General features: G+C 43.7%; 1 protein-coding gene across 2 annotated transcripts; it reads left to right on the plus strand.

Moving 5' to 3' along the window:
- The first annotated feature begins 23491 nt into the window (after positions 1 to 23491).
- On the plus strand, positions 23492 to 37850 carry SDE2 (spliceosome associated SDE2). 2 transcript variants are annotated; one of them, XM_048843345.2, is made up of 7 exons: positions 23492 to 23682; positions 25959 to 26076; positions 28534 to 28645; positions 29254 to 29423; positions 31527 to 31638; positions 33135 to 33499; positions 36985 to 37092. In XM_048843345.2, coding segments are annotated over exons 1-7 (987 nt in total). In that variant the 5' UTR covers positions 23492 to 23574; the 3' UTR covers positions 36987 to 37092. The 2 variants fall into 2 exon arrangements, with proteins under 2 accessions (XP_048699302.2, XP_048699301.2); XM_048843344.2 differs by having other exon boundaries at positions 23493 to 23682; positions 33135 to 33483; positions 36985 to 37850.
- The last annotated feature ends 34239 nt before the right edge of the window (positions 37851 to 72089 follow it).

The following is a 72089-nucleotide window of genomic DNA, read 5'->3' on the forward strand; positions in this document are numbered from 1 at the left end:
ATTCTGTTTGACATGGGGCATACCATTTAACCTCTGACTTAGTTTACCCATCTTAATGTATGTGCGATAATACATATGTGAGAGGTATTGTGTGGCTTGATTGATATTTATAAAATGCTTTTAGGTTCTTGGATGAAAGTTGCTGTACGAATGCAAATTTGTATTCATTATAAGTGGTGGATAAAGAGAAACAGATTTGAAACTAAGCCCACCAAGCCAAGTTAATTTGTACAGATAAAGATATTTTGAGGGAGTTTAAAAGGTCTTCTGCATATAGAGCAGTGGTTCTCAAAGCAGGGCCAGCATTAGACTCACTGGGGCACAGGGCAGAAAGCCGAAGCCCTGCCGCATGGGGTTGAAGCCCGGGCCCTTCACTTAAGATTGAATTCGAAGCCTGAGTAATGTAGTTTTGCAGAGGCTCTTGTGGCATGAGGCCCCAGGCAATTGCCCTGATTGTTACCCCCTAACGCCGGCCCTGGCTTTTATATGCAGAAAACCCTTTATTGTGACACAGGTGGACCATGGAGTTTTTATAGCATGTTGGGGGGACCTCAGAAAGAAAAAGGTTGAGAACCCCTGCTATAGAGGATGGTAGCATAAACATGTGAGGAAACAGCTTCCTAAAGTTGCAGTATCAAAATAATTAACCTCATTCTAGCTGTCCAGGTCCTTCATACATGACCAAGTTATAACTTTTTTGGTCTTTTTTTAACCATCATGCTTTCCTGTGCAAGAAACTGATTATCCCATGAGCCTCATTCCAATGGAGGCTACTGTAAAATCTTTTATTTCCTAGTACTTTATTTCTGTATTGATAGATTGAGTTTAAGCTGCTGAGGAGAAACAACCAGGATAAAGTCTAATTAGTTCTCAAATGAGATTCCTACAACTCCAATGATTTATTTTGATCTCCTATTTAGCAGAACCTTAGCGAGTTGGGTTGCCCCAGGACTCTGGCAAACAAGCCCCTGTAGGTTTGCATTAGAAAAAACACAGGCTTACTATTTTCCATCCATTTAGGCTCACATTGGCCTGATTTCATAGTGCCATTTTCTTTTAAAATATGCTCACTTCTGCACTGATGTGGTATCCAGCCCAGGCTGAAGTTGTCTTGAAAGGCTCTGACTTTCTCGGAGGCACCATATTTTGGAGAACTGAAAGAGATGTATTATTTAGTTCATATTTTTTCTCAGTGGAATAGACTCAGGAGATATGCATCTCAGTTTCAGGAGTGCCCGGGGGGAAGCAGTCATATAGCGGTACTCAAGCATATTGCAGTGCAAGGCAAACAACACAATGCAGGATACCCCAGCAAACAGCAGTCCTCAGTATAAGGTGTGGTCCTCAATATCATTAGTTTTTTTTTAACACTAAGGCTCTTTTGACCCAGTACTTTCAAAATATTTGTGTTCACCTCATTGTGAAAGTACAGGAGTAAGGTCCTCTTGAAACAGCATTAAAGCATCACGGGTCTAATTTTGAACATCTGCTGAGATACATTCTCAGTAATGGTATAATTATTTTGTGATCTGACCCTAATACAGTTTTGAGATACTCTGTGTGTTGCTCTGTACCTCGGGGGAACACCCAGCACCCATATGTTCATCCTTGTAAAATGATTGTGTGGTATCCAATGCAAAGTTTGTCATGTCAGGTGTCTTTGGAAGGCTCATGATGCACTGAGCATTGTTGTTATAGTGATGTTATAGTAATTGTTGTTACAGTAATGTTATAGGTTATAATTTCATGTATATAGTTATGAGGCTGAAAATGGCTTAAAATAAGCCCAGGCAAAAACTCTCCAAGAGCAGAGAGGCACTTCACACCTCATCAGGGCATGTATGGGACAAACCCAAGCCAGCCTCACAGGAACAAAGGACGCTGGCCTAGGCAGCAACAAAAGGATCTGTTGGACTCTCGAGTGAGTCACCCCCCTTCCTTTGGTCAGTTTGTGATTGAGATGCGGTAATGCTCATCTGACTCTGAAGGGGAGGGGGGGCAAAGCCAAGAGGAAAGAAATAACATAATAAAAGGGAGAGACATTTGCCATGCTCTTCCTCTCTCTTCCATCTACATCTACAGACACCACACCAAGCAACTGAAGCGCTGATCAAAGGGAAGAGCCTGGCTGAAGGGCAACCAGCCAGCCTGTGGTGAGAAGCATCTAAATTTGTAAGGGCATTGAAAGTGTTAAGCTCATCTTAGAATGTGTTTTGCTTTTATTTCATTTGACCAAATCTGACTTCTTGTGCTTTGACTTATAATCACTTAAAATTTATCTTTGTAGTTAATAAATCTGTTTGTTTATTCTACCTGAAGCAGTGTGTTTGATTTGAAGGGTGTCAGAGACTCCCCTTGGGATAACAAGCCTGGTACATATCAATTTCTTTGTTAAATTGACGAACTCATATAAGCTTGCAGCTTCCAGTGGGCATAACTGGACACTGCAAGACGGAGGTTCCTAGGGTTGTGCCTGGGACCGGAGATATTGGCTAGTGTCATTCGTTTGCACAATTCAAGAAGCAGTTTGCATGCTAGAGACTGTGCGTGAACAGCCCATGAGTGGGGGTTCTCAAAGCAGAGCAGGGTAAGGAGGGCTCCCAGAGTCAAGGAATGACCTAGCAGATCACTGGTCCAGATAACACCAGAGGGCAACGTCACACTCTGCAGCATCCCATCTTTTTTAATGAGTACTCCCAAGTCTCAAAACCCATTTCCAGGAAAACAGGACTCTTGAGGGACAACTGAAGAGGGAATGAGGAGCTGGAATGGCAGGCAGAATATTTTAAATTGACAGCAGGTAACTTTAAATTCTTCTCAGTCTTATGAGCCTAGAAGATTTTGTTTTTTAAATAAAGGAGAGCTTCCTAGCAAAGCAGGTTTTTGCAAATTCTTTGTCGATCACACAGACCACTGTGCCACAGTTCCCACCTGCCACTTGCTTAGCAGTAATTTCCCCCCTCCTCTTCACCTCATACTCATGTCTCACGAGGTATCTCAAGACAAAAGCAGCAATCACTATGAAGAATAGGTGTCTAGATTATTGTCATATAAATACCACAGATTAGATAGGTTGGCTCCCCTAAAAACTCTGCTTACACAGCGCTCACCCCTGTGTATGCATATGGACAGTGGGGCCAGAATGACACTATATCCAGTTCTCTGCTCTTCTTCTGTCTACCCATTCCAAGTCAACTGCTCTCATCACCAGAGTGATCCCCACAGCCAGCATAACTGAGATCTGGAAATTCACTACAATGACAATTTAACAATGCTTAGGATTTATGCAGTACTCTTCACTTTCAGAGAGATTTACAAAAAATAACTAACTAGCTGCCACTACACCTTGCAAGTTAAATATTAATATTATGCTTAATTTTTATGGACAAAGAAATTAAGGCAGAACTTGGGGCCAAAGTTTTCCAAAACTGGCCTTTGATTTTGTGTACCCAACTTGAGATACCTTGAATATAACTTTTAAAAGTGCGGGATACCCCAATTACAGCTGAGGACAAAGGGATCTGTAGGCACCAGACACTTCTGAAAATCAGGCCAAGATGTCCCAAGCTGGGCACATAAAAACAGAGTAACCTCAAAACTGCAGGGTATTTTTGGAAGTGTTGCCCCAAGTAACTTGCTGAAGGCCACAGGAGAAGTCAGTGTTGTAACTAGAATTAGAATTCAGGAGTGCCTGGCTCCCAGACCCGTACTTGGACCACACCTCTATTCTGAGAGGAATATGAGTTGGCAGTACTGGGTCCAAAGGATTGATATGGTAATGCATAGCTTCTCAGGAGCAAATTGGTTGTTACAAGAAGGAGGGTGAAAAATTCTTCTTGTTCACCTCGGAGGATAACACAAGAAGCAGTGGGATTAAATTGCAGCAAGGGAGGTTTAGATTGGAGGACATTTGGAAAAACATCCTGATTATGAGGGTAGTTAAGCACTGACACAAACTGCCTAGAGCAGAGGTTCTCAAACTGTGGTCTGTGGACCAAACTCCATTCAGGTGGTCCGCGGACAGTTCCCTCTAAGGTGTGTGCCTGGACGGCCGTGCACAAGAGAATGAAGAGCCACCCATCTAATTAATGGAGCTGCGCAGGCCTGGCTCCACCAATTAGGTGCCTGGACCCTGGAGAAGAAGCACATGTAAAGTGAGGTGGTGGCCTTGGGGGAATAGGGGGTAGGTGGGAGGGGGCAGTGGGGTGAGAAGAAGGGTGGAGGGAATTTGGGACACGCAGGGCTGCGGCGGCCAGAGAAAGAGGCAATTTTCCCCAGCTCCAGGGCTACAGCTGCCGGGGAGAGATCCCCTTCCTTCCCAGCCACAGATTGGGGGCTGTCGCGACAGGGGAGAGAGGGCACATCCATCACATTAGAAAGGTAAGACTACTGATATTAAAATATGAGTTGTGCGCTTTTATTTGTAGAACAAAAAAGTTTATTAAGATTTTTTTTATATAGCGCTTTTATCCAAAGAGCTTTACAATAGTTCACTAACAGTACAAACAACATTTGGAAAGACCACTAAGTGGTCTGCTGAGACCCTCAGCAATTTTCAAGTGGTCCACGAAAAAAAAGTTTAAGAACCATTGCCCTAGAGAGGTTGTGGAATCTCCATCATTGGAGGCTTTTAAGAACAGATTTAGACAAACACCTTCAGCTTGGCTTAATAGTGAAATCCTAGCGGATCTTAAACATAAAAAAGAAGCTTACAAGAAGTGTAAGGTTGGACATATGACCAGGGAAGAGTATAAAAATATTGCTCGGGCATGTAGGAATGAAATCAGGAGGGCCAAATCGCACCTGGAGCTGCAGCTAGCGAGAGATGTCAAGAGTAACAAGAAGAGTTTCTTCAGGTATGTTGGCAACAAGAAGAAAGCCAAGGAAAGTGTGGGCCCCTTACTGAATGAGGGAGGCAACCTAGTGACAGAGGATGTGGAAAAAGCTAATGTACTCAATGCTTTTTTTGCCTCTGTCTTCACTAACAAGGTCAGCTCCCAGACTGCTGCGCTGGGCATCACAAAATGGGGAAGAGATGGCCAGCCCTCTGTGGAGATAGAGGTGGTTAGGGACTATTTAGAAAAGCTGGATGTGCACAAGTCCATGGGGCCGGACGAGTTGCATCCAAGAGTGCTGAAGGAATTGGCGGCTGTGATTGCAGAGCCATTGTCCATTATCTTTGAAAACTCGTGGCGAACCGGGGAAGTCCCAGATGACTGGAAAAAGGCTAATGTAGTGCCAATCTTTAAAAAAGGGAAGAAGGAGGATCCTGGGAACTACAGGCCAGTCAGCCTCACTTCAGTCCCTGGAAAAATCATGGAGCAGGTCCTCAAAGAATCAATCCTGAAGCACTTGCATGAGAGGAAGGTGATCAGGAACAGCCAGCATGGATTCACCAAGGGAAGGTCATGCCTGACTAATCTAATCGCCTTTTATGATGAGATTACTGGTTCTGTGGATGAAGGGAAAGCAGTGGATGTATTGTTTCTTGACTTTAGCAAAGCTTTTGACACGGTCTCCCACAGTATTCTTGTCAGCAAGTTAAGGAAGTATGGGCTGGATGAATGCACTATAAGGTGGGTAGAAAGCTGGCTAGATTGTCGGGCTCAACGGGTAGTGATCAATGGCTCCATGTCTAGTTCGCAGCCGGTATCAAGTGGAGTGCCCCAAGGGTCGGTCCTGGGGCCGGTTTTGTTCAATATCTTCATAAATGATCTGGAGGATGGTGTGGATTGCACTCTCAGCAAATTTGTGGATGATACTAAACTGGGAGGAGTGGTAGATACGCTGGAGGGGAGGGATAGGATACAGAAGGACCTAGACAAATTGGAGGATTGGGCCAAAAGAAATCTGATGAGGTTCAATAAGGATAAGTGCAGGGTCCTGTACTTAGGACGGAAGAACCCAATGCACCGCTACAGACTAGGGACCGAATGGCTAGGCAGCAGTTCTGCGGAAAAGGACCTAGGGGTGACAGTGGACGAGAAGCTGGATATGAGTCAGCAGTGTGCCCTTGTTGCCAAGAAGGCCAATGGCATTTTGGGATGTATAAGTAGGGGCATAGCGAGCAGATCGAGGGACGTGATCGTTCCCCTCTATTCGACATTGGTGAGGCCTCATCTGGAGTACTGTGTCCAGTTTTGGGCCCCACACTACAAGAAGGATGTGGATAAATTGGAGAGAGTCCAGCGAAGGGCAACAAAAATGATTAGGGGTTTAGAACACATGACTTATGAGGAGAGGCTGAGGGAGCTGGGATTGTTTAGCCTGCAGAAGAGAAGAATGAGGGGGGATTTGATAGCTGCTTTCAACTACCTGAAAGGGGGTTCCAAAGAGGATGGCTCTAGACTGTTCTCAATGGTAACAGATGACAGAACGAGGAGTAATGGTCTCAAGTTGCAGTGGGGGAGGTTTAGATTGGATATTAGGAAAAACTTTTTCACTAAGAGGGTGGTGAAACACTGGAATGCGTTACCTAGGGAGGTGGTAGAATCTCCTTCCTTAGAGGTTTTTAAGGTCAGGCTTGACAAAGCCCTGGCTGGGATGATTTAACTGGGAATTGGTCCTGCTTCGAGCAGGGGGTTGGACTAGATGACCTTCAGGGGTCCCTTCCAACCCTGATATTCTATGATTCTATGATTCTCCCAGGAATGGTCTAGTTATTATTTAGTCCTGCCTTGAGTGCAGGGGACTGGACTAGATGACCTATTCAGGTCCCTTCCAGTCCTAAACTTCCATGATTCTTTGATGGGGCTTAAGGAGGAGGTGTCAAATATAGTGGGGTCCTTCCCCATTAGTGGCTTTAACATCCAAAAATGATGTCTTAAAATTAAACCACCACAATCTAGGCCACTAAGGTAGAGAACACAGGTTGAGTTTAACATGATTGTGGCTACTGAATCACGAGAGCAGGCCTCAAGCCACAAGCAGTGAGAAACCACTAATGGAAACCTTACTACCAAACTACAGTACTAGAAGTTCTTGGTAGGGCTGTCGATTAATCGCAGTTAACTCACATGCTTAAGTCAAAAAAATTAATCACGATTAATCACAGTTTTAATTGTACTGTCAAAGAATAGAATACCAATTGAAATTTATTAACTATTTTTGGATGTTTTTCTACATTTTCAAATATTTTGATTTAAATTACAACACAGCATATAAAGTGTACAGTGCTCACTTTATATTATTATTTTTATTACAAATATTTGCACTGTAAAATGATAAATAAAACAAATAGTATTTTTCAATTCACCTCATACAAGTACTGTAAAGCAATCTCTTTATTGTGAAAGTGCAACTGACAAATGTAGATTTTTGTGTTACATAACTGCACTCAGAAACAAAACAATGTAAAACTTTAGCATCTACAAGTCCACTCAGTCCTACTTCTTATTCAGACAATCGCTAAGACAAACAAGTTTGTTTACATTTATGGGAGATAATGCTGCTGGCTTCTTATTTACAATGTCACCTGAAAGTGAGAACAGGCATTCGCATGGCACTTTTGTAGCTGGCATTGCAAGGTATTTACGAGCCAGATGTGCTAAAAATTCGTATGCACCTTCATGCTTCCGCTACCATTCCACAGGACATGCTTCCATGCTTGTTAAAAAAATAATGTGTTAATTAAACTTTGACTGAACTCTTTGGGGGAGAATAGTATGTCTCCTGCTCTGTTTTACCCGCATTCTGCCATGTATTTCATATTATAACAGTCTCAGATGATGACCCAGCACATGTTGCTCATTTTAAAAACACTTTTTATGCAGATTTGACAAAACGCAAAGAAGGTACCAATGTGAGATTTCTAAAGATAGCTACAGCACTCAGCCCAATGTTTAAGAATCTGAAGTGCCTTCCAAAATCTGAAAGGGACAAGGTGTGGAGCATACTTTCAGAAGTCTTAAAAGAACAACACTCCAATGCAGAAACTACAGAACCTGAACCATCAAAAAAGAAAATCAACCTTTCTGCTGGTGGCATCTGACTCAGATGATGAAAATGAACATGCGTCAGTCCGCACTGCTTTGGATTGTTATTGAGCAGAACTCGTTATCAACATAGATGCATGTCTTCTGGAATGGTGGTTGAAGATGAAGGCACATGTGAATCTTTAGTGCATCTGGCACATAAATATCTTGCAATGCTGGCTCTAACAGTGCCATGCAAATGTCTGTTCTCACTTTCAGGTGACATTGTAAACAAGAAGCGGGCAGCATTATCTCCTGCAAATGTAAACAAACTTGCTTGTCTGAGCAATTGACTGAATAAGAAATAGGACTGAGTGGACTTGTAGGCTCTAAAGTTTTACATTGTTTTATTTTTGAATGCAGTTATTTTTTGTACAGAATTCTACATTTATAAGTTCAACTTTCATGATAAAGAGATTGCATTACAGTACTTGTATGAGGTGAATTGAAAAATACTATTTATTTTGTTTTTTACAGTGCAAATGTTTGTAATTAAAAATAAATATAAAGTGAGCACTGTACACTTCGTATGCGGTGTAATTGAAACCAATATATTTGCAAATGTAGAAAACATCCAAAAATATTTAAATAACTGGTATTCTATTATTGTTTAACAGTGCAATTAATCATGATTAATTTTTTAATCGCATGATTAATTGCGATTAATTTTTTTATCGCTTGACAGCCCTAGTTCTTGGTCATGAGGGGATGCAGTTCAGTTGTAGAATCTTCACAGATTAAATAAAGGGACTGTCTACTCAAATTATAAGTCTGATTTGTCTTGCATACCCCCAAGTTTCATCTCACTTAAAAGCTACTTGCTTACAAAATCAGACATAAAAATACAAAAGTATCAAAGCACACTATTACTGAAAAATTGCTTACTTTCTCACTTTTATCATAAAATTATAAAATAAATCAATTGGAATATAAATATTGTTCTTACAGTTCAGTGTTCATTATATAGAGCAGTATAAAGAAGTCATTGTCTGTATGAAATTTTAGTTTGTACTGATTTCACTTTTTGTGTAGCCTGTTGTAAAACTAGGCAAATATCTAGATGAGTTGATGTACCCCCTGGAAGACCTCTGCATACCCCCAGAAGTACACGTACCCCTGGTTGAGAACCACTGCTGAATAGGAGAAACACCCTTTAAACACCAAAGCAATAAACTATGGTTAATTATATAGGTGATCACAGATCCAGTATAACCAAAAAGGCAAAATGACTGAGTACAAAGCCAACAGGAGGCTATTCATGACTGTGACTAATACAGTTTCCGGCCCCCAAAAAGGCATAAAACTGGACTGGAACTTACCCATGCTGTCATTGTTATGGAGGTGTAACCGGAGGTGACCTGCAAAGGAAAAAAATTCAGTGTGGTAGATGTGAATGCACAACCACAGTTGACCAAAAAAAGCTGCTGTATAGACACAACTCAATTGTGTTGGTTGTATCCAGGTCAGGTGACTGTGTCACAAGTTAAAAACACTGTTTTACTTTTAGTGTAAAAGATCTAAGGTATAGAGATACTCCCTCCTAGTTCTCTGAACAGCCCCATATGCTCACTGTTACACTCCCCACCTTTATAGATGCTGTCCAGCAGCACTGAGTAGCTGAAGTGCAATGGTGCCCCTATGTGTTCTGGCCACACCTCTTCTGCAGCCCAAAGCATGCTCCTAACCCAGTGGCTACAATGTGGGGCCACGTAGCCATTCCACTCTCTCTGTGTTGTTCAAGGAATCTCCTGCCAGGGGATTATCTAGTAGCTGCTTCTGCTGTTTATGACGCTTGTATGGTGATGGAGCTGGTGTGAAGGGACTACACTTAACTCTGAATGAGAAGCCTTGGATCCGGGTATCATGCTGTAAACCACCCTCTGTGTAGACCTTTCTTCTGTGCTCCCTCCCTTTTATTGCTGCCCTTCCTTTCTGTGTTAGTTTCAGTCCGTGTCCCAGGTGAGCCAATACCAAGCAGATGTGGGTGGAGCACTATAATTTTGGAGTTACTCCCAGCAACTGGAAATGCAAGGAGATTCTTAGCCAGGAGTTTCCAAATCAACACTCATCTCAGTTGAAAAACAAGGACATGTCTGGTTTTTTACTTCAGCTGATCATCTTAGTATCTACATAGTTTGCTTTGGTTTGTGAGCTTCAAATTATTTCAGTGTTGTGTTCAGATGAAGAAGCCATATTACAAAGCCATGTGATGTTTGCCCTCTCCTATTTCCTAAACATTTTGACGCTCATGGGCCTGGCTGACAGATAATAGAAATGTACTGTAGATAGTAGGCATCTCATACTGTATGTTCATTCTTAGGTTTGGATTTTGGCACCGTTGCCAAACACTTACATGCCAATTAGGAAACTAGAATCCAATGCTTAGACAGAGATTAAGTAATTCAGCACTGTGTCTCTGCAAGCTATAATTAAAGGCAGAGAACTTCAATACAGGCAGAGCAAAAATAAAGAGAGGCAGAGACCTATTTTTGGAATTGTTTTTCTTCTATAAAATCCACTGTACATTGCAGTTTACCCACTCATCTCTCACCGGTCGTAGTCAGCTAAAGTCAATCAAAATAGACCAGATCTAAAAAAAAATTGTCTAGCAAACTAGAAGAGATACAGAGTGAGAGGTCAAGGCTCTAAAAAGTCTGACTGGTGGAGTATTAACTTCTTGAAAATTACTTGGCTTTTCAATAAACCCGCTCAACTTGAACTATTGTTGCCAGAGTTAAAAATATATATCCATATTACTATCTGTTGTAAATCACTGATAGGAGTTTATAACAATAATAAAACTCTTGGAGTTATTTATCACATTTACACATGATTTGTTAAGAGAATTAATCAGCCTCAGCTTCGTTTCAGACCATTAATATCAAGAAACTGACTATGAGGCATTCGGTAAATTTGACAGTAGCTATAATATTGATGCTAACGTAATATAAGATTGTATTCCCCCAGTGTAGTATAGTGCACCCAGTCCAGTATCAGGTGTCATAACACATTGCTTTTACCCATTATGCTGATGACACAGAAAGTGGAACAGATGACTATTGACATTTGGCAGGAAGCTGCACTTGCAGATATCAGCTTAGATTAATTCCACTTAATTACATTTTTGTCAAATGGCATGATGTCATAACATCTGAAATGAAAAATGTTCCCTAATGTAATACAGCATTTAAATTTATTATCCTGAGAAAACATACTAAGCTTTTCTATACATTTTCATGAAGCCTCCATACAAAAATGAAATTGCTTACAAACATTTATAGATTGAAAATAGACCACCTGCAATTTGTAGCTTAGCACATTAAAACTTAATAGAAAATGTCTCTACTTATTCAGATTAGTCAATCTCTGTGTATACTGTATTACTCAAAATACTGTTCTGCAGATTAGAAAACATTATTAAAAGATATTTCTTCATACACCTGTAATGATTACTTAAATATACTATATTTTACCTCAATACATCCTACAATGATAATATTTTAAAGGGACACTGTCCTTTTAAAAGAGAGAAGTATTTTTCATGTTTTAAAATATCATCTCTTTCTCTCCGTTGTATTTAATAATGCCCAATCCTGTTTCTTTATCAGAATGAATTTTCTCCACACCACTCACACACATGTTTTTTGCTAATATGGGGTACCTTGTGTGTTCAGGGGAATGTTTTATACTGATATTTTTAAAGTTTACTCTGTTCTCCCTGCTTGTATTTTATATCCTTTCACCCCATGTCTGTTTAGATTGCAAGCTCTTTGGGGCAGGAACTGCCTCACACTCTCTGTCTGCACAATGCCTATCATAATAGGACCATGATCTTGGTTTGGGCCTCTATGCATTGTGGGATGATGATCATGATGATGATGAAAAAATAAATAAACAGATATTTTGAATCAAATGACTGTATGTGAGGATTACACTGACTTTGTATATAGATATAATTTTTTTTTTAAATTTACACATAAATAGATTAGTAGATTCATAGATTTTAAGGCCAGAACAGACTACTATGGTCATCTATTCTAACCTCGTGCATAACACAGGCCTTACCTGACGCAATAATTTGGACATTTCATTTAGGAATTTCAAAGTGAAATAAGAGAAAGATGTGTAGTCTAGCTGTTTAAGCATAAATCAGGGCAGTAAGACATTCTAAATTCTAATCCTGGCCCTGCCACTGACTTGCCGTGTGATCTAAGGCAAGTAATGTAGCCTGCCTGCCTCAGTTTCCCACCTGAAAAGTTGAACTAATATTTTCTCATCCCAAAAGGAGGTGTGAGGATTAATAAATTAATGTCTGTAAAACATTTTCAGTGTGAAAAGTGGTAAGTATTATTTAATTATGTTTCAAAACATCACTGTGGAGTCAAGGACTATTCATTAATTATCAAGAGAATAAAACTCATGCTGCCGGAGCTCAATGTAAAGTAAATGCAAAACAGAAAATTATGGAAATACGCGCCTGCCATGATTACAGCGGGGTTTTTCAGCTCACTGATTTATAGATTTTTGGAAAGGAGGCAGAGGGGCTGTGGAATAGGTTCTGGTTATCAAGGCCAACATACACAGGAACTCCTGAGCTCTAAATTCCACCTTTGCCACTGGTGTATGCCTTTGGGCAATTCATGAGAACATGGGCTATAGAAGCAGTTGCACTGATGTACCTTATTCTGTGACCTGGTTGAGGAGGATTGCGTTTCTCTCCTCTGTGACAGGGTGCATACTGAGGGGATGACTACACTGAGTTAAAGAACCCTCAGCAGCGCTGAGTCTCAGAGCCCAGTCAGCTGACTCAGGCTTGCGAGGCTTGGGCTATGGGGCTAAACATAGCAGTGTAGATGTTTGGGCTGGGGCTGGAGCCTGGGCTCTCCCAGGCTCCAGCCCAAACCTCTACACTGCAATTTAATAGCCCACAGCCTGAGCCCCGGGAGCCCAAGTCAGTTGACCCAGGCCAGCCGCGGCTGCGTGACAGGTATTTTATCGTAGTGCAGACGAACCCTGAGATTGCTGCAGCACAGTAAAACTGCAGGCTTCACTGAAGTCAATTAAACCATTTCTGTTGGGAATACTGATACTTGGGTGGTAATTGCTGGTCTGATGAGGCAATCGGCTCAATAATAGGGAGGATATATATTTGGGAGAAACTTGAAGTAAAGGAGGAGCCCAGGAAAGGAGAGAAAGCTGCATGGAAGTCTCTTCCAGCTGTATATCTGTGCTTCCTTCTGTTATGCTCTGCAACTGAAGATTAAAAGCACATGTGGTGAAAGGAGAAACACCACCAAAATTTCAGAGCAGCTACATGCAATGGCAGGATATGTCCCAGGACTTTTGCACAGAAATTGTTGGACTGGGCCAACTGGTGGTTGAGGCCAGATAGTCAGGACTTAAAGGCCCAAATAGACCCTGTTATTTTGGACCCTGAGGCAACAAGAGCCTGGGTCTGGAGACATCAACTGGAATTGTTAGAGGTTGCTGTAAAATTAAGTGGAGTATGTGGAAGCACACTTTCCATGAAAAGAGCTCTGTTCTCCTACAGAAAGGGAAGGAGGAAGGAAGCTTGAGGAACCTCATTAATTGAAGCCTGGGAATTGGTCACAAGACATGAACAAAGGTACCCCAATCACCCGCTCAATGGTTCATTACCAGTGCAGGGGTAAAGGTCATAAGAAGGAAGACTGGACCTACATGGATTGTGGGTTTGCAGAGTTCTGTGGGTGGACAGGCATAAAAGGGGGACCTGGGATGAAGACAATTCCCATCAAAGTGTGCTGGAGAACTACAAGGGGCATTGTGGATTCAGAAGCAGCATGTTCCCTTCTACTGAGCACTTTGGTTTGTCTGTAGTGGTGACAAGAGGGAATGATAACAATTTATTGTGTACATGGGGAAAATAACACTTATCCCATGATGGTTGTTCCATTGTCAGTGGAAAGAAAGTTTAAAGTTGTTGCCTTGCTCAGCAATGCTAGGAACAGACTGGAGTCTGTTTGCCGTATGTAAATAAGGCAGATGACGGAGGGAGAGACTCCAACAAGTGGGTCCATCTAAAGAGTTCATGAGTGTAGGCCCTCCAGGTGCAGCACGTAATAACCCTAGACATACCATAATATCCCTGAAAGATCTGACATGCTAGAGGACTCGAGAAGGGGGCCATAGAGCAGGGAGTGCTAGTCCATCCTATGACATCCCCCAAACATTACAGAGATCTCTTACTGAAAGCCTGTTCACTTGAGCTTTTTGCAGGGGGGCCCCATTTAGATATACAGCATTCTCCGTTCTTTATTCTCCTGCACCCTTAGGTGTATAGAGCGTCCACCAGTTTCAGCCAATTTTTTTGGTATTGTGTTGGTCAGTTCAGGCTTCTGAGTGTCATGTTGATGGGTCTGGCTTCTTTCTCTATTGTTCTGCGTAATGTTTCTTGAAGTAGCTTTCACAGGGGGGCTGCACCTGGGCTATATGGGTCAGAGGGAGTTCACGGAGGACAGAGTCACAAGGTGATCTGCAGAGTAAAGCTGCAGAGAGAGACGGTCTCCTGAAGTGGTCCCCAGTGAAGGGAGTTGGGGCTGAGTAAGAAGACCCAGCTGAAAGTTTTGTTTTTCCTTTGTGAGAAAACAATGAAGACAAAACCAAGCCTTAGATTGGTTTGCTCTACATAGAATTTCCAATGTTGCAAGAAACTCTTTCCAATCAACTCTGGAGATCTTCCACAGGGATTTACTCTGGAATAAGTTGATCTTCTTATCAATTTCTGTGGTAGATTTTCATGACTCTGCTTCATAAAGGAGGACAGACATGATGCTGGTCTTAATAATTTGTATTTTTGTGTCTGTACCAATCATGCTACTTTTCCAAATCTTTTCAAGTTTATGAAAGTTGTTTGCTGCTTTTTATATTCATTGCTTGACATCTATCATGGTGTCACCATCGTTGCACATCTCACTCCCTAGATAGGTAAAATAATTTATTTTGTCTAGAGTTTCTTCATCCACTTTAAAGGTTACTTTTGGGACATTGATAGCCAGATATTTTGTCTTGCCTTTATTGATGAACAAACCAATTTGCTTTGCTGCATCTGGAAAAGGTGGGTTTTTTCTTCCATTAAATGATGTGTTGAACTGGACAGGACAATGTCATCAGCAAAAACAAAGTCATTCAATTGTCCTTTATCACTTGTCCATACAATTCCTTGGTTGCCTTCTGCAGTAATTTTCCTTATGACGTAGTCATGACCAGTGCAAACAATTGTGGGGACATAATATATCCTTGCCTTACTCCAGTTGTCACTACAAATCATTGGCTGATGTTACCACTATTTCTGACTGCACGTTCTGCATTATCAGAGAGATCCTTTATTATTCTAATTATTTTTGCTGGTATTCTGTAATGTGCCATAATTTTCCAAAGAACATCTTTGTGTACACTGTCAAAGGCCTCTGGAAATCTGTACATTTTCACTAAAGGTGCTTGCCACTCAACATTTTGTTGTATAATATGTCTAAGGACAACCATATGGCTTGCAAATGCGCTCAGTGATCAAAAACTTGCTTGTTCCTCTCTAAGCTGAAGGTCTATTTGTTTCTTGGTATGTTCCAGGATGATGTAACACATAGGTTCTCAAACTGGGGGTCAGGACCCCTCAGGGGTCTTAAGGTTATTACATGGGGGGTCGCGAGCTGTCAGCCTCTACCCCAAACCCCTCTTTGCCTCCAGCATTTATAATGATGTTAAATTTATTTAAAATTGTTTTTAATTCATAAGGGGGGGGTCGCACTCAGAGGCTTGCTATGTGATAGGTGTCACCAGCACAAAAGTTTGAGAACCACTGATGTAGCACATGATATTCCCAGGAACTGACAAGAGTGTGATTCCTCTCCAGTTATTGCAGTTGGTAAATCTTTGGCAATTTTATTATAAAGGTACTATAAGACCTCTCTTTGACTAGGTTGGGTTCCTTTCCTCATTCTATATTCTGTCAGAAAACACAAGGAAAGTTCATAGAGTTGTTTCATCACTTGCTTTTAGCATATCTCCAGAAATGTTATCCTCTCCAGCCGCTCCCTCATTTTTGGGGCTGATGGCTTTTCTAACTTCTTCCGTTGTAACATCTCCAAAATCAATATCAAGCTCTAGTTGTAGATCTTCATCACATATTTCTGGTAGTTTGCTTGGACTTGTCTATTTAAAACAGCCTGAAAATGTTTCTGCCCATCTTTTCCTTTATTCTTTTTCTGCACTAAGAGTCTTTCCATTGCATCTTTAGTAGGGCCTCCCCTACTGCTTAAGTTTCCTCTTTAGCTGTTTGATTGTTTTATACAAGGCTGTTTGGCTAGCATCTTCAGCCTCTTAATATTTTCTATCTATATATGCCTTTTTATCTCTTCTCGCACTCTTTTTATCTCTGTTTATCTCTATATTTTTCTTGTCACTTCCTTGCCTCTTCACATGTGAGCATTCATGAGTTTTTGCTTTCTTTTTTTTCCCACCGCTATCCAGGTAGTATCACTAATCCATTCTTTCCTTTTAGATTTCATTGTTCTTAGAACTGTCTTTGCATTTTTTTAGATACCACTCTGATGTTTTCCCACAGAGTATCAGTGTCCTGATTTTCTTCAGGTAAGTCCATTAGAACACTGAACCTGTTCTTCAGTTCAAGCTGAAAAGCACTTTTTGTGTTTGGGTTTTTTAATTGTGCGCTGTTGATGCACAGTCTTCTTTTTAACCTCCTTCATCCTCCTTAACTTCATCTTCAGATTAGCAATACAAAAAGTTATGGTCACTGCTCACATCTGCTTCCCTGTACACGTGTACATCTGCCAATGAGCTGTGAAACTTTTTTGAAATGCAAAAGTATTCTATCCGGTTCTTTGTAGTACCATCTGGGGAGTTCCATGTTACTTTATGGATTTCTTTATGAGGAAATATTGTTCTACCTATCACTAGGTAGTTCACACTGCAAATTTCTACTTATTGTTCACCATTTTGGTTTATGTTCAAACCCCTGCCAACTTTGCCCATAATTTTATCCAATTCATCATTGTTACTTTCAACCTTTGCAATAAAATCACCCGTGGTCACTTTGATATCATGTTTTGGGATCTTGGTTAACATGTCCTGTAACAAATACTAAAAAGCATGTTTTTCCTCATCTGATTTTTTTTGGGGGGGGGGAGGAGGGGAAACTGGTGCATAGCATTGTATAACTCTCTTAATTTGAAGAATCTAGTCTGAAAGCAAGCTCTAATAATTCTTTCATTGACTAATTCACACTCAGTCAGTGCCTGTTCTTGTTCATTGGACATGAGGATTACTACATGTTTCATGTTTACCACCCGTATTCCTGGAATAGATGATGGTCCCATTTATTTCTCTAAAGTGTAGTTTGTTCGAACCTGTCCATCTACACTCATTGATTCCAAGGGACATCAAAACGGTATCTGTCAATTTCTTTAATTATTTTAGCAGTTTTTTTAGCTTCATATATTGGTCTTACAATCCAAAACCTGATTTTCATTATTGATCTGGCCTTCAAGGGACTTTATGGGTTTGACCAATGCCTGTCATATTCTTCACAGGAAGCTGATCCATTGTTCAAGTATGCTGAACACTGACATAGCTACTGGTCTTCTGTAGTAAGTTTGTTTCTTTGTGGTAGGGTTAGCAGCCTTGTGCACAATCTTAGGTCCATGGCTCCTTGTTCATTATTCAGAGCTGTCCACATGTGAACAGGCCCCCATCTGCAACCCAGGACATGTGCTTGGAAGCTTTGGATGCCCCGAGATACAGCATTATACATAAGAAAATACTTGATACTAATGCACCAAAACCCCTTTCATGATTATGTATTATAGGTGTAGGGACTGACTCTCCTCTCACTTACTTAGATTTTACATTACTGTGATTTCATTGCATTCAATTCTGATTTTCACTGGTGTATGTGAGAGGATTAGGTCCATAAAGCACCAAATTTAGCAGAGGATAGTATTTGGCCCTAAAAGAGTTCTAAATGATGTTGAGGGCAGAGGGAGATGTAATTTGTTCCTACTATGGCTGGGGCAGCAACTCTATTAGCTGAGGTGTTCAGTCTCAGGGGAGATGGGGAGTTATCGCTCTAGCTGGAGCTCAGTACAAGCCCCATCAGTAGAGATTGCCTAGGAGATGTACTGAATCAATTCATCTCATGGGTTTCCTGGTTCTCCTCCTCCCTGGACAAAACCACATATTCGTAGGGCTGTTTTGGTGAACTCCAAACCCTCACTGCCAGCAGCCTGGGTTCCCATGTAGGAAGTGAATCATAGATTCAGAGAGCAATTGAAATTCCTAAGATCTAAAGCTACATGTATACCTCTTAAATATTGCAAGTTACATTTAAACAATATTCTGGTTATAATTAAAAATACTCAGAAAAAACCAGGGAATTCCGAATTAAAAGTAACATTCCAAAGGTGAGTCACATGGTTCTGAATGAAAAGGCCACTACCAGGTGAATTCAGGAGAAAATGTTAGCCTGAACTTTGGGCCTGATCAAGCACAAACAAATGACAGCTTTCCAGGTTACGAAGACCCCAGGTTTTGGATGTTAGCTCTGTAGTAAGATGGCCTACGCTTGAGATGTATCAGCTTGCTTTTGGAAGCTAAGATGCTACTGGCTTGTCTAGGCTAGGATAAAAAGTGTATGGTTTTTTTTTAATGTATTAGCTAACTTGTTTTAAACCTCTAATGTACTATAGACAGGGAAGGTTGTATTTTAATGTGTTAGCTGGTCGAGGTGAACCCTGGAAGGAACCTGATGCCTTCAGTTATCATTAATTTGTATTACATTTAGCGCCTTTAAGCACTACTGTAAGTCATTTCATTTCTCTATGCCTCTGTTTCCCCTCTCGTTCTTTGTCTATCTTGTCTATTTAGATGATAAACTCTTTGGGGCAGGGACTGTCTCTACTGTGTATTCATACAGTGCCTAGCACAATCGGGCCTTGGTTTTAGTTGGGGTCTCCAGATGCTACTGTAATACAAATACTAATAATATTTGCAAGCATTGTACATACAAAGTAAAACTAAGTCCCATTTTCAAAAGCAATTTAAGCATGTAGTAGTCTAAGTCCTACTGACTCACAATGAGACATAGGTTACTACATGCCTACAGGTATGTGTACAAAGCAAAAGTTGTGCATGGCTAGCCTGCCTGAGCTAGTGCAGGGAATGATAACAGTGAAGACAGCACAGCACAGATGGTACAAACCCAACGCAGAGCCTGGGTATATATGTGACTCGCTAGCCCACACTGAAGCTTGCACTGCCCTGTCTTCTCGGCTATTGCTACCCAGGCTAGCTGAATTCAAGCTTGCTCAGGTCGACTCGCCCATGCACAGCTTCTTCTATGTAGACAAACCCTGAGTCGCTTTTAAAAATGAGACAGACTCCTAAGTGACTTAGGTGCATCTGAAAGTTTTACCCACACCTGGTAAGAAACTGTCCGTGCCCTGAAGTGCTTATAATCTAAAATGACAAAAGGTGGAAGAGTATTAGTAGAATCCCTGATTTACAAATAGGGAAATGAGGTACAGAGAGACTAAGTGACTTGTCCAAGCTACATAGGACGTATGTGGCAGAAGTAGGAAATGAATCCAGATGTCCTGAGTCTCAGCCCAGTGTGTTAATAACAAGGTCGTTATTCCTCTCCCAGTGGGACACGCATGAATAAGGGTTTACAGGGCTGTGCCCTAGAGGCTCTCTCCTCCTGCATTCCCCAGTATTTGGGGCCATCTGTCTCACACACTCACAAGAGTTACTGGTGCTGTAGTGAAGGGTGGGTTAAGAACAAAATAAAATAATTACTAAATGAGGGCGGTGGCATCGGAACCATTTTTATAGTGGGGTGCTGAAAGACATTAAACAAAACTGTAAACCCGGTATATGATGGAAACCACTTCAAGCCAGGGGGGCTGCTGTGCCAGACCCCCAGCACCTCTTGTTCCAGCACCCCTGAATGAGGGTTTCCCCTACTCCCTGGTCACTAGAAATCTGTGATTAGGAGTCTCCCACCTCCAGTCACCAACAACTGCCTGTGCGCGGAGGAGCCTCCTTCCTCGCACTTGTCAAGGATTGTGAGACTGGGTGCCTGTGTCTGAGCTCTCTGTGACTCTCTGTCTCTTCAGGCTGCATGGACCCTTGTTGCCTCCCCTTGACTGACCTCTGGAAAGAAGCTGTCAGAGCCTGTAACCATCCCTCTGGCTGTCAATCAGCCAGGGGAAAATCTGCACCCCCTCCCTCCGTTAAAGCATAGCGAGACTCTGACGTCACTCCTGAGCCCAGTTGCCATGCCATATATGGCTATCTGGCTGGGTGGAGTCTTGTACAAATGGCTGGCTAAGCTGGTGTTTGGCAGTCGCTGCAGTACCGAGAGCTGCAACTGTAGCTGTCAGGACTGTCAGATGGGCCAACAGCCGCTCAGGAAAATTTTGCATGGATTTGATCCTTTGGGTTTCCTGGTTTATAGGTTTGTGTCACAGTTTCAACATTATCTGACTTCCTTTAAAACTGGATATCTGAAGGGACTGACACTGGGCTGGAGATATATATTTTCATTTCTACAATGGCAGTTCATTCAGATCAGTTCAAATCAGCTGTGGTGACTGCATCTGAAATCTATGCCGTAGCCTTCATAAAATGAGTTAGAGGGTTTTAGTGCCGTTCCTGGTGAATACATCACAAAAGCCACCATCTAATTTGGCACTAACTGGTCCCCTTCTTGGGCGCTGCTGCAGCAACAAAGCCAAGAATTGAATAAGTTATGGAGACTGAACTGCACTCTGCAGAATACCTTAGGTGGAAAAGAAGCCCATTGGCAGAGCAATGTGTACTGCTGTTTCCTATCCTACAGCTACTTAGACTCAGAGGCTAGTCCCCAGAAATATTAATTTGGAACCTTTTACTACCATTGAATTCACTTTACAAGTACTGTAAAAACAGCTGTTTTTACCATAATTTAGATGGGGGGGAGCTAAATGAAGATTACAAAGCAAGGCACATATCTCAGGTAAATGTTATGATCTGAATAGTGTTATTGCCATGCAGTCAGTTGAGGCCTCTTCTAATTTATACATATTTAATGTGAATATTACTTATCCAGTTGCATAAAAGAATCATTCCAGTCCACCTCAGGTAAAGACATCATTTACAATGGTTTTTAAAATGCATGTCAGTTACTGAAAAGAATAAAGTATCTCCTTGAAGCCCGCCAGCCATTAATGTGGAGTGTTGTGTCAAATTAATAAAGCAAATAAAGCTACAAATAAAGCCTGACTTCTGGCTCATTCATTAATTCCTGGAGAACCCACTGAAATTACAATCATAATGAAGTGTGAGACTGGTCCTTTAAACATCACGGTTGGGACATTCAGAGAATGCTGGAAACGTGGTTTGATACTTTGCCAAGTTATGCTTACAAGGGAACTTCAGTACTCCATTAATCTTTGACTACAGGGAGCTTCCTTGCTAAATTTCTGTTCCATATAGGTTCTTATTGCTCCCATCACCACAGTATCTGAGTGCCTTTCAGTATTGCAGTTCAAACCACTGAGCTACAGCCAGTGTAGCCCCCATCAGTAACAACAACAGTGGGACTACTAGTGTGGACTGGCCACCATTGTATCATGGACTAGCCAGTGACATTTTAACTACCTTATGATCTAGGCCTGCTTTGAGCAGGATTAGATGACAGAGATAAAAATGTCAGCAGCTGGCCTACAGTAGCTCTACTACCATTGCTACCTCCAAAGGAACTGAACTGGTGCTTAAGAAGGAAACCATGTTAAAACCATTTTTAATATTGTTTGTGCAAAAAGGTGTTAAAAGAAGGTAACACTTTCAGTAGTTTCTCTAGCCAGCATACTCCAAACCATTCTACAAATTATGCTCTGGCAGCTTGTCTGATGGGGTTAGGCTTACTACCCCAGGAAGCTACATTTTACATGTTTTCATGGCTAACATGGTTTCACAACTAGTATAAGTTCCTGGACTACACAAAGAATATTGGGATCTGCAATTCTTCATCAATCCAGGGTGTGGACATTTTTGCCACTACCCGCATGGTGGTTAAAAATGCCTTGGTTTTGTTAATTTCATGTGTTCAAAAATTGTGAGTCAAGTGCAAAAAACCCCAGGAGATTTTAAAAAGTAATGATTTGGGCAGTTCTTTTAATTTGCTTTTTGATTGTTGACCCTTTAGGGTTCATGTTTTTAACTGTCTCTTCAACCATCAGGTGTAGTAGAAACTTACTTTTTTAGTAAAAGCTGAGAATCTGACATAATCACAATTCTAGAATCTGAGGCTTCAAGTAAAATACTCAATATTGCAAGACTCATGAAAAAATGAGAGTTGGCAGCAGAGTCCTTTCTTCACTCCAGCCTCCACCGTGACTCCAACAAATGGAGTTACACTGGTGGAGAATTATGTGGCCTAATTTTTCTAATGTGGAAGCATGTGGCCTCCATGCTAGATGTTGATTTTTTGATTGTGAGCTCTTTAGGGAAGGGATTGTCTCATAAAAAGGTTTGAATAATAACTTACATATTGGCGGTTGCTTCTGCAATATACATAAATAAAAATATCTATCTCCCAAATATCAGGACCCTAATAAAACTTGCACTGACTTTCATACACATGCATACTGTATAGTCTTTTAAAATGTGAAGTTTACAGGACCACTGCCTGGAAAATGCACTGTATTCTCTGTTACCTACAGATATCTTTGTTTTTGCCTAAATACTCAGGCCAAAACCTTCAACTGTGTGTGCCCAAACTCAAGTAATTAAGGGGGACATTTTCAAAAACACCTGACTGATCTGGGAGCACAAATCCCATTGGCATTTTTTGCTCCTTAACCCCATAGGGTCTTTTGAAAGTCTTCTCCTAAATCCATATTTAGGTACCTACATCAGTCACTTGGAGTTTTAAGCATGTATTTATGTTGCAAAGTTTTGGTTTGAATGCCTGATTTTAGGATTCAAAGCCTGAAAAAGTTGGCCTAAGCACCTAGCTAGTAAGGCAAGGACACATTGGAGATTACAGATAGTGTGGGGGTTGCACTAAATTTTTGGTGGTGTACTGATCGTTTTGTAGGTACATATCCCGTGTGGCTTCAAAAATACACCAGCCGCGAGAAGAAAAAGCTCCCAGTTCACAGGATGGCCTGGGGGGGAAGATCACAGTCCGACTAAGGCGGCTGCCTTGTAGTTATTGCAAAGGCTGCAGACGGAGTAAAGCAGGGACAGCAGCTCCTGGTGCTGCGCCCTTCTCTGCTGCTCTGGCCCAGGACGAGGCGACCGGGAGGGAGGGAGACAGACTGGCAGGCAACCGACCTCTTGTGGTCACCCCGCAGCTCCGCCCCGGCGGCCCCGCCCTTCTTTATCGGTCTTCTCCAGACCTGCCCCTCCCGCTGCGACCCACGGGCGGCGCCCCTGCCAGCCACGTGACGGCTGCCCAGCTTCCGGGTTGGCTTCCTGCGTCATCAGCATGCGCCGTGCCCGCTGCCTGCCCTGCGGCGCTTCCTCTCGCGGCTAGGCCGGGGCTGCTGAGCGGGGGAAGATGGCGCTGCTGGTGCGGGACCCGGGCGCTTCTCGAGCGCAGCTCGTGCCGCTGCCCTCCGGGGGCGGCTCGGTGCGGGACTGGCTCCGCATTCGCTGCCGCGCACAGGTAGGAGCGGGAGCGCAACTGGGGGCGGCCCTGCCCGTATTGGGGGTGCCTCTGCTCTCGGGGGAGGGGAGCCCCCGAGGGAGGAAGGAAGAGGAGGAGGAAGAAGAAGGTGATGTTGATCTGGTCCCTAAGTTTCCACTGTTGCCCTCAGAACCTGGGTGCTGCCCCTGCCTGGTGTCTTGGGCCTGCTCGTGAATCATTCTCTTCGCTACAAAACCTGCCCCTGTGTGTCTGTGTGGACTAAGGTCAGGCTTGACAAAGCCCTGGCTGGGATGGTTTAGTTGGGGATTGGTCCTGCTTTGAGCAGGGGGGTTGGACTAGATGACCTCCCAAGGTCCCTTCCAACCCTGATGTTCTATGACTAGATTCTAGTGTCCCGCTACTGGAGCGTTTGCTTTTACTGGACAAATTAGAAAATCTCTTTACCAGCAAAGATGTGAGCTTGAAGACCTGTCCTTCCCCCTCTAAATCTTCAGTAGTTGAGGCGATCACTGAAATATCAACAGTGCCCATACCTGCAGCTTCTTGAGCAGTTTCAGGATGTCACTGACACTTAAACTATAATAGAGGAGACCCTGGTTTTGGGTCTTGGCAAATAAATGAGATACTGATTCCTTAAAATCTCTAGTAGGATCCTGTCGATTACTATGTTTTTCTTAATATGTATAAAACAATATCTTATTGCAGTGACATTTAGAGGCCCCAGCTGAGATTGATGCCCCTTTGTGCCAGGTATTGTACAAATGCATAATAAGAGCAATCCTCTTTCTCTTAAGAGCATGCAATCTAAATAGCAAGAGAGATGAGGGAAAGATGAGGACCTGAGACACAAGAGAGATTATGTGGTGTGCCTATTAGGGGTCTGGAACACATGACTTATGAGGAGAGGCTGAGGGAACTGGGATTGTTTAGTCTGCAGAAGAGAAGAATGAGGGGGGATTTGATAGCTGCTTTCAACTACCTGAGAGGTGGTTCCAGAGAGGATGGTTCTAGACTATTCTCAGTGGTGGAAGAGGACAGGACAAGGAGTAATGGTCTCAAGTTGCAGTGGGGGAGGTTTAGGTTGGATATTAGGAAAAACTTTTTCACTAGGAGGGTGGTGAAACACTGGAATGCGTTGCCTAGGGAGGTGGTAGAATCTCCTTCCTTAGAAGTTTTTAAGGTCAGGCTTGACAAAGCCCTGGCTGGGATGATTTAATTGGGGATTGGTCCTGCTTTTGAGCAGGGGGTTGGACTAGATGACCTCTTGAGGTCCTTCCAACCCTGATTTTCTATGATTCTAAAGTCACACAGGAAATCTGTGGCAGAGTAAGGAACTGAGCCCAGATCTCCTGAGTCCGCATCTGGTGCTGTAAATATAAGAACATTATTTTTCTCAATTACAAATGATGGTCTGCTATAGCCAAAGTCTACCTTTTAAAAAAAATCCAGTTTTGTAACCTCTTCCGCCTTCACAGCCTTAGGGAGAACAGCAAGGCTTGCACTCCCAACATCTGCAGGTGACAGCAGTGAAATATTTCACTCTTTCTGTCCGGCTGCATCAGACATGCTCTGCCCACTTGCCATGCAGGGAGCCAGGAATGTCTGATCTCATCTTCCTACAATTACTGGAGGAGTTGACAACGCACTAGACGAACTTTGATATCCTGGGGTTGTGGGTATCTTCTTTCTTTCCTCTGATTGCCCTTGAGGAGTGGAGGAAGAGGAGGTGCTTATTTTATTTTTTGACTAATACAAAGTTAAGCACCTCCAATAAGTGATATAAAGTGCATTTTAACAGTGGAATCCATTTGTAGGTGAATGTAAACTACTCTGTAAGCACCTTTAACCTTCACTAAAAACTTGAATTGGAAAATATACCTGTCATCAATAAATCATGATAATAATCTTCCCACCAGCAGAGCCCAGTAGCTTAAGAAAAAGGTAACTCCATAATGTAGCACATACCTGAGTGTACAATGTTAGACATGGGAGGAGGGGAGGAAAGATTCCTTCCTCACCCCTATTTGCAGGCTGTGTAAATCAGGAATGAGAGACTGTACTTTGATTCCAGCTCATCAAATGAGTTACCCATAACTTGATTTAAAAATGTATTTGTAATTTTTAAGATTATACATATTCAGTGAATGATTGGGGGGGTCTTAGAAAGCTTCTGCTTTGTTTTTAATTTCTTATTAAAAAGGAGGCAAAAAGCCTATTCTCCTTTTATTGTTTTAAAATGGATTACTCAGACTGATCAAAATCCGTTTTTATAGACTGAATGTTATTGTTTCTAGGGCATTCCTGAGGACAGTTTCTATGTGAAATGTAATGGGCGACTGGTTAATACTGAAGACTTGCTACAGGATGGAGTTGTTTATAGTCTGGAGCCAAGACTTTGTGGTGGAAAAGGAGGTCAGTTGCTGATGCCGCATGGGGGACTGTCAAATTTTTAATGTATTCGAATCTAGGGGTAAAATTTCAAAGGCTCCTAAGGGATTTGAGAAACTAAATTTCAATTAAAATCAACAGGAATTAGGCTCCTCAGTCACTTTGCTGTTTTTGAAAAGTTTACTCTAAACCATGACCTATGGAGGTTCTTAGCTTATTTTATTCTACAATAAACTTGTGAGTCAGAAAAGTCCTTGATAGCCAGAACCCCTTCATTCTAAGATTTTATGGCCATAAAGCTCAACACAGAATCTACCACTTGCCATGCAGTCCTGTGCCATAACTCAGGCTTTCATTTAAAAAAAAAATTCTAACCTTTATGATCATAAAAATGTGAAGTGAGTGTAACTGATGCAGTGTTGGTTTCCTGTGTCTGCAGTGCAGACAATCTGAAATTGTACCTGTGAAACCTAAACTTGGCCATTTAAATGTCAGAATAAACTGTTTCTGCTAAAGCAATTATCAGTGAAAGATTCAGCTATAATGTGTTTATCACAGAAACTCAAATTGCCTCTCAGCCGTTTAAGTTTCAAAAGACCCAGCTGCCTACTGCTCAGATGCCAGAACAACCCATTTCCTGCTCAATAACTGCATTAAATATATTCTGTATCATCAGTACAAAGATATGCACCCCTCTGAAACACTGAAATGTAGGCACATTATAAAACTGAATTTAATAACAAAGTTAAGCAGGTTACTGGACTAATTATATTTTCATATTTGGTAGATAAATGCATTCATTTTAAAATGTTCAGTAAAGTTCCCCATCATTTCCTATCTTCAGGCCACAGAAATCAAGTGGGCTTCCTTTAGAATTCCGGTCCAGCTTGCTACATCTTGTTTATAGAATTAGGCAGAATGAAAGTAAATACTGCTTCTGTGACTTTTTTTAATCCCCCTGAAGACAACTGGCTGCTGGTATCTGTTTATAACTTGCAAACACCCAGTGTCATGCCTGCCAGCTTCTACTCTACTGTGGCAATCCAGCATGCATCATTCTATGATGTCACAGTTGCCATTGGAGTCCTGCTGGACCAAGTCAACTAAATAGTATTTTTCAAAATCGTACCATTGGCCTTGTCAAGTTCTTCTGTTTGGGTTTTAAAATAAAAATGTGGGGTAAAGCAAGGCACTCTGTCACAAGCCTGAGCCTATACAGGTCTGAGCCTCTGAAGACCTGCGTAATGGTCCCTTTGGGCTTAAAATCAGACCGTCACAGAGAAACTGAAATGTTTATGATAGGACTTGGGAGCGTTGCCATTGACTTCAGTAGGAGCAGAATTGGGCCCAGGTTTAGAAAATAGCTCTCTATACTTGTTAGAATATAAAATCCAGTGAAACCTGTAATAAGCAACTTCCTCACAAGTGTCTGCTTGGAATCAGCTTTGCAAAATTTTATTCACCTATGGCAGTAGTTTGTTTTAATAAGGGAGTGACTAGGTGACTCTCTTGTTCAATGGGTGGGTGTCTGGCTTGGTAAATTTCCATGGCATTTTTTCAAGGCTGCTGTAAGGGTCTTCAAGGATTCTAGTACAGTTTTGTTCAACTTTTAGTTAAAGAATAGTGTAATAAATGGCACTTAGGTAGTACTTTAAAGCTCTGCACTGACATTAATCCTCACTGTTTCTTCACGGTAGTTAGGTAAGTATTATCCGTAACTCGTGAGGGGGTGAGATTGAGACAGAAGTTAAGTGAAGTGACAAGAACAAGTCAGTGGCAGAGGTGCAAGTAGAACACTAACATTACTGGGTCTCCACCAGACCACGTTGCCTTATGTGACTACTGCTCTCGGGCAATTAATTTTTGTTGGCACTCTGCAAAATCCAGGCTATAGCCTGCAAAAATCACTTTCCCAGCCCCTGTGCAGGTGTCCTCAATATATGGGAGTCCTGACAATGGTCCCATTGGGAGATCCTGGATAGATGGGAGGGGAGGCTCAAGTGGTCCCAATATGGAAAAGATTGAGAACCACTGTGCTAGAGGACTCCAGTAGCCTGTGGTATCAGGAATACAGATTCAAGGGATATCAGTAGCTCAGGAATTCAGCTGGCATGACTTCAAGAGAGCTAAAATTAAAAGATGGTTTAAGCTTAGTTATACCTTGAATGCCCCTCTTTGACTTGGTGTTTGAGACATTCAGCTCAATAATATAATTTATCACATTGTATCTATTAAATATTTACAGCTCATCTTTGGCCTCAGTTATTCTGAGAGAAAGCAAGTAGCTAAACTTTCAGTATCTCTTTCTTCACCAGTGGTGGGAGTAACAAGATTTTTTTTTTCTCTAGTATATTATGTCTCATTACCTTGATCTTTATTACTGGTGTGTGGGGAAGAGGGTGAATAGCTATTTTTAAAAATTGTTATGGTCCTGTAGATCTCCCTCTCGCAGCTTTGTAGCTGATTTCTGGTAACTTTCAGGTTTTGGATCTATGCTCCGAGCACTTGGCGCTCAAATTGAAAAGACAACGAATCGAGAGGCTTGCCGAGATCTTAGTGGAAGGAGACTACGAGACGTAAACCACGAAAAAGCGTGAGGCATTTACTTTATCAGAAATATCATTATAAAATACAATGACCTATCTTTCATTGTTAGAAGAGGTCAAACGAGGCTTTTATGGTCAGAATAATGAAACTTTATGGATATTAGAAGGAGCTTTTAGCTCTTTGAAACCCTTAACACAATATGGATAGAAGCTAGCAGGAGTCTACTGTCTGCTTGAAGAGTATACAAATTAGTGCAAATTAAAGGTGACCATACTGCAGCGTGTTTGTGAGATGTTTGTCTGTACCTATTGTCAGTGTTTCTCAGGGATAGAATAGTGTTCTCACACAACAGAAAAATTATAGGATCCTCAAAGCACACAACCATGTAGCTGCAGGCCAGTGATATTCACGCAACTTTGGAGCCCATCATTAATCTGTCTTGCATAAATAAACCTTCCTCCCTCCAGTAGTGAAATTTCCATGTGTTGCTGCAGGGTGCATCTTTTTTTTGTGACTAACTCACTTATTTCCTATCCTCTTCCTTTTTCTGTCCCCATCAGTGGGTGAAAGTGTTCAGTAACTGCAGAGCAATAATCATTGTTAGATTAAAATGACTGAATGGTTCCTATTTTTTGGACCCTTTTTTCTCTGCAGAATGGCTGAGTGGGTGAAGCAGCAAGCAGAGCGAGAAGCAGAAAAAGAACAAAGACGCCTAGAAAGGCTGCAGCGTAAACTTGCAGAACCAAAACACTTTTTCACTAATCCAGACTACCAGCAACAGTGTCACGAGATGGCTGAGCGGCTAGAGGATTCAGTTCTTAAAGGTACTACTGAGTACTTGGAATGACTCCTTAAAATAACTGTTATCAGTCAACATAGGACTGTTTTCAATCATATCTTATTAAAATATGGCTGTTTGAATTAACACTATTTGAGAAATTGTTACTGACCTTAAATATTTCAGGCTACATTCCACTATTTCATCTGGGTGAAATAGACCAAATTTGACTTCTAATTAGGGCTGTCAAGTGATAAAAAATATTAATCGTGCGTTTAATCGCACTGTTAAACAATAATAGAATACCATTTATTTAAATATTTTTGGATGTTTTCTACATTTTCAAATATATTGATTTCAGTCACAACACAAAATACAAAGTGTACAGTGCTCACTTTATTTTTTAGTAAAATAATTTACACTAAAAAAACAAAAGAAATAGTATTTTTCAGTTCACCTCATACAAGTACTGTAATGCAGACTCTTTATCATGAAAGTTGAACTTACAAATGTAGAATTATGTACAAAAAAACCTGCATTCAAAAATAAAACAATGTAAAACTTTAGAACCTACAAGTCCAATCAGTCCTACTTCTTGTTCAGTTGCTCAGATAAACATAGGTTTCAGAGGAACAGCCGTGTTAGTCTGTATTCGCAAAAAGAAAAGGAGTACTTGTGGCACCTTAGAGACTAACCAATTTATTTGAGCATGAGCTTTCGTGAGCCACAGCTCACTTCATCAGATGTGTACCGTGGAAACTGCAGCGACTGCTGCAGTTTCCACGGTACACATCTGATGAAGTGAGCTGTGGCTCACGAAAGCTCATGCTCAAATAAATTGGTTAGTCTCTAAGGTGCCACAAGTACTCCTTTTCTTTTTCAGATAAACATGTTTGTTTACATTTGCAGAAGGTAATGCTGCCCGCTTCTTGTTTACAATGTCACCTGAAAGTGAGAACAGGTGTGTGCATGGCACTGTTGTAGCCGGCATCACAAGATGTTTACATGCCAGATGTGCTAAAGATTCATATGTCCCTTGTTGCTTCAACCACCATTCCAGGGGACATGCATCCATGCTGATGACTGGTTCTGCTAGATAACGATCCAAAGTAGGGCGGACCAATGCATGTCAATTTTCATAATCTGAATCAGATGCCACCAGCAGAAGGTTGATTTTCTTTTTTGATGGATTGGGTTCTGTAATTTCTGCATCAGAGTGTTGCTCTTTTAAGACATCTGAAAGCATGCTCCACACCTCGTCCCTCTCAGATTTTGGAAGGCACTTCAGATTCTTAAATCTTGGGTTGAGTGCTGTAGCTATCTTTAGAAATTTCACATTGGTATCTTCTCTGCATTTTGTCTAATTTGCAGTTAAAGTGTTCTTAAAACTAACGTGCTGGGTCATCATCTGACACTGCTATAATACGAAATATATGGCAAAATGAGGGTAAAACAGAGCAGGAGACATACAATTCTCCCCCAAGGAGTTCAGTCACAAATTTAATTAATGCATTTTTTTTTAAACAAGTGTGATCAGCATGGAAGCATGTCCTCTGGAACGACTGACAAAGCATGAAGAGGCATATGAATCTTTAGTGAGTCTGGCACATAAATAGCAGTGCCATCAAAAACTCTCTGAAGATGGTGATAGGAACTTAGCAGTAAGAATCATATGTAAACTTTTTTGTAGTAAACAGATCATAGATTAACAAATTTTATGGAGAGTTTAGAAATAGACTATAATAAAATATCTGGATTACACAAGTGTCCTTTGCAGTTACTTTGTGTAGCCATTGATTGTTACCCTGTTGGGAGGTTCAGCAGGGGCACAAGATAACTTTTCACCTCAGAAGTGCTCTCTCCAGTACAGGGTTGACTCTCCTGTGGGGAAGCTTTTGCTGCTGCTGCCCACATTATGTCTGTTCTGAGTTTATGTGGAAGACTTCACTCTCCAGGGCTCTCAGTCCAGCACCTTCCACAAATACTAAAGAAAGACATCTTACGTACTTATGGAAAATAATTGGAACCATAGAGCATCCTTGTTCTCCTTGATCAGCTACTTGGAGCTTTAAAATCTTCTTATATGGATTTGGTAATCTCATAACAACCTAATATAGAGTAGAATAAATCTTTTAACTTTGCTTTGAAGGAATGCAGGCCTCTTCCAGTAAGATGGTGTCTCCAGAAACCAGTGATTGTCGGAAGCGCCCAAATGAGTCAGAAAAGAGTGGAGCTAAATTTGGGAAAAGGAAATGTTTTTGGTAAGTATTATGGCTTGAACAAGCTTCTTAAAGAATAAGAAAAGCAATAGATAATTACCAAGGGGAAATGATTACTTTTTGTATCACTGGTACAGACTTAAAATACCATTTTAACTAATCACCAGTAAAAGTCAGACAGCTGAAAGTGAGCACTCCCAGGAACAGTGCTACCGCCGTTCTACAGGCACCAAGGAAATCTAATCTGAAGGAGCTTTGACCCCTCTCATCTTTCCCTCGTACAGTAACTCCTCACTTAAAGTCGTCCCGGTTAATGTTTTTTCATTGTTACATCGCTGATGTATTAGAGAACATACTAATTTAAAGTTGCGCAATGTTTGCTTGTAACGTTGTTTGGCCATGGGGGCTTGGAACCAGGGTGGGCCGGCAGCTCCCCTCCACCCCCCCCCCCAGCATCTCCCACCGGCTGGCGGCCCTGCAGATCAGCAACTCCCCGCTCTCTCCCCGTGCCTCCCGCCTGCAGCAATCAGCTGTCCCAGCATTCAGGGGGGAAGATGTGGTGTGCTGGGGGGGAGGGAGGAGAAGGGAGAGCAGGGGTGGGAAGAGGTGGGGCAGGGGTAGAGTAGGGGTGGGAAGAGGCAGGGTGGGGGTGGGGCCTTGGGGGAAGGGGGTGGAGTGGGGGCAGGCCTGGGGCAGAGCTGGGGGTTGAGCACCCCTGGTACTTTGGAAAGAACAGCAAGAGGAGCAGCTGGACGATTCACCCTCTGACTCCACCTTAACCAAGTTTCACAGTCATCATTGCTGAGTACAGTATTGCATTATTTGTTTAAAATTGTTTAAAACTTATACTGTATATGTATATAATGTCTTTTGTCTGGCGAAAAAAATTTCCCTGGAATCTAACCCTTCCCCTGCATTTACATTCATTCTTATGGGGAAATTGGATTTGTTTAACATCGTTTCGCTTAAAATTGCATTTTTCAAGAACATTAAGTGAGGAGTTACTGCACTGCTTCATGCCCCGGTGCGTCCTGCTGCCCTGCCCTCATCAGTGGTAATTCTGGATAATTAAACTGGGCTCAACCTTTCCTACCTTATGTAACTTGAAGACTTTTTTTTGACCCCTTTAATCTTCTCTCACTCCAGTTTGTTCATCTTTCGTAGAGAAAACAGTGGGAGAATCATAAATTGTTCTGTTCTTTTAACAAAATGAGTTCTTGAATTCCATTGATGAACTAGAATGATTAGACATAGTAAAGATGCTCATGTGGCTAAAGGTCTGCCATCTGGCAGTAGTAGATTTGGCTCATTCTTTACTAGGAGTGCTTTAGAAAATATATCTGGCTCCTGAGGGAGTGCCTGGAGTTATGTACAGTAACAGTGACTTCTACCCTTTTGAGTGCAGGAATTAAATTGGTCTGGAGACAATCCAGTCTAGTCCTCCTTTGCTATGCTAGTACAGTGAGTTCTTTGGGGCACGTGAAGGAGAAAGTAACTCTTTTTAATTAAAATTTTTTAACCAGTGTTGTTTGTAACAGGATGGGAGTGGAAGGACTGGCAGATCCCGAGAGCTCAGATGATGGTGATAGTGAAGATGATTCTCCTAGCACGGCAGAAGGTAGTTGGCAATCAACTGGCAGCCACGTTGAAAAGACTGAACTCACAAGTGAGTGGCCCAGTAGCTCAGAGGATTCCACTGGATGCAGTTCAACCTCCAATCCTACTGAGAAATCACAAGAACAACGAGAAGATCTTGGAAAAGATCTACCAGAGAAGGTAGAAACTCCAGCAGCTGATGAAAAAAATGAAGCAGCTAAGACCCTGAAGGATGGGGAGCAAGAGAATGTTTTAGCTAATCAGCAGGAAACAAACCAGTTGCAGAGCACAGTAAGCAGTACTAAATGTGAATGTCTAGAGATGGACTTAATGCTTCTTTTTCCTCTCTGCCCATCATCTGTCTTTGGACCACTTTTTCTATCATCCAGTTAGTGAATGACCTACCTAACTGACATAAAGGAACACGGCCAAAGTAGTTGGGTCTAAAAATTAACTTGCCTTGATGGTTCTCATGATAATTCATATTTCTAAATAATGCTCACTCTGGGCTCTAAATAGCTCCTTATAGCAGCTCAAAACAATTCCCAAGTTACTGCATGAACCACTTTAAAACCAATTGGCTTAGTTATGCTAGATCAGAGGTGGGAAAACTATGGCCCGTGGGCCACATCCGGCCTGTGGGACCCTCCTGCCCGGCCCCTGAGCCTCTGGCCCAGGAGGCCCCTCCCCCGCTGTTCCCCCTCCCCCGCAGCCTCAGCTCACTGCGCTGTCGGCGCAATGCTCTGGGCGGCAGGGCTGCGAGCTCTTGCCGGGCAGCGCAGTTGCAGAGCCGTGGCCTGACCCGGTGCTCTGAGCTGTGCGGTGGCGGGGCTGGCTCCAGCCGGGCGGCTCGGCTGCCTGTCCTGGCGCTCTGGGCCCCGCGGCTGTAGCGCCGCCAGCCACCAGTGCTCTAGGCAGCTGGGGGGGGTTAGATAGAGGGCAGGGGAGTTTGGGGTGGTGGTCGGGGTGGTGGTGGTGTGGATAGGGGGCAGGGCCGTCAGAGGAATGGGGGCAGTCAGGAAGGGGGGGGTGGATGGGGCGGCAGGGGTCCCAGGAGAGCCGTCAGGGGACGGGGGGGTTGGATGGGGCAGGAGTCCCAGGGGGGCCATCAGGGAACAGGGGGCTTGGATCTGATGAATATGGATGTGTATAGTGGACTTTGGTTTGCCTTTTTCTGACTATTCATTCAGTAGAAGTGTTCATAAAAACCTGCCAGTGTGCCTGGGCTCCTGCAGGGGATGGTAGCTAGAATGCTCCCTAAGTGGCTATATTTCCTCAATATCATGTGGTCCATATATCTGTTGGTGAGGTGATGTTAAGTGATCATTATACTAGTGTCTTGAGGCCACTTAATTATCTTCAATACACATTAGTCTTATCCTGAAGCCATCACCTTCACTCAACTGAAAAATACCACTGGTTAGGACAGGAGGAAGATCAGTGAAAGATACATCCTGCACTATGGACTAAAAGTGGCCATGTACTAGCTCTAATGGAAACTAACTCCAGGGAGAGTCCTCCAGTGACACCTATCACAAAACCCCCATGAGTTCAGCACTGGAACCAAAGCAGTAATGCCTCAGGTTGTAACTGGAGTGATAGGTCATGGGGGAATGTTAATCTCTGAGATAGCCAAGTCCTAGCATGTCTAGGGCTCTCCACGTCTAACTGCTCTCAGCTATCTATTCTCTCTCTTTCCTGAAGGGGTTAGGCACCCCTCATGAGTGTCTTTCCTTTTTCCCACAAGTGTAGCCAGAGATCATCCCATTTGTCTGAAAAGTTCTTCCTCTTGGAAAATATAGTCTACTTTGTAGGATGAAAGATTTTTCCGGCTCACTGTATCAAGTTTGGTCACATCACCTTTAAGTGTAGGTTGACCTTAATATTCATCCTTGAAGGTTACCTAAGTTAGAAGTTAGTCACTTGGGGCTTTTGTTTGGAGCAGACAAAAGCCAATTGATTAGTTCATCTATCTCGGTTTTCTCTTATATAAACACTTCAGTGTGGTGTTTGGACAAACCACCTTAGATAACTGAGACTGCAGCTCTCATTCAAGCAACAAGATTCGGTTCCAGTATGTCTCTTAGACAGTAGCAGCTCCTGGGAGCAAGGATGTGATGTGCCACGGTTGAGTTTCCAAACAGTGGTGGAAGAGCAGATTTAAAGAAAACAATGAATCCATTATCTCAACAGTGGAGTAACCTGCTTACTCATATTTCCCTAATAGATGGGCAGTTCAGAGTCTTATGTATCACATCACTGACAAGGTATATTAATTACTTTGTTGAATTTTTGTCAGCTACATGAGAGGCCTGGATTAGCTTTCTAGCCAATGAAAATTTGATTTTCAGCCTTTGACTTCTGCAGAGTCTTTCTTAGTCGTAGTAATATGTTTGGACACATTCATTCCAAAGAGCTGAATCTTGACAATTGGCAAGTAAGTGAACAAACAAAATTGAATGAGGGAAAACCCATCACAAAATGTACTTGAGTTTTTAACAGGTGTAGTTCAGTTAACTGAAACTTTGTAATATATGCTTGAGTGGCCAGTAGGAACTATCTTAAACTGGATATTTGCAACACAGTGGTGTTTTATCTTTTCCCTCATTATTTGCAGCATTCCCGCCTCTTGGAACAGGAAACTTCACAAATGGCATAGTAAATTCTTGTAGGTAGCAAATATTATGATGGTGCCCGCTGCATTTTGTGAAAGTAGTGATGATAGTAATAAGACCTCAGAACAGCTCCATTCGGTGCTAAGACACAGTGAGGGGGTTTTGTTTTTGTTTTTTTTGTATGTGTAGCTTGGCAATGTGCAATACTGTACAGAATCAGACCCTGTTCTTAAGTAAACACTTACTGCTGGTTATTGGGCCAACAAATGAGCTGTCTCATTTCCATCACTGGGACCGTTTATTATTGAGTCCCTTTTGTTAACTCAAGCATGACACTTCATAGATGGCACTGTGCTTGTTAATAAGTGGTGTAAGAGTTGTCCCAAATTCCATATTCGGTTCAGTGGATACTAATAAATTGCATTGATATGACTCTTCCTAGAAGTTGAAGATGCTGATTTTCTTCATTTAAGGCATGGTTGGTGTCAGCTATGCTATGCGTCAAGATAAGATGCACTCCTAGAGCTTTACTCTCCCCTAAACACCTCATAAAAAGAGAATAGTTTGTCTGCAGTTCTTGTAACTTCAAGGTGGTTGAAATAGAAAAGTAGGCTGTCCCACCCCCTTTCGTGCTACTCATGGTGACTATTTCATCTTGGCTATATTCCAAATGAAGAAGGCTTGTAGCTTTGTGTCCTAGGTAGTGGATGGCCTGTGCAACTGAAGGATAAGGTGTTGAACTGTTAAGTGTTCAAGAATTCTGTGTTCATGCGATTATTTTTCTGTTACTTCCGAAGAACAAGAAGATAACAGGTCACTTGTTTTTATTTCCAGTTTGTTCAGCCCTCTCTTATAAACGGACTGTTAAACCCTGACCGACTAATTTGGTCCATGGTATTTTGGCAGGATAACTTTAGAAATATAGTTGTCTGTAGATCACAAAAAGGAGTCTTAGGTTACTGGAATTCAAGCTTAATTGTGAAAATATCCCACTTACTGTACATAGATGTTTAACTATATTGTCACACTTTGAAAGTGTTTGGGTAACTTCCAAATAAGCCTGGAGTAGTAGTCTTCTGTAAAATGAATTCTTGTTGGAGACCAAATGAGCATAAGCCAAGAAGAACATATTGTTAATCTATTAAAACAATGAATTAATTGCATGTTCTCTCTGCAGGAGCCTACGCGAATAGATTTGCTGGCATTCAACTCTGCTGCCGAGATGGAAGAGCTAGGATTAGAGATGCTGAAGTTCGAACTGATGGCTCTAGGTCTGAAATGTGGAGGCACTTTACAGGAAAGAGCTGCGAGGCTTTTCTCAGTGAGAGGTCTGTCTAAAGACCAGATAGATCCGGCCCTGTTTGCAAAGTCCTCTAAAGGGAAAAAGAAATAAAATATATGCTGCTGTTAATTTCTGTTTATATCTGCACACTTCAGAAAAACAGCTTCTGTTCTGCTGTCACTCTGTGGGTTACAGTACCAACTGATGCTTTTATTAAGACCATTAAAAAATGGAAATCGGAGTATCTACACGCATCAAGTGCAAGTGGCAAGTTACAGAGCAAATTGCATAGTAGTAAGTGCTAAGTATTAAAGGGAGCTGAAAATGTAAACTGCTACATTTAAATCATATAATTAACAGCACACAGTGTCCCAGGAGGGTAGGAGAAACTGATGCTCAGAAGAGAGTGCTTTCCAGAAACGGATGTTCAACGCTGTCAGTGCCCAATTAAGTAAAAGTCAAACTAACTGAGTTAATATAGGATTACTAATCTGCTTTAATCTCCAGTTAGCCCAGATGGAACATGATTCAGTCTTGACAACTGAAGTCTGTCTTGAGGGAAAGGGAAACCTGTTGTATGGGTGACTTCAGATATGGTTAAATGCACTCTTTGTGAATTGGCTTGATAGTGCTGTCAAGCGTTGGTATAACAGGCTAATACAAGTGAAAACTTCGCTGTTTTGTGTGTGATATGACTTGTTGGTGTAAATATGTTTTCTTTAAATGAAAAGCAGTTTAATAAAGGAATCTTTATATATGAAGCTCTAGAAGAGACTTTGAATGGGGGAAAGGAGAAGACATCACGTATAAATACTTTTGAAGTACGTAATACACATGAAGGAGGCAAATTAATTGGAAGACAACGTGGAGCAATGGCTTGAAGCTTAATGAGAAGTCTTCCTAATAAAAGCAGCAGAGTATGTTCTCCAGGGAGCTGGAGGAAGCACTATTATTGTAGGTATTCTAAAGCATGTTTTATACCACAATAGTGGAGATGGCTGTCATGAGTGGTCCTGCAAATTTACAAGGGGCCACGTGTTGAAGGCCAAGGGCCACATGCTTCCATGGATTTGTGGGTGCAACTTCAGTAGAGGTTTGTATAAAAAGATAGATAGCAGGATAGATTCCCACAAGTGGTCTTTCTGCCTGTGGCCGCCTATGGAATATGTTCTTTATCATTTTTATTTCACTTCAGCTTAAAGAGCAGTAGAAGCAAAGAAAAGATCCTTTTATGCAATGGATTGTCAACCTGTGGAATTGCTGCATGAAATCACCAAGACAGCATGCAGGTGTCTAATACACAACTGGGTAATCTTGACCTCTAGCACTTACACTTTGATCAAAGCTGCTGGTGATCCTGCAAGAAATCCACTTACAGCCTGAATATGAAAGTTTTGATCCTCTGCAGGAATACACTTCTTGCATAACTACTTGCCAAGGCTGCTGTAACCTCTTTCCCAGAGTATTGTGTAGGTTACAGTCCAGCATGGGAGCTCTGTTGCATTGGCTGCCACTTCCTTAATCCAAAATATAGTTGTATTGGCTAGAGGCAATTCGTATAGAAAATAAAATAGAGCTTATTGTAAAGTATCAGCAAGAAACCCTGTCCATGATGGACGCTCGAGTGATGGGCAGACCATACAGATAGAAACTGCTCTTTGAAGATCAGGCTGACCTTCAAAAGTTCAGCATGGGAGAGGTCTCCCAGCTGAGTATGGTCCTGCTATGATGGCAGTTGATTGTCTGAAATATGCTGGGCACGCTTTCCCAGAAGGGTGAATCTTTCTAGTACAGTAGGCAATCTCATTGAGTGCTTCCTGCTCACCCTATTCTTTGCAGAACAGTGGGCTTTTAATTACAGAACATGGGGAAATTGGGTGGATAGTCTAAGATAAAATATAAAATAAGTGACTATTGAATGTAGAGTGAGAGCAGTTGTCAAACTACGTTTTGAAACTAGGTACTGCAACTTGGAGGGTAAAAACTTGACCATTTGGGTGTGTGCTGGGTTTTTTTATGCAAACACCATTTGAGTTCTTCACCTAGGGCAGCTCTTGTGTGGCTGTGGCTCTGAGGTGGTATGTGCTAAGCTGGTGTTGGAGGTTTTCACTAGCATCCTGTCCCATCTTTATCCAGTGCAAATGGTTTAGATTTGGAAAGAGCAATGTCTTCTCTCCTGTTTGAGACTATGGGCAGTTTATTTGTACTAGGGTTTGCATCAGAAGAAGGTGTAGTTGGGGATTGCAGTAACAAATATGAAAATAGGTATTAGGCAACCAGTTCACCTTCATTGCATTTAACATAAACAGTTTGTGTATCAGTATTCCATTTCCAGCTCCTGCCCTCTTCACAATATTCAGTCATCAGGAGCTGAATCTTCTAGACTAGGAATGACCTTACCTCTTTCCCAGTTAGCCACAGAGTTATACAATGTTCATGCAGCTGCTGTGGAACTAGTTGTAAGCCTGTGTCCTTACGCTCTCCTCACTAACATGGCCTATGTGTATCCAATGAATGCATCCGATGAAGTGAGCTGTAGCTCACGAAAGCTTATGCTCAAATAAATTGGTTAGTCTCTAAGGTGTCACAAGTACTCCTTTTCCTTTTGCCAATACAGACTAACACGGCTGTTACTCTGAAACATGGCCTATATTGTATTTCTTGCATTTCCCAAAGGTATATGAAAGTCACAGAGTGCTCTTCCCCCCATGGATTATTGGACAGGCACTGTTGTTTCTTGTAAGGAGTAATATTGCTCTAGTAAGTTTAATTATTTCTCTAGCAGTTAGAGCAGAAGCCTGAGAATTAAACTCTTGGGGGCTTTTCCACTGCTTCTGTATGTGGTTAGCCAAGATGTGTAAGCTCTCTGCGTCTTAGTTATCCATCTGTCGAATGTGGGTAGGAGTTATCTTAAGGCTGTTGTGATGCTTAGTTAATATTTTAAAAGCACTTTGAGATCAAATTCTTTTGACATTTACAGAATAAATCATTTAAATTTTTTTTATTTGAAATAACTGTTCTGGAGTTCCCTTCAGTTTTGTTTTGTTTAAAGCTAAATGATCAATCAAAATGGAATGTTCAATTTGACTGGAAGCAAATTGTTCTACTTTTTCGGTTGGCTTGAAGAAGTGTAGTTTAAGGTTAACCTAAACAATTTTTAATTTTTTTTTTTTTTTTTTTTTTTTGGTCAGAACTGAAAACCCAGTTATTCACACCACTCTAGTGCTGGCAGTCCTCCAGTGCTTTCCCACGCTTTTCCTTGTGTGCCCAGACAAGTTCTCCCACAACTCATTGGGAAAGAATTAAAGCAGCACAGCTTACTGCAGAACTGTGGGATATGCCATGAGAAGTCCTAGAACCTAGACAAGTTAGTTCAGCAGCAGTGTGGATGCACGTGAGATAAGCCAACGCAGGTGCTCACAGCTGAGTTAACTCTACAGCAAAGCTATATGCTGTGTGCTGCTGGTTTTGGGAAAAAATTCTGTTACTTTGTCTCTCAGAGCAAGTGGAGTTTAGCAAAGCTGCCCTAGAATAATTTATGGTGGAAATTGACCTTTTACTAGTTCCTCTCCACCTCACCTAGCATGATTACAAACTTATCTGTCATTCACCAGTGCGTCGTCTGAAAATGTGTTTTTAGTACGAGTTGTATCATTCAGTAGTCTTGTTTTACTAATACCCCTGTATTAATGGACACATGGCGCCGTTCCCACAGTAGGAGAGCAGAGAAGCGTCGTTTTTCCACTAGATGTCACTGTGCACTGTTAACACATGGAAGGCTGTTGCATTGCACAGCAGCTTGAAGAGGGGAAATAAGGTCTGAGTTATATTTTCATGTACAGAAAAGGGGGGCGGGGGTTGTTTTTCTGGCTGGCTAACTTTTTGTAAGAAAAAACTAGTTAGACCCCAAATTAAGTTAAATAAATATTAACCTGACCCACAAACTTAGAGAGTTTCTGATCTCCGCTGTAAATCCAGAGTAACTCCACTCTGAGGAGTAATTCAGTGGAACTATCTGGATTTACCTTAGTGTGCCTAGAATCAAAATCTGGCCATTAGGATTCACAGGTGGCTTGTTGGCAAATATGCTCTACAGCAGTGATGCCCAACCTTATTACGCAGGAGCCCCATATAAACCTAAGCCTAACCTAGTGTGGGCCAAACAGATTCTACCTATTTTAATAAGATTTAAAGTTGCCTGTACTGATTTATATTTCAAGTTCAGCTTGTTTCGTATGTATTGATAGACAATACTGTACATAGAAACAACCTATTTACCTGGTCAAAATGCTAATGAATTGTGTATATAGTGTTGAAGCAGGCTGCAGGCCTTATGATGTGCTCTGATGGGCTGTAGGTGTAGGCACTCCTGTTCTATAGAAAGGAAACTATTCTTAACAGTATAGAGCTGGACTATTAGAGGTGTAATGCTGTAGCTCTCAAAAGCTCATGCTCAAATAAATTGGTTAGCCTCTAAGGTGCCACTTGTCCTCCTTTTCTTTTTGCGAATACAGACTAACACGGCTGCTACTCTGAAACCTATTAGAGGTGTGATTTGTACTTTTCATTAGAATTCCTGAGCTAATATTCCTAGAGCAGGGGTGGGCAAACTATGGCTGGCAGGCTAGATCCTGCCCACAGATTTGCCACCGCTGTGGTGCCATGGGCCCTGTGCCGCTCACCACGTCCCTGCAGCCCCTGGGGGACGGGGGCAGAGGGCTCTATGTGCTGCTCTTGCCTGTGGGTACCTCCCAGAGAGCTCCCATCAGCCGGGGACGGGAAACCGCAGCCAATGGGAGCTTTGGGGGAGGTACCCACATGTGTGCGGAGCCCTCTGCCCCCTCCCCCAGGGGCCTCAGGGATGTGGTGCCAGCTGCTTCCTGGAGTGGCGCAGGCTCGGAGCACGCTGCTGCCACCCCAGAGCCGCTCTGGGTAAGCGGTGCCAGGCCAGAGCCTGCGCCCTGAACCCCATCCTGCACCCCACACTCTGACTCCCTGCCCTGAGCTCCATGACCCGCCCTGCCCCCCTTCTGGCACACCGCCCCAGCCCTACAGTCATGGCCTTGCAAGCAATTTCCCTACCTCGCTGTGGCCCTCGGGGCAAAAAGTTTGCCCCACCCCGTCTTAGAGTCAGTTTAGGTGTATTAGAGTTTTTGTGGAGTTAAAACAGGGCCCGGGGAGTCAGAAGATCAACTCTGCAACTAACTTAAGTGGTATGAGGCAAGTAAGGCTGTTTCTCTGTGACTTGGTTTCACTATTTTTAAAATACGTATAATACATTTGAAAACACATGAGGCCCTTTGAAAAAAATGCTCTGTAGAAGTGTGAAGTATTCCAGAACAACACTTAACATTAGCAGGGGGCCTTTCATCTGAGGATCTTGGAGTGCTTTACAAGCATTCACTAATTAAGCTTCATGACACCCTGAGGTACAAAAGCATATGCATACATTTTCACTAATGTTAATTATGCCTGCCAGATCAATGGCCTTAAAGTCTATGAGTCTATCCTCACAGCTACTGCTGGGTTATAGGAAATCCATTTGCGCATAGTTTTCTGAAAATGTAGGGTGTAATATTTAAGTGCTCCTCTATTAATAACACATGGAAATCTGGGGTTTTTTACATGTGTATGTACTCTAAAGATAATGGGTGTGCCCTTGAACAGATTAGCACTAGTATAATCCCCTTTACTTTAAAGTGTAATGACTATTTTTTTTCATGAGGAGCAATTATTTAGATTGAGCAGATGACTACAAAGGAAAACGGATATTTGGTGGCAGAAAAGGACAGACTTGAAATTATGCTCATAAAGAACCTTTTACTCATTCTCAAGTGGGTGGGGAAGCCCATTTGAAAACCACATCTTGTAGGGACCATGACAGGGCAAACAGCCACTGGAGACAAGGAAGCTTGTCTTGTTTTCCAAGCATGTGTTGAATGAGGGCCCTGAAATAAATACTGAAATCCTGACACCATTAAGCTCAGAGGCAAAGGTGTATCAGAGTTCCCCTTTTCCCGAGAAGAGAGACACTTGTTTGTATTGCTGGAAGGACTGGACTACACATGGAGTTGTTCATGATTAGCTCCATGTGTGGACACTCACTCTAGAATAAAAGTGCCTTGTCCCTATTTAGTTTAATCCATTGAGTATTCTCTACTGTGAGACCAGAATGTTATATGCCCAGCTGGCAACCTTCAGAAGACACTGATATATAAAAACTAAACATAAAATGTTACATAAACATAAAAATGATCCCTCAATGACAAGGGGAAGTGCTCTGGGGTGTCCTGAAAGTCATCCAAGACCTAGAGAGAACCCAGATTCAAGCAGTTAAGGGAGACTAACTGCCACCAGCAAAAAGAACATATTGTAAGGGGAAGTTACACTAACATCCTCTGAATGGTTCCCTAATCTCCCAGTGTGTAGCAATATCGGAAGTCCACTTCAGTTCCTACTGGATATGGGACACCCTCTTGGATACTTTCAGCAGGAATGAGTGTGGAGACCAAGGCCTGGTCTACATTTAACATTTAGATTGACATTGCTCAGGGATGTGAATTTCACATGCTTCAGCTCAGTAGCTATGCAGACCTATCCCCTAGTGCAGATACATTTAGATCCAGGGAAGAATGCTTCCTTCGACCTAGCTACCCTTGCTCAGGGAAGTGGATGACCTACAGCGACAGAAAAACCCTTTCCATCACTGTGGGAAGCATCTACTCTCGGATGCTACAGCAGCATAGCTACAGCGCCATCGCTGTGCTGCTATAGTACCCATATTGTAGACACGCCCTGAACCACCCTCTCGCCAGCAGAGGTGTTCCCTCTGGTAGGGTTGAGGCATAATTTGTGAAGTAGAGGAAAGTAAAGCTTACGCTGCCATTGTTCATACTGTATCTATTCTAGGATTTTTCACAACCTTCATGAGATCTCCTCTTCCTTCCATATAGCTGAACAAGTGGTATAATTATCGGCACTGATCTTGCACATTAATACTGCAAGGTTGGGACATTAGGCCTCATCTACACTCAAAACTTGCATTGATTTTAACTAAAACCTGCTTTCAAATCGATTTATTTAAACTGCTCTAAAGCCCTGTATGAACACTTAATTAGTTTACAGTTGGCTTGTAAGATTTATCTTAAGTAATAAGCCAGTTGTAAACCAATTTAAGGGCCTGGCTACATAAGAAAATTGTATCAATTTGACTAAGTTTGTTTAGAAACTGATTTAGTTACATTGCCCATGCAATAGCTACTGTGGATACAGTTATACCGGTATGAAGATGCCTTATATATGGGATAAACCACCTTTATACTGATATAACTGCAGACATGCTGGAGTGTTTGTACCATTTAAAACTATATTGGTATTGTTTAAGTTGTACAATTTCTGTGTGTAAGTAACTAAAACTGATTTAGTTGAATGGATACAATTTGTTCATGTAGACAAGGCCTAAGTGTGTTTACAGAAGGTTAACGTAACTAGTTTACAAAGCTATTGTAGTCAAACCAGTGCAAGTTGTGCATGTAGACCATCTCTTCTTATATTTCTGCCCTTTGGAGCAGAAACTGTTTTCGTGTATATTCATGAGGCAGCTTGCACTTTGTTGGTGCTTTACACATAATAAATCATAGCAATTAATAATTCAGGAATACATTTAAATGTAAAGTCTAGTAAATAGAAGCTAGAAAAGAAAGTTTTAGGTATGAAATTAGTTAACTTATTCTGAGAAGGGCTACAGCCCACGACACTAACAAATCTTCTATCATAGAGCAGAACTCTGAAATTGCCTGCAACTTTTCCTTCTAAATTGAGTTGATCGGAAAAATTTTGATAGAACTATTTACTGTTGTAGAATGCAGTTCTGTTGAAATCAAACTACTTTGCAAAATCATGTTGATGTTGCCAAAATTTCACCGTGGAGTGAAAAAAGGAGGAAAAAAAGTTCCAACAATATTAACAAACCACATTTTAACATTTCTGGAATTACATGTTTCAATTTTTCCTTTCAAAATGACGACTTCAATTTTTTATTTTCTATTATGTATAATAAAATTTTTAAAAGTCAAAATCAAAACCATCCATTCAAAGCAAATTTTTTTTCAGTGTTCGTTCATCAGTTTTTAGATATTGTTCCTAATCAGAATGAAAGCAAAATTTTGAAATCTGAAAATGCTTTGCAAAATGGAATTTCCATTCTTCATACAGCTCTATTTTTAAGTAGAAAAGTTCCCTTGTTGTTAGAAAGAGTGCTCTAGTTAATACAGCTATGCTACAGCTTTGGTTTCAATTCTAGCCGACTTTACAGATTAACATAGTAAAGGCAGCCTAAAGATAAGAAGGCGTCAATTATTTTAAATCACTCTGACTATTAGAGGGGTTAGGCCTGCAGCTTTACTTTTACAGACCATTGCAGCTTTAAGCAGGCTACATACATACTGTCCAAAACGGTTGGTCTGAAATTAGACGGAGGAGCTGTGATTTCTTTTGGATGTGCTCAATTGGCATGAATGTATGTGGACACTTAGTGCCCTCCCTCTGCTCTGCCTGGCACAAGAGCTTGAAACATACAAGAAGCCTGATCTTTGAGCACTACAGAGGGCAATGTGCTACTTAAGCACCTTCTTGTAATGTGTGGAAAGAAACATTGCTTAATCATGAGGAGCTGTCACTCTGAGACATGCTGAAAGGCTTCTGCAGCTAGTACTAAAGTATCATTGGAGTTTCTAAAAATTATAGATAATTTCTAACACAAAAGGTATTCTACCCAATGTGGGGTAACTATGTGAGACCTCATTATGATAGAAAAACATTAATTGATCAGTGGACTGGAAGTTGGCAGTTGCCTCGGGCGCAGTGAGCTTGGCCTGATTACATTCATTACTGGCAAACAGAGGACAACCAGTAATATGGCTCCAAAAGAGGTAATTTCCCAACGCTCAGGAAAATTATAAGCAAAATTGATTGAGAGGAAAAACTGAGACCGAAAAAGTGTAAAATGAAAATTAGGAGTTCTTAAAGAGTTTATTAGGCAGCCAAAAAGTCCCCATCCCAAAAGATGACAACATTGGTGAAAAGCTCATCCTGGTTACAAGGGGAAATGAAGGCAGCATTAGAAATACGTATATAATAAATGGAAAGAGTGAAATAGCTAACAATCAATATACATTAGAAGTAATAGTGTAGAAACTTAAGAGAAACTAAAGACATCATGGAAAAACCACCGGCTGACAGGTCCCACCCAGCACAAGAAGTTTTTTTAAGTAGCTCATGTTCAAAATAAATCCTTACAATGGTATATGACTAGATCATTCTCCTCTCTGCAGTGTGACTGGAGGTGCAGGGACTAGAAATGGGTTATGGAATCTTTGTTCAAATACAGCCCAGGTTGCTGGTGACCAAAAAAAGAAAAAAAAATCATTAGAATCAGTTGGCTGCTCGGTGTTTTATATCAATGAGCTGATGGGTCTCAGTCCAGTATCTAAAACATTTCCATAGGCAGCCATTCTCATATCACCTATACAGTGACTGCCGAGTGGGCCAATATCTGTGCTCCAAAAAGCTTGAACAACTGATGCCCATTACTGAGGCGGCAGCTGTAAGTGAAGACGCTGACACTGTATGCTGACAGGAGAGAGCTTTCCCATCAGAGTCGGCATAAAAATACCCACCTTCACAAGCCACAGAAGCTCTGTTGAGGGAGAAGCTCTCCCACCGACATAGTGCTGTACATATCAGCACTTGTGTCGGTCTAACTTGTATTGCTCAGAGGGGTGGTTTATTCATACCCCTGAGTGACATAAGTTATGCCAACACAGGCTGTAGTCCACACATAGCCTTAGGCCCTGTCTACACTGGCAAGTTTCTGCGCACTAAAGCAGCTTTGAGCACTGTCACTCCTGAGGCGTACACACTGCCAAGCCACTCAGGGCATGGCTACACTTGCAGATGTAGAGCGCCGCGAGTTAAACCAGCCCTCGGAGACTGCAGCAGGGAAAGCGCTGCTGTGTGTTAACACTGTCAGCTGCAAGCGCAGTGGTGTGGGAGCGGTGCATTATGGGCAGCTATCCCACAGAGCACCTCTTCCCATTCTGGCGCTGTGGCTTGTGGGAAGGGAGTGAGGGGGGCATTCTGGGTTCTGTCCCAATGCCCCATGATGCATCGCTTTGCATCCCAGCATTCCCTGTGCTTCCATCCATATTTGACGCCATCTTTCAACGTTTTTTGTACTGATACACCCACAGGCAGGAGCAGAAGTCGGCTCCTATGATACAAACTCTTCTTCAAAGTCTAACTTCTTCATTACTCCTATAGTCCAGAGGAGAACCTTCTGACAATCATTCCATCACATTGTTTTTTTAAGCTGTGCTACATGGAAGAATCTTTCAATCTATTTAAGAGCCATTTGATGTTGTTAGCCATCATCTAGGACTTTAGGTCTTCCATAAGACCTGTGGTTGGGAAAGGCGGATAAAAAGGGAGGAAAACACCACTAATACATCCCCACTTAAGCTCTCCCTTATCATTCCACTAGCAGGCAGGAGGAAATAGTTTTCCCAGCTTTCATCATAGAAATAGATGACCCGATGGCTTCTGCACAGAACAAAATCTTTCCACACAGTGTGCCCGAGTGTCTGCATCACTTCTAGGGCTTTGTCAGACCTCCCTTCTGGTCCCTATCTATCAGCATGGTTCCATTACAGCCACCCTGCCAGGGCTGCCCCAGGCTCAAACAATGGGTGCTGGAGGTGTGAAGCTTCAAGTAATAAGAGTGACCAAAAGCATGGTCTTATTCATACACTGGGTTTGCAGTTTTGTTCATTTGCTTTCAGTACCCTGCAACATATTCCCCTGGGATTTCACCCTGGTATGGAATACAGATGCCCAACATCCCTGGAAAGTAATGGGAGAATGGGAAGCATAGCCCTTGACAATCTGGGGGCTCTGGTAAGTCTGCTTTCTCTGCTTTGCAGAATGTCTTTCAAAAATGTTAAGCTAAAATCTCAAATTTCTTATAAAAGTGCAGGAAGTCTTGGGAGACTAAAAATGAATATGCACACAAATGTTGTCATGGTTTCTTTATGTGATTTTTCTTTTTTAATTTCAGTGAAAATAGTTTTCTTGTTGAATTAAAACACATTTCCCTGCCATGATGGACACAACAGTCTGTTCTAGGGCTTGAGATCCAGAAAATGAAACGTGACCACAGGAAGTGAAGAGAATTAAACAAACCAGAAGAATTTCCCTGCCCAAGCCGAGGGGAAGGCAAATGTTAAAAGAGAAGGGACGAGCAAAAATGATGAACACTGAATTTCATTTTTTTTAAAATTTGAATTCTTGTATCCCAGGGACACACTTGGTAAAAAATACATATGACTTCTTTGCATAACCTCCTTCTGACCACATTGTAAATCATAAACATCCATGTGGGTACCTCTCTAGCATGTGTTACTATACTAATTGCTCATCCTGTTTTATGAATTATTCTCAATTTTTCACTATTGTCAGCTACTTGAGCACTCATGGAGTTGGCACCTATGATAACAGATATTTTATAACACTGCTCATACAGGGCCTGATCCTTCTTCTACAGTATCAATGGCCAAATATCAATTGATTTCCATGGCAGCAGCTTCAGGCTCTTCCCGTCCTCTGCTAGAAATGGATTTGCAATTACATGGATTTATTTTTTCTGTGTTTTACTGTTATTTAGGTTTGCAGTTCTTCATAATCTCCCACATATCAGGTGCTGTTATGCACTACATAATTGGCAGCCCATGCAACAAAGTACATATATTTGAAGTCCTTAGCCACCTCACCAGTATTTTGGTCATCAAATAATGATACTTCCCCTCCACCCCCAAAGTACTCTGAGTTCTACATATGTAGTGCGTTTCTATTATTATCATGGTTGCTATTTATTAATCTGTCCTCATCCTATACCACAGCTTGAGAAGTTTTCTAGAGATATTTATAAAATATATGAACTGAGCATAAGACTTGTGAGATTTTGAGGTGTAGAAAGATATTTTCATTTAATGTATTGACATTAATACAATGGAAAAATTTATTTTTCCCTTTGTGTTTCAACCAAGTCTCATTTCATTCCATCTGAGGATGCAGTGACTACAGACGTTAAAACAGTTGGATGAAATTGTACCATGCAGTGGATTCCCTCCTCTCTACTGATCCTTCCCACCGTGACTTCTAAGACTCCATAATACTCGACCTTGTATTATGCAATACACTCACTCCATACTGAAATTCCAACTGCCCATATTACAATTTATGTGATAATAGTGTTGATTTACTCAAAGTTTAAATTGCTAAATGAAGGATATCGATGCAAAAAAGTTACAAGAAAATTAAGAAAGGGTTAGACTTTAAACACTGTTGGCATTATGTGTTTGCTATACATTTCTGTGGTTCAACTCTTCTCTGATCTGTAACAAGCAGCTTAACCAATATGAACTGGAAAAACTTTCAAAGAAAAAAAGATGTGCATACTTTTCCTCCAGTGTCAGAACAAAGATTTCAGGTGGCCCCAAGGGGTTTTCAAGCCTGAGTGTCCCTGGAGGGGAATGGCAAGGTGGCAATCCAGGAAATCTTCCAACATATTTCCTGCTGTTTTTGCAAAAATCTCTCCAAAACTACCTGAGGTGAGAGTTCCATTCAGATATTCCAACAGCAAGTTGGGCATCTGGAGACATGTTTGGTTGCAGTGATGGAAAATGGGACTCTCTGACCAGGAGGTAAGGACCTACTGTTTCCCAGGATGAAAGTGTAGAGATACCAATTATTTCATAAAAGACAAGCAGTTCAGCCTCAGTGCTAGCAGGAGAATCCATGTGGAATTATGGGGTTTTCAAATATAGGACAAACTCACAAAGAAGTTTAGACATTTAAATACTGACATTTTTAGAAGCACGAACCGAAATCAAGTAATATTTTATACATGATTTAAATGAGATGCAGTGGAATTTTAAAAGCTGATACTATTTATTCTATCTCTGCACTGTGGAAATATATTCAGATCATTTTACGATATTTGTAACAGGATATTTATGTCGGTATATTATTTATTGATTGTTCCTATTTATGTATTTATCATAGATATTTGTTACTTATAAATAATCAGTGTCCCAGTTCACAGTAATTTCTTATTTAAAAATAATAGTTACTGAATGATAATTAGCCTTTCTATTCAAACAGACCACACACCAGACCTGAAGTCTGCCACCTTTTCCTATTCTACTTTTTACCAGGTTACTTTTCCCCGCAAAAACTTGTCAATTTAAAAGGAAAGGAGTACTTGTGGCACCTTAGAGACTAATCAATTTATTTGAGCATAAGCTTTCGTGAGCTACAGCTCAGTATGCATCCGATGAAGTGAGCTGTAGCTCATGAAAGCTTATGTTCAAATAAATTGGTTAGTCTCTAAAGTGCCACAAGTCCTCCTTTTCTTTTTGCGAATACAGACTAACACGGCTGTTACTCTGAAACTTGTCAATTTAAATGTTTGGTGTAGTAGATAGTTGTGTTGGAAGAGGCTAGATTGGTGCCCTTTCCCCAACTAAGCAAGATTGCATGCACCCCTTAATACACATCAGTTTTTAGTTTGTAATTAGCCTACCCATACCCCATCAATCAGGTTTATGTGTATTCCCATACCCCCTCCCCCCACCAAAATCAAATCAGGTTTGTATGTATCCAGCACCTACCCACAATACATTGACTAGCACTGCCTCCAATATTAAGTCTGTGCTCACATGCACTCTTATCAGGTTTGTGGGCCCACCGCCTGATCGCATTACTTCTGTGTGCACCCAGGCTAAATTCATTCTTGGGCATACACCACAAACAAAATTACATGTGAATAATAAGAGCAGGAATAGACCATTTTGTATTAGGATTATTCAAGTTTCTCTGTCATCTCTAAAATGCAGCTTCCCATTTGGTGGAATACGTCAGTCACTTACTACCCAGGAAAAATACGGAATTCTTCTGAAAAAGTCTAACAACTCCAAACCCATTCAGCTCTGGGGGAAAACTATTCCCCTTCATTCCATCACATCTTTTAATATATATAAAAAAAGGCCATGCTGAACGGAGTGTTCAGTTGAGCTCCTTTGCAATATCACCCGTAACATAAGGAGCAGCCATGCCTGTGGGGAACCCCAGCTCGCATTTCTTGAGAGAGAGAAAATCTGTGAATATCTCCCTCTGCGATTCTCCCACATCCTTCCACTCATGGGCAGGAGGGGCGGGTTCATCCATCGACTTCCTCGTGGAAGTGGCTGTCGTTCCATCTCCAGACTCAGCAGATTCTATGGTTTCTGCACTGATGAAAAAGACAGAGATCTGCCACAGACACAGAGATCTACCACATCAGTCTCAGCTCTGGTCCCATTAGATTCCCTGCCCCCATCTTTTCAGTGCCAAGTAGTATTTTCAGAACTACTATCCACCTACACAAAACTTGGTAAAGAGGTGGATCCTCACTAGATCTGATGCCAGCAGTTTTATTAGTATAATTAAATGTTGGATTTAGGTAATTTTTAGGCATTGTTCATGTTCATTCTGAAAGTTCAATACATTCTGTACACCAGACTGGTTGTTGGTGGCAAGGAGCACACAAGCCTGATTTGCAGGGTGTGGAGGGGTGGCACCAGTTGGTCATAAAACTGAGGGATAGAATTGCTGACTTGAGCATACACAAGCCTGATGCATATGGCGTGGTTTGTTTGTGTGGGGAGAGGTATGTCTGTAAGACTTGTGAATGCTAGTCTATATTCTGAAGTTGTCGTCATGAAATTTCCTAATCATAGAAAACCTCTTTCTATGAGACCATCAATTTGACACCATCAGCTCAGGATTAAACAAAGACTGTGACTGGCTAGCCAACTACAAAAGCAGTTTCTCCTCCCTTGGTGTTCACACCTCAACTGCTAGAAGAGGGCCTCATCCTCCCGGATTGAACTAATCTCGTTATCCCTAGCCTGATTCTTGCTTGCATATTTATACCCGCCTCTGGAAATTTCCACTACACGAAAGCTTATGCTCCAATACGTCTGTTAGTCTATAATGTGCCACAGGACTCTTTGCCACTTTTACAGAGCCAGACTAACACGGCTACCCCTCTGATACTATATGTGTTTCAGAGTAGCAGCCCTGTTAGTCTGTATCTGCAGAAGAAAAGGAGGACTTGTGGTACCTTCGAGACTAACACATTTATTTGAGCATAAGCTTTCGTGAGCTATTGCCGATGAAGTGAGCTGTAGCTCACGAAAGCTTATGTTCAAATAAATGTGTTAGTCTCTAAGGTGCCACAAGTCATAGAATCATAGAATCATAGAATATCAGGGTTGGAAGGGACCCCAGAAGGTCATCTAGTCCAACCCCCTGCTCAAAGCAGGACTAATTCCCAGTTAAATCATCCCAGCCAGGGCTTTGTCAAGCCTGACCTTAAAAACCTCTAAGGAAGGAGATTCTACCACCTCCCTAGGTAACGCATTCCAGTGTTTCACCACCCTCTTAGTGAAAAAGTTTTCCTAATATCCAATCTAAACCTCCCCCACTGCAACTTGAGACCATTACTCCTCGTTCTGTCATCTGCTACCATTGAGAACAGTCTAGAGCCATCCTCTTTGGAACCCCCTTTCAGGTAGTTGAAAGCAGCTATCAAATCCCCCCTCATTCTTCTCTTCTGCAGGCTAAACAATCCCAGCTCCCTCAGCCTCTCCTCATAACTCATGTGTTCCAGTCCCCTAATCATTTTTGTTGCCCTTCGCTGGACTCTCTCCAATTTATCCACATCCTTCTTGAAGTGTGGGGCCCAAAACTGGACACAGTACTCCAGATGAGGCCTCACCAATGTCGAATAGAGGGGAACGATCACGTCCCTCGATCTGCTCGCTATGCCCCTACCTATACATCCCAAAATGCCATTGGCCTTCTTGGCAACAAGGGCACACTGCTGACTCATATCCAGCTTCTCGTCCACTGTCACCCCTAGGTCCTTTTCCGCAGAACTGCTGCCTAGCCATTCGGTCCCTAGTCTGTAGCTGTGCATTGGGTTCTTCCGTCCTAAGTGCAGGACCCTGCACTTATCCTTATTGAACCTCATCAGATTTCTTTTGGCCCAATCCTCCAATTTGTCTAGGTCTTTCTGTATCCTATCCCTCCCCTCCAGCGTATCTACCACTCCTCCCAGTTTAGTATCATCCGCAAATTTGCTGAGAGTGAAAAGTCCTCCTTTTCTTTCTATATTTATCCATCCTGTTGGACAGGACCTACAGCAGGTACTCACTAGGCTGAGGACAAGGGGGACACTTGTCATTAGAACATAACTTTAAAGTTAACATACTTATGCCTAAGTAAGGAAGCAGTTTAGCCAAGGTGGTGTTTAGGAGAATGGGGGTTAGGAGTGGAAAGTTACTGAAGGTCGACAGAGACAGACGACAAAAACAAAAGGTTCTAAAAGAAATCACGAGGGGAAGACCCACAGGACATTTGGGCAAGAAGAAGGAAGGGGATGAACTGGCCAAGGTCAGGTTATCTGAGCTGGGGGAGAAGGCTCTGTTTTTGTGCATATAAGGGATGCATTGCAACAGAAGGATGTTGAATGATGCCAAGTGACCCTGATCCAGACCCCATAGAATGGCCTGGTGTGTTGAGGAATCTGAGGCAGGGAATTGTGCATAGGGTTTACAATTTTTGTTCCCATCTGTGTATTTGCCGTGTGATTAAGTAAATAGCAATAGTGTGTTAGAATCCTGTGCAAAGTGTCTGAGTGTTATAATCTAAACTTATTACATGGCCCCTGGAAGAAGTAAACACCTATGGTGTACTTCTGGGAGAGGACATGTTAAACCATATTATGAGCTTCAAAGGCCCCTGCTCTGGCCTTGCGGCCATCGGCGGGCCAAACACCATAAAGGATTTGTCAAAGTCCGGGTTCACCAGCACCGGGCCCTTGTCCAGAGCCTCCTTCAGAGCACGGAGAGCCCGCTGGCACTGCTTGGTCCAGACCACCTTATCTGGATCACCCTTCTTACATAGCTCAGTGATTGGGGCGGCTATGGAGCTCAAGTGGGGCATGAACCTCCGGTAGTAGCCCACCATCCTGTTGAATGCCTGGACCTGCTTTTTAGTCTGGGGAGCAGGCCAATCTCACCAGTAGCCCTTTGTGAGATCCATAGGAATGAGATAACAAGCCCCCCCCCCCCCCAGCTTGTCCAGAAGCTTGTCAGGCCTCGGCATGGGATAGGCATCGAACTTGGTGATGGCATTAAGCCTTGGGTAATCCACCCAAAATGGGATTGACCCATTCTTCTTGGGGAATCAACACCACAGGAGAAACCCAAGGGCTGGAAGATGGCTGGATCACCCCTAAAGCCAGCATGTCCTTGACTTCTCGCTCTCCAGGTTCTGGGCTGTTTTCCCAGTGACCCAGAACAGGGAGCATCTTACTGAGCGGTGGGCTCCTGTTTCCACCTGGTGGACAGCCAAGTTAGTGAGCCCAGGCCAGTTGGAGAACAGCTGCTGATAGGAACCCAGCACCTCTCCCATCTCAGTCTGCTGGGCAGGGGTTAGCTAGTCTGAGAGGGGAATTGATTCCGGCAAAGGGCCAGCCCCTGTCTCAGGGAATAGATCCACGAGGGGGTCATCTCCCTGCTCCTCCCACTGGCTACATACGGGAGCATATGGCTTCATCTTGTTGACATGGTACACCTGGTGGCTGTGAGCCCACTTAGACAGTTTCACTACTTAGTTTACCTCATTCAGCTGCTTGATGACCTTAAAGGGCCCATCCCAGGCAGCCTGTAGTTTGTTCCATGGATGTGACGAAGTGGGGGTTTTATTTATCTTTCATGTGATTCTTACTGTCCTATACTAATACTGTGGGTACCTTAGGGCTTGACTACACTTGCAAGTAGGAGCGCATTAAAGCAGCCCTGGGCGCCCTAACTCCCGACCCTTCCACAATGGCAAGGCACTTAGAGAGCCTGGACTCTGCAGCTGGGAGCGCTCCTTGTAATCCACCTCCACGAGAAGCATAACACTTGCTGCACCTCGGCTGAAATGTTTGGGTGTCCGTGTGCAAGAGCACATACAAGGAGCATTTCTGCGCTCTGATTGGCCTCCGGAAATGTCCCATAATCCCCTTAGGTCAAGTGGCCACTCTTATCATTGTTCTGAACTCGGCTGCAGGCATGTGGATATCCCCTTTCAAAGCTCCGTTTCTGACAGCCAGCATGCTTATCTGCTCCGGGACAAAGCAACCATTACTGAGGAATGCTGCTTGCTTTGAGTGAGAGAGAGACCCAGAAGGGAGGGAGGGGGATCTGCTGCTGTCTGAACTTACAAGACAGCATGCTGACACTCGGCACCCCAAAAACCCACTCTCTCTCCCTGCCCACATGCACACTCCCTGTCACAGTCCACCCCACCCCCTGCATTTGAAAATCACATTGCAGCCACTTGCATGCTGGGATAGCTACCACAATGCACTGCTCTTTGTGGCAATGCAAGAGCTGCTAACGTGGCCACACCAGTGTGCTTCCAGCTGAGAGTGTAAACACAGCGTTTTCCCTGCTGCAGTCTCCGAAGGCTGGTTTAAGTCCCAGCACTATACAACTACAAGGTTAGCCATGCCCTTAGTTTCCCAATGTACTGCACCAATACTTAGCTGGTGGGAATTGGGTATGTGATTTTGCTGAAGCCCTCAGGGCAGGTGAGTCTGCCCAGCTATTTGCACCTGGTAACCTGAGACCCAGGAGGAGGAGGGGGGTGCCACCAGGTGACAGCTTTGGCCCGGGAAGCAAGACAAAGAAGGAGGAGGGGTATCAAGGGGGGTGGTGGGGGTTGGGTGGCTGGCAGTCTGCATGCAGGGGACTGGAAAAGGGGAATCCAGGGCGTCTGGGCCAGGATTCCCCAAGATGGACTTGGCTGAAAGTCCCTGATGTCTGCAATAGAAAGCTCTGGTCTATGCTGTGGTCCTGTTGACAAATAAACCTGTTTTAAGAGCCATGTCTGACTGCAGAGTTGGGGTGCAGGGCTCTCTGGCTTCCCCAGGAGCCCTGCCTGTGCAGGGCTGGATTAACTTTGTGTGTGCTTGGCGCCAAACATATTTGTGGGCCCCCCTGGGGAATGAAGGGGCCAGGGGCAAGAGCACAGGGTGGATTTGATTTAAATCACTAGTCAGGAAGACTGTATTTAAACATGGTTTTTTACAAAAGTGCATTCTTGGTGGTTGTTATAATCTTAATACATATTCTTCATAACTCAGACGATGTATGTTTCATTTTTAGAAGGTACACACTACACATTTTTAAACAATGATTTTGAAAATTTTTCAGATGAGTTTTACAGCTATTTACCAAAAGGTAATTGAAGCAGATATTTATGATGAAGTCACTGGGAGGTGAACTATCATTAATAGTTGGAGGATTTTCTTGCCAAGCTGTATTAGGAGGAGAACATCACCAGACAGACATTTAAATGATTTCTTTTTAACTAAAACAATGCTCTGTATTCTGGATTTTTCCTCTTCAACAGCAAACATAATATTTTAACAAAAAAGCATATGTCCCTCGCTTCTCACGTTTATCTCCAGACTTCTTCCCCTTGTCCACATCTAGTCCGCCCCCAACAATATTCTATTCACTGAATTTTTTGAAACTTTTCACTTTGAGAGAGAGGTAAGGGGTTGACTCTGTGTACACAAATTTGCAGAGGGACAATAGAATTGAGGTCTATTATTTCTCACCTCTATTTAAAAACATTTTTGCTGTTTAACAAGCATGTTACCTCTGGAGACACAAACTCACAGTTTTTGAACTGCAAAACTAAGCATCTCTGATGGTATCTTCTAGACGGAGCACTGAGTCCCATTGGGTAGATAGAAAGATTAACCTAAATGATCTGTACAGAAGCCTGTGGAACCCCATAAGATTGGGTCCTTAATCCATGAACTATTAGAATTCATTTACAAAACTTCTTAAACATTACTATATTGTCTCATACTATAGAATTAGAATTTATAATCCCTATTCCATGATGAGATATAATGTATCTTTAGATCGGATTTTTTTTGGATAAAATGCTTTGAGGAAAAATCCATTTTTTTTTATTTAAATCAGATTTTTAAAAAATCATTGATTTTTATCCACCCTGACAGCAGGGCATGGGGGTGGGGGGAAGGATTGGTCCCCAGCTGGAGCAAGGCAGGGGCCGGGGGAAAAAGCACAGAGGGGTGGGAGCTAGGGTTGGTCCCTGGAGCAAAGGAGGGGCTGGGGGTAAACTGCAAGCACAGCAGGGCTGGGGAGGGGGTAAACAGGATCCCCCCGCCCCTGCCCACATAGAGCAGGTACCTACCTTCTCCCTGGTTTTAGCCCATTCTCTTGGTCTCTTTCTGCACTGAGCTGCCCCTCCTCCAGTGTGACAAAGTGGGAATATTCTTAATATTTTCTCTGAATACTGTGTCGGTGCCTCATTTTCCCCTAGGCATTTCTTAAGTATTAGGTGGTGGGATAAGGGAGTGTGATTGTTGCAGAGCCCTAGGCAGTTGTGATGCTGTCTGCACAGAGAATGGCTGACAGGGGTACAGCATCCGGCCAGGAGTTAGGGTGAGGGAGGGGGCTCAAGGTTGGGGCAGGAGGTTGTGGTGTGGAGCACTTACCTGGCGCAGCTCCTGTTTGGTGCAAGGGGTGCAGGTGGGAATGAGGGGGGGTGCAGGAGCTCCCATTTTGTGCTCAGGGTGGGTGGGACATGGGGGTGTGTGCAGGAGTCAGGGAGGACAGGGGGCTGGGGTGTGTGAGGGGGTGCAGGAGTCAGGGCAGGGGGCTGGGATCATGGGGGTGCTCCCAGCCCCCTGTTCTGAGTGGCTCATGGCGGGGGGGAAGGTATGCTCCAATTCCACCCCCTTCCCCAAGGCCCTGGCCCTTCTCCACCTCCTCCCCTGAGCAGCAAAACAGCTGTTTGACGGTGGGGGAAGCACTGGGAGGTGGAGGGGCAGGAACACGGTGCGCTCGAGGGAAGAGGTGGGGGAGTGGGGAGCCTGGCCATGCAGGGCTGCTGGCTGATGGGTTTATAGGCAGCAGATCAGGATATGGAATCCCAGGGGGACAGGCCCACAACAGTGGGGGTGGTGTGCCCAGTGCCAAAAGCTCAGGGACAGGATGAAGAAACCAAGCCCTCAAAGGGTTAAGTGGGTGGGAGCCCAGCTGGAGGAGAGGCTGACTCCCCAGGCAGGAAGGGCTGGCAGTTTAGCAATGGACCAAGAAGGAGGAGTCTCCCAGGCCAGATCCTCAAGGTGGCTTGATGCTCTGGATTCAAAGTTCTCAGTCTACAGGGTGGGTGTGGGGTGGCCCCTGAGGAGTGAGTGCCTCATTCCCCTGGAGGTGAATGGGAAGCAGGTCACTGGGTACTGGGACACAGACACTGAAGTGACGCCGGCCCAGCCCGAGGTGGTGGCCCGAAACTGGGTAGTGCCCATTACCTACCCAACCCTGATGGGCGTGTGCGGGCCCCCATTTAAGGTACCCATTGCAAGGGTACTTCTGAAATGGGGGGCCAAGGAGGGGCCCAAAGATGTGGGGGTGTGCTATCAGTTGCCAACCAAGGTGCTGATGGAGGGGCTGACCTGGTGGATTGGCCAGACAGTCCCTGGAGCGCCCTAGTCATCACCTGTAGCCAGAGCCAGCAAAGGGCACTGGTCCCTAAACTGGTGGGAAAGGAGTCACTGGGGACAACATTTGGCAGGGCTGCGGCCTTGGACCCAGCCACTGAGAGGGAGCAGGTCCCCATCCCTTCCACAGCCGCTGAATTCCAAGCCGAGCTGTGGAAGGATCCCTCCTTAAAGAAGCTAAGGGAACTTGCTGGTCACAGCACAGAGAAACCCCTGGGGGAAGGCTGCTGGGAAAGATTCCTGTGGGAGAAGGGATTTTCGTACCAGGAATGGGCTCCCCAAGGGGAAGTGAAACTGTGGGGGATCAGGAGACAGCTAGTGGCGCCCGAAAGTACCACCACAGGTTATTGTACCTGGCCCATGATGTCCCTCTGTCGGGACACCAGGGAATCCAGTGCACCAGGTAGAGGCTGCTACAGAGCTTTTACTGGCCCAGGATCTTTGATGCTGTCCAGCAGTACTGCAGGTCCTGTGACCCCTGCCAGAGGGTGGGGAAGGCCCAGAACAAGGGGAAAGCAGCTTTCAGGCCCCTGCCCATCATAGAGGAGCCTTTCCAGAAGGTGGCCATGGACATAGTGGGACCCCTCAGCAAGGCAATTCAGCTGGGGGTGGGGGAGGGCAAACAAAAACAAAAAACCACACACACATTCTGGTGGCGGTAGATTTTGCTACCCTTTCCCGAGGCAGTGGCCTTGTCCTCTATCGAGGCAGACAGTGTGGCAGAAGCACTGCTGACCATTTTCAGCAGTGTGGGGTTCCCCAAGGAGGTCCTTACAGACCAGGGCTCCAATTTCATGTCAACTCTGCTCCGGTGCTTGTGGGAGAAGTGTGGGGTTCGACACACCTGGGCCTCAGTGTATCACCCTCAGTCCAATGAGCTGGTGAAGTGGTTCAATGGGACCCTAAAGATGATGCTGAAAACCTTTATGAATAAGGACACACAGGACTGGGACAAGTATTTACCCCACCTGCTGTTTGCATACCGGGAAGTGCCCCAGGAATCAATCATGTTCTCTCCTTTCGAGGTGCTGTATGGGAGGAGAGTGAGGGAACCCCTGGACTTGTTGAGGGATGAATGGGAGGGGAAGGCCTCCCCTGATGGGAAAAAATCAGAGGTGGAGTATTTACTGACTTTCCGGGAAAAGCTTGCTGAGCTCATGGACTTGGCCAAGGAGAATTTAGCCAGGGCCCAAGGGAAGCAAAAGGTCTGGTACAACTGCTCAGCGTGTGCCCGCTCCTATGCTACCAGGGGCCAGGTGATGGTTCTCATTCCCATGAGAAAGAGCAAACTGCAGGATGCCTGGGATGGGCCCTTTAAGGTCATCAAGCAGCTGAATGAGGTAAACTATGTAGCTAAACCCTTGCAGCCAGAGTTGGGCACCGGCACAATGAGAGTCCATGAAAATGTTACATTTCTTCCGGGACAATTAAATCCTCAATAGCTGAGCACATCTTTATGAAACTCATTCAACACAAGAATGGCCATACTGGGTCAGACCAAAGGTCCACCTAGCCCAGTATCCTGGCTTCCAACAGTGGCCAATGCCAAGTGCTTCAGAGGAAATGAAGAGAACAGGGAATCATCATGTGATCCACCCCATCACCCATTCCCAGCTTCAGGCAAACAGAGGCTAGGGACACCATCCCTCTTTCCAACAGATTTTGCAATTTAAAGCAGATTCACCCAGTCCCTTAATTGTCATCATAAAGACACATGTACATATGCTGGACATGGACATTAGAGAAGCAATTGGCTGTAAATAAGTGGAACAACTTTTACATTTCTACCTTTCTTGTAAGACTCTCAGGGCCAAATGTTTAACCAACCTCCTTAAAGGCTTCCTCAACATTTGTAGGCAAATTTATTTGCATGGCAAATTGGTCAGTTACATGTAGTTTCTGGATTTTCATAAGACTTTGTGAAAATGCCAAGGTTTGTACCCAAAAAGATCTGTTAGCTAGCACTCAAACAGGAAACTAAAACCTACTTCTAAAGCAGATAGGTAATTTACTGGCTTTGGAATATTGGCTCCTCCTCTTCAGTATCTACTGCCTGTCCATTAGTCCTTCCTAGAAGGTCAGTAACAATATCATCCATTTTTATAAATAAAATATTTGCATGCCAAGAAGGGACACCATCAAGGTGAGTTGTCCTAACTCCCTACAACAAGTTATGTTTATGTTAAGTTGAGGGGAAAACAATCTGTAAAGAAACCAATTTGTGTTTTATACTTCCAGGTATGCACAACAGAAGCAGGAAACAACCCCCCTGCCCATCCCAGATGAAGCCCTGGTTGCAGCAATACATGCTTTTATCTTCCACTCTGCTTCCTCAATCAGCCCAATCTCGATGAAGCTTCAACTGGTCCAGCATTCTGGAACAACTCCCGACAGCATCACCTTGGCAACAGATTATTATGCCAATGTTCAATGCACTGCAGTGTCTCCCCAGTGCAGGATTTGCTTTGAGGTCCTACCCCTAATCTATAAAGCCCCAATAACGTGAGCTAGATCAGGGGCTCTGTGCAACCTTCAAGAATACACCAATCCACACAAGAGATGACTGACAGAGCTTGGAGGGGAAAAACAAACAAAAACCACAACACTCACGGCTCAAGTTACACTTCCCTCTGGAGCTGAGAGCCCTTGCCTGTGGAGCATCCCTCTGCTAGAGATCAGAAAGAGCCCATATATTTTACAAAATAAAATGCTGGAAGATCCTTGAAGGCCTGCCCCCAATAGAGGACAATGGGGCAAACTTCAAAATGTGTCCCATTCTATAAATACACAATGCATCCCATAGGGCTCATTTTCTATACAGCAATGAGCCATTATTTTTGTTTTAATAATAATGGTGTTAGCCACCTATATAAAGTACTATGGTGATGGTTGTTTTACTCATGGCTAGGGTAGATACATACTCTGCAGCAGTTGGACATGGCAGCAGTTGCACAATTGCCTAGTGCTTCTATTTTGTGAATTAGACTGGGGGGGATGTGATCCTTTATTTGGGTTTATATTCTTGTTTCGGGAAATCATGGCTTGCTATGCCAGTGAGCTAATGAGTCAGGTGATCTCAGGTTCCTGTGCGTGTATGGAATAGGCACATGCATGTATACAAATGAACTGATGTCTGCATGGATAGGTTCTGCTTCACCTTCCCTCCCCCCACCACTTCTTTTTGCTGTCTAGCATCTTGAGTGACAAATACACAAGCAATCCTGAATCATTAGGGCCAGTGCAACCGCTAGGCAAACTAGGCAGTCGCCTAGGGCGCCAAGTGGTTGGGGGCAGCAGTGGAGCGGAGGTGAGCTGGGGCAGGGGGGCGCAGGGAGGGCTGCCTGCAGCAAGTAACGGGGGGGGGAGAGGTGCATGGGGAACCGCTCCCCGCCCCAGCTCACCTCTGCTCCGCCTCCTCCCCTGAGCCCCACCCCTCTCTGCTTCCTTCTCTCCCTCCCAGGCTTGCGCACCAAACAGCTGATTGGTGCCGCAAGCCTGGGAGGCAGGAAAAGCGGCGGCGTGCTCAGGGAGGAGGCAGAGCAGAGGTGAGCTGGGGCAGGGAGCTGCTGCACGCGGCTCCCTGGGCCAAGGGGAAGGAGGGGGCAGTGGGGAGCTGCTGCGGGGGGGCTCCTCAGGGCAGAGGTGAGGAAGGGGCAGCAGGAAGCTGTTACATTTCTTCTGGGAGGATTGCTCTTCAGCCAGGCTCTCCCCTTTCATCAGCACTTCAGTCGCTTGGTGTGGTGTCTGTAGATGTAGCTGGAAGAGAAAGGAAGAGCATGGCAAACGTCTTTCCCTTTTATCACGTTCTTTCTTCCCTCTTGGCTTTGCCCCCCCCGCTTCAGAGACAGGTGAGCATTACCTCATCGCAGTCCCAAACTGTCCAAAGGAAGGGGGGTGACTCACTCAAGAGGCCAACAGATTCTTTTGTTGCTGCTTAGGCCAGCGTCCTTTGTTCCTGTGAGGCTGGGCTGGGTTTGTCCCATACATGCCCTGATGAAGTGTGAACTGCCTCTCTGCTCTTGGGGAGTTTTTCCTTGGGCTTATTTTAAGCCATGAAGACACATATTCAGCCTCACAACTATATACATGAAATTATAACCTCTAACATTACTATAACATTGCTGTAACAACAATTATTATAACATCACTATGGCCACAATGCCCAGTGCATCATGAGACTTCTGAAGACACCCGACATGACAAACTTTGCATTAGATACTACACAATCATATTATCAGGATGAACATGGGAGTGTAGGGTGTTCCCAGGAGGTACAGAATGTCACACCATGAAAATGTTCCATTTCTTCTTGGAGGATTAGACCCTCAACAGCTGAACACATCTTTATGAAACTGTTGGCCAGAGTCAGTGTCGGCTCTGGCCTGGCAGCCAGCGTTGGTGCCGGCACAATAAGAGTCCATGAAAATGTTAAATTTCTTCAGGGAGGATTAGATCCTCAATAGCTGAACACATCTTTATGAAACTTGCATCCACAGTTGGCACCAGCCCTGGCCTTGTGGCCATGCAAGTCAGTATGTACAGCTTTCTTCTGGGTGTCTTCTTAGGGAAGGGACCCAGAATATCCACAGCTACATGCTGAAATGGAACCTCAATTATGGGGAGTGGTTGGAGAGGGGCATTGACCTGGTCATATTACACCTGGGAGCCATACAAAGTCCATAGGCACCAATTCTGTGGGTGCTCCGGGGCTGGAACACCCACAGGAAAAAATTAGTGGGTGCTCTGCACCCACTGGCAGCCAAGCTCCACCCCCCCGAGTGCGCTCCTCCACCTACCTCCCAGGGTTTCCTGCCCAGCCACCATCAAACAGCTGTTTGGGGCATGCTGGGAGGGAGTGGGAGGAGAGGGAACGTGGCATGCTCAGGGGAGGAGGCAAGGAAGAGGCGGGGCCAGGGCAGGGATTTGGGGAAGGAGTTGGAATAGGGGCAGGGAGGGGACGGAGTTGGGGCGGGGCAAAGTGGGAGGGGGCGGGGCCTTGTGGAAGGGGTGGAGTGGGAGCAGGGCAGGGGGCAGAGAGGGGTAAAGCACCCACGGGCAGGAGCAGAAGTCAGCACCTATGGGTAGGCGAGGTCTCCCAGGATAACAGTGGACATTTCGACTTCCCCTATGGTGATCTTCTGATCCAGAAAGAAAGTCCCTGCTTGTAGCTTCTTGAACAGGCCAGTGTTCTGAAAGATGCGTGCGTCATGCACCTTTCGGACCAGCCCACCTTCATGTCTGTGAATCACCCTGGAGAACCATTGAGAAATACCCCTTGGGATTAATGTACTCTGTGGCTACGTGGTCTGGTGCCAGAATTGGAATGTGTGTGCCATCTATCACCCCTCCGGAGTTAGGGAAGCCAATTTGTGCAAAGCCATTCACAATGTCACGCACGTTGCTCAGAGTCATGGTCTTTCGGAGCAGGACTCCACCTTTCAACTTTCCCACTGCGAACTGGTTAGCAACCAATCGGTAGCGGTCTGGAGTAGCCAGCTTCCACAGTTCAATCGCCATGCGCTTCTCCTACAGCAGGGCAGCTTTCATTCTCGTATCCTTGCACCGCAGGGCCAGGGGGAAGCTCATCACACAGTCCCATGAATGTGGCTTTCCTCATCCGAAAGTTCTGCAGCCACTGCTCGTCATCCCAGATGTGCATCACGATGTGATCCCACCACTCACTGCTTGCGTCCCGAGCCCAAAAGCAGCGATCCGCTGTGGTCAGCACCTCCGGGAATGCTACAAACAATCTTGTGTCGTAGCTACTACGCGTGGCGAGATCAGTGTTGCACTGCCCTTGCCTTTATAGTTTAAGGAATAACTCCACTGCCACTCATGACGTGTTGGTCAGTGCTAGCAGCATACTGGTCAACAGCTCGGGATCCATTCCTGCCGCCCGAAAGAGGCAGGGCAGAACGCGCAGTACACAAATCGTTGAAAGATGGCGCCAAATGCGGACGGAAGCACAGGGATTGATGGGATGTGAAGAATGAATCACGGGGCATTGGGACTGGACCCAGGATGTCCCGCAACCCCCTCCGCCTTCCCACAGATCTTAGCGGCAAAAGAGAAAGAGGTGCTCTGTGGGACAGCTGCCCAGAGCGCACCGCTCCGAATAGCACCGCAAGTGTGAACACGCAGGCAGCTGTCAGTGTGAACACACAAGAGTGGTTGTCCTTCAGTGCTTTCTTGAGCGGCGCTGTAACGTTGCAAGTCTAGATGTGCCCTTAGTATCTCATGAGAGCAGTTAAGGCTGATGGGATTATAGAGAGTGAACGCCTTTGTGGAAGCTGGTCCCTACAGGGCACAGCTGAAGCACATTGATCTAGGGTGTGGTAGCATTTGCACAGTTGCTGCCCATCTCTGTCAATCCAGCTCTTTTCACAAGAAAGACGTTCACATCAAATGTAAAATGTCGTATAAAGATAACGTTAAATAGCTCTTTAAAAATATGATAGCACTGATGGAATCGCGGTGTCCTGAAAACTGCTTGCTTCTCCTGGAGTTTTTTTTCTCTCTGTATTTGTCTTGAGTTCTCCTTTCCCAGACCTTCACCTGTTTTTTGTAGAAGCCCGGTGGAACTTCACTGATTGCCACCTTTGTTCACATGTGGATTGGGCATTTGCCATTCTACTTACATTACCATTTACGACCACCCTGATAGGCTAAGTGTCAGACACTGTTTGCAGGACTTTGTGAAATGCAATAAATAAATAAAGAGGAGAGAAAATAAGGTCCAACCAACAGATAAGGTTGTGACTTATCATTGTAATGGTAGATTGAGACAGCAAATAACAGAGCAATATAACTTAAAATGGCAGGTTTCAGAGTAGCAGCCATGTTAGTCTTTATTCGCAAAAAGAAAAGGAGGACTTGTGGCACCTTAGAGACTAACCAATTTATTTGAGCATGAGCTTTCGTGAGCTACAGCTCACTTCATCGGATGCATTCAGATGAAGTGAGCTGTAGCTCACGAAAGCTTATGCTCAAATAAATTTGTTAGTCTCTAAGGTGCCACAAGTACTCCATAATTTACAATGATAACAGATCTAAGGATCAAAAGACAGTGAGGGCAATTTAATTAATCAAAAAATCATATCTAATATCTAATGTGGTATGAAAACATCTGTTTTCTGTTTTGTTCTTTAACCAAAATACTGAAATAGTATAATTCAAAGATACAAGTTAAGTAATCTTATCTATTCTGATAAAGTCACATACATGCATTAGGAGGAAAAAATCTTCCTACTACTTAAATGAGGGAACAAGTCATATAACAAATTTCCCTATAGAATCCCATTAGGAATGCCAGCACTGCACATCTAAATGTCATCTTAGAAGTATAGATCAAGAAGCCCGAATCTTATTATGACATTGAAGATTAGGTTTAACTCAAGTACAAGAGTAATGAGTTCTGATGGAAAACCTCATGAAAGCCAGCAAGGTCCTGATCCCGCAAACATTTACACATGTGCTTTACATTAAGTAGACTAATTGATTTCAGTGGGACTACTTATGTGCTTAATGTTCAGCATTTGCAGGATTGGGGTTTAGAACAGCACATATCAGTGAAATACAGAAGAATTTTATAACGTCTTCCTGTACTTGGGGCTTGATTCTCCTCTGCTACATCAGTTTTACCCCACTGTAACTCCTTAGGGCCAGATGGAGCTGCATTTGTTTTATATCAGCTGCGGCTCTGGCCCCATGATTTTTTAAGTGGAGAGCATCTTTCTAATGTTTGAAAAATTAGGACACAGCTCAAAGTTTAACTGACATTTTATGCTAAATTTGAGGAAAACATTCAGTGAAAACCAACATAAAATGAGTCTGGAACAAGTGATCTAGTAAGTCGGTGAGAAACTCTGTATTTGTGTAGCTAGATTGTAATGTATCTATTTGTGGGACTCTGTTAAGATAAAAAACTGTATTTTTCATATGCCATTGTCTTTTATGCTGGTCACTAACATTGGAAGATGTTTAAAAAACTGGGCCCAGATCCTGCAATCTGATCTGTATTAATAGCTACTTATGCCCTCACAGAGCACTGCTGAAATCAATGAAGGTGCACAGATCTGCTTCTATGGATTCAATTGCAGGACCAGGCCCTACTTTCCTTATTGGTATTAATTAGATTTGTTCAATTTCTGCATTTTACTCAATATAGTCAGTTTCCCTTTCCACTTCTAAGGTTCACTATTTTTTTTTCTCATGTACTAACCCAGTGTTCTTGTGCTTTCAACACTGCAAGAGGATGTTACCTTTTAAAAACCCTGTTTTCACTTTTTAAAAAAAATCTTACTTTTTATGGAACCATTTCTGTTCATACTTGGTTTTGTAAGCCCCTCCCTCTGCTCCTTCCTTTCTTATAAGAGAACCTGAATGTTGAGCCTAAACTAAGATGACAGGGTGTAGCTAAAATGTTTTCATGGCTTTCCTCAGAAGGCCCGTTATCACTCAAACAGAAGGAAAAATATGACAGCTCAACAGGCTTTTTATGTGTTACAATTTGTACAGATGTTAAAACAGCAGGCCAGTGCACAAAAAGATACCATGCAAAAGGCATTCTGGATGCAAGATGATGGGCTGGGAGATGCTGCTGTGATAATGGCTGGGGGTGAAACAGCCCCCCAGGCAAGGATAAGTTTCTCACCTTATAGTTCACAAACTCCTTCAACCTAGTAGTCTGAAACTCCTCTCCAAAACTCTCTGTTTGCCTCATCCCCTCACCTCAAACAGTCCCTGGTGTCTGTCTCTCTTTCTCACTGTGAAGCATATTGAAGTTACAAATGCAGAATGGAGTTAAAGGAGATTTGAGAAAACATCATGGATGTCAAGAGACTTGGGCTTGTATCATTTTGGTGCTTTCTAGTTTATTATCATGCTTGTGTCCAGTGGTTATAGAAAGGAATGGAAATCACGCCCCATGGGTTATATTCCCAACTCTTCCCCGACTTACAATTTATAATAATACTGTGTGTGTGTATGTGCGCATGCATGCAAAACCTTTTATCTGAGGATCTCAAACCACTTTCAAATACTAATGAATGAAGCCCCTACAACAGCTTTGTGAATTGGGGGAGCATTATTACCCTCACAGGGAAACTAAAGCTGCAAGAGGTTAGGTGACTCAAAGGCAGGTTTGTGGCAGGGCCAAGAACAGTACCCACAAGATGGGACTCCTAGTTCTGTGCTTTAGACACAATCTTTCCCCTCTCTTTAGATGAACACAATATAAATACCAGTTTCAGAGTAACAGCCGTGTTAGTCTGTATTCGCAAAAAGAAAAGGAGTACTTGTGGCACCTTAGAGACTAACCAATTTATTTGAGCATGAGCTTTCGTGAGCTACAGCTCACTTCATCGGATGCATACTGTGGAAAGTGTAGAAGATCTTTTATACACACAAAGCATGAAAAAATACCTCCCCCCACCCCACTCTCCTGCTGGCAATAGCTTATCTAAAGTGATCACTCTCCTTACAATGTGTATGATAATCAAGTTGGGCCATTTCCAGCACAAATCCAGGTTTTCTCTCCCCCCCTCCCCCTCCCCACACACACACAAACCCACTCTCCTGTTGGTAATAGCTTATCTAAAGTGACCACTCTCCTTACAATGTGTATGATAATCAAGGTGGGCCATTTCCAGCACAAATCCAGGGTTTAACAAGAACGTCTGAGGGGCGGGGGGGTAGGAAAAAACAAGGGGAAATAGGTTACCTTGCATAATGACTTAGCCACTCCCAGTCTCTATTCAAGCCTAAGTTAATTGTATCCAATTTGCAAATGAATTCCAATTCAGCAGTCTCTCGCTGGAGTCTGGATTTGAAGTTTTTTTGTTGTAATATCGCAACTTTCATGCCTGTAATCGCGTGACCAGAGAGATTGAAGTGTTCTCCGACTGGTTTATGAATGTTATAATTCTTGACATCTGATTTGTGTCCATTTATTCTTTTACGTAGAGACTGTCCAGTTTGACCAATGTACATGGCAGAGGGGCATTGCTGGCACATGATGGCATATATCACATTGGTAGATGTGCAGGTGAACGATCCTCTGATAGTGTGGCTGATGTTATTAGGCCCTGTGATGGTGTCCCCTGAATAGATATGTGGGCACAGTTGGCAACGGGCTTTGTTGCAAGGGTATACAACCGCATTTGCTCCAACCCCTCAGACAGAGACAAACACCTACAAGATCTCTATCAAGCATTCTTACAACTACACTACCCACCTGTGGAAGTGAAGAAACAGATTGATAGAGCCAGAAGAGTTCTCAGAAGTCACCTACTACAGGACAGGCCTAACAAAGAAAATAACAGAACGCCACTAGCCATCACCTTCAGCCCCCAACTAAAACCCCTCCAATGCATTATTAAGGATCTACAACCTATCCTGAAGGATGACCCAACACTCTCACAAATCTTGGGAGACAGGCCAGTCCTTGCCTACAGACAGCCCCCCAACCTGAAGGAAATACTCACCAGCAACCACATACCACACAACAGAATCACTAACCCAGGAACCTATCCTTGCAACAAAGCCAGTTGCCAACTGTGGGGTGGGGGGAGGTATTTTTTCATGCTTTGTGTGTATAAAAAGATCTTCTACACTTTCCACAGTATGCATCCGATGAAGTGAGCTGTAGCTCACGAAAGCTTATGCTCAAATAAATTGGTTAGTCTCTAAGGTGCCACAAGTACTCCTTTTCTTTTTGCGAATATAAATACCCACACTAGGATTTAGTTAGGGCAATCAGTCTTCATTCTCATGCAAGGAACCAATCCCTTCCTTCCTCAGATAATACTGGATGTGGCTAGTTTGTTGAGAAATTGGCTACTTTACACTTTGTTATGCTGTCTTGCCTTCAGGCTACTCCCTGAAATGGAATATGAAGCTGGGCCTGAATTTTAATGACAACAAAGGCAGACTTCTACATAATCATGGGAAGGAGGTGTCCAGAGACAATGGGGCTTATCTATTTGTCTTCATATAACTCACAGAAAGGTACTGAATGCCACAGATCCCCTCATTGAGGTCTAATGAGTCTGTTTATTTCTTTTCTTTTTCTCTCCCTAAAGTTCCTTTATTTTAATAAAGGGAATTTATGACAGAGAAAGGTGCCAGAACACCAAACTGAGAGCCATCATTTAACTATCGAAAGGATTGAGCATGGACAGTACCAATGCAAGCTTTCCCGTGTCTCAGACTTGACCAGCTCAAAGGTATGAGAAGTGTTTCAGGCCTTAGGCTCTTCACTAAATGAGTTAGACCAGGGGTTCTCAAACTGGGGGTCGGGACCCCTCAGGGGGTCGCAAGGTTATTATATGGGGGATTGCGAGTTGTCAGCCTCCACCCCAAACCCCACTTTGCCTCCAGCATTTATAATGGTGTTAAATATATAAAAAGATGTTTTTAATTTATAAGGTGGGGTTGCAGTCAGAGGCTTGCTATATGAAAGGGGTCACCAGCACAAAAGTTTGAGAACCACAGAGTTAGAGAGACCAAAGACAAAGGCTCAGGGGTGGGGCCAGGGCCAGGGCCAGTGCCCTGTTGTGGGGCCGGCCAGGCTCGGGGGCAGGGCCAGAGCTGGTACCTGGCTGGGGGGCTGGGTAGTCTCGGAGGAGGGACCAGGGTGGGCACCTAATTGGGAGGGCTGCCAGGCTTGGGGGCAGGACCAGGGCTAGCACCGTGCTGGGGGGCTGGCCAGTCTCGGGCATGGGGCCAGCGCCATAGTGGGGAGTGGCCAGGCTCGGGGTGGGTCAAGGGCTGGCATCTTGCTTGGGGGCCAGCCTAGCTCGTAGGCAGGGCCAGCACCGGCGCCTTGTTGGGGATTGGCCTGGCTTAGAGGTGGAGCCAGGGCTGGTGCCTTGTTGGGGGACTGGCCACGCTTGGGGGTGGGGCTATGGTTGGCACTATGGTTGGGGGGTGGCCAGGGGCGGCGGCGGCTCCACGACAGGCACCTTGCTTGTGGGCCGGCCAGAATCGGGACAGGTGCCTTGCTGGGGGGCTGGCCAGGCTCGGAGGCAGGGCCAGGGCCAGTGCCTTGTTGGGGGGCTGGCCAGGCTCGAGGGCAGGACCATGGCCAGCGCCACGTTGGGGGGGTGGCCAGGCTAGGGGGCAGGGCCAGGGCTGGCACCTTGCTATGGGTCCAGCCAGGCTCAGGGGCCGGTCCAGGACCAGTACCAGTGCCGTACTGGGGGCCAGGGCCGGTGTCTTGCTGGGGGGCTGGCAAGGCTCGGGAGTGGAAGCAGGGCCGACGCCATGGTGCGGGGGTTGGCCAGGCTCGGGGGTGGAACCAATGTTAGTGCCATGCTGCAGGGCCAGCCAGGCTCGCAGGTGGGGCTGGGTCAGGGCTGGCTCATGTGCCCTCTACTGCCCCTAGTGTCCGTTGGGCCGCATGGCCGCCCCTGCCCACTCCCTTCCCTCTGCTGCCCCTAGTAGCCATTAGGCAGCATAGCCGCCCCTCCAAGCCCTTTGTTGCCCCTAGTGACTGTTAGGCAGTATGGCCGCCCCTCTCTCTGCTGCCCCTGGTGCCCTTTCAGCAACATAGCTTCCCCTGCCTGCTCCCTGCCCTCTGTTGCCCCTAGTGGCCGTTAGGCAGCTTAGCTGTCCTTGCCCACTCCTTGCCCTCTGCTGCCCCTATGATGGGATCCCTGGGGTGCAGCCTGGGACCTTGGGACCACTGTGCCCCCTAAACTCTCTCCAGCCTGGGCTGTCTCTCACATTGCCTTGCTAGTGACCAGCAGCAAACCCCTCCAAGTGCTATGATCACTCAACACAACCACATGTGGAGCCCCACACCCAGCTATATTGCATGAATGCTCCCAGAGCCACGCATGAATCACCAGCCAGAACCCACCAGATCCCAGCACTGTACTCAGAAATATACCATCTTGGACTGCTCAAGACAAGCAATGCAGATTTATTAATTGGTGGATATACACCAGCCTTTGCAATGAAAAGTGGATATACACCAGCCTTTGCAAACCTGAGCAGTTTTGCCACACACTTCATACAAACTCACTGGTAAAGATAAACAGTTAAACAACTGGTTTCAGAGTAACAGCCATGTTAGTCTGTATTCGCAAAAAGAAAATTCGCTGTAGCTCACGAAAGCTCATGCTCAAATAAATTGGTTAGTCTCTAAGGTGCCACAAGTCCTCCTTTTCTTTTTAGTTAAACAACTGTATCTCAATTAATCTTCAGATTCAACAGCCTTAACCATGAATGGGGCAGTTCACACCTTTCAGAGTTGTTATTTCAGGCTTATTGGCTGCAGGGGCAGCGTTAGCAATGCATC

The sequence above is a fragment of the Caretta caretta genome, chromosome 3 (assembly GCF_965140235.1).
Source record: "Caretta caretta isolate rCarCar2 chromosome 3, rCarCar1.hap1, whole genome shotgun sequence".
Classification (NCBI taxonomy): Eukaryota; Metazoa; Chordata; order Testudines; family Cheloniidae; genus Caretta; species Caretta caretta.

Bases quoted from the DNA above. Each gene is read 5' to 3' on its own strand.
- SDE2 (XM_048843344.2), top strand. From the start codon at position 23,575: ATGGCGCTGCTGGTGCGGGACCCGGGCGCTTCTCGAGCGCAGCTCGTG. The intron at 23,683-25,958 runs GTAGGAGCGGGA...TATTGTTTCTAG, and splicing joins GCATTCGCTGCCGCGCACAG to GGCATTCCTGAGGACAGTTT. The intron at 31,639-33,134 runs GTAAGTATTATG...TGTTTGTAACAG, and splicing joins GGGAAAAGGAAATGTTTTTG to GATGGGAGTGGAAGGACTGG.